Below are 65,142 nucleotides of genomic sequence, written 5' to 3'. Positions count from 1 at the left end.
ACATAAATATGCAAGGTTTGAGTGAGTTTTTGTTAACAAAAATATGAATGTTGAAAAAAAACCTGTCAATTAAAAATGGATGTATTGAGAAGAAATTTTAGATCAAATATGGTTCAATTGGAAATATATCTTTAAAATAGTTCTTGAAATATGCCAATCGGATGTTTGTATGATGTTTTATGTTGTGTGAGTACTTAAAATATGTATGATTTGAATCTTTTTTGTGTTTGTTTGTGTATTGTCTATCAATTCTTTATATATGTCGTGTGTGTGTCATTTTTGTGCTAGTTTTTGTTTGTATATACAAATATTTATATTCACTCCACACTACAAAACATTAAACCAAAACAATTAAATTCCAAATCTTAATGTGAACAGAATACTCAATACACAAGTAATTTTCGTCTTAAAAAGTTTTTTCCTTTTTTCCCTTTAACCATAATGGCTCTAAAAATTATATTTTATTGTTTAAATTGACGCATGCTGTGCGAGAGCCCTCATGTGCGAGGGACATTATTGTTCGGGGAGTTGACCCCCAGGGAACCCAACACTGTACAGCTCTCACCAAATTAACCGATGTGTATATACATTTGTTGCAATGCCACAAAGTATATACGCATCATGACACAGCTGGGGGGGAATAAAATATTTGTACTGTGAAAAAAAGTTGTATATCTGTTTAATTTTGACAATGGTACTAAGATTAGCATGGTTTATCACTGTATCTTTATGTTACCTTAATTCGTCACGATTTGTTACAAGATGCAGAAAAAGCCCATCTGGACACGTTTTTATTGATTGGAATACGAAAAGGTATATAGTATTTTTTTTATCCTTTTTTTCAATTTGATCTTTAATTCGCCAATATCTCACTTAAATGAGGGGTATTATTACTTTCTTTTCTGCCGTTCGATTGCTATCTCAATGATAAGCAAAACTATTTTGCGTTCGCGACACTTTAAGGATCAGCTGCATATTATCTGTCATTCAGGGAACATAACTTTTTCTGCCACACTCAGTGAGAGATGATTTCAGAGGGCTAAGTTCAAATGGTGAAAAATTGATGTTTTCATTGCTTTAGGCTAAATTAGATAATATATTAAACTTATTTTAGCATTAAATACTTTAAATATACAGATGGAAAAACTACTTTTGTTTTTCAACAATTTGCTACTTGAATTGATTGATGTTTAACAACTTCATAATGATCTTGACATCTCGTAATAAATGATCGTTATTTTTAACTCTTTATAGATATGTGTGTGGCTGTGAGTGTTGTGTGTAAATTGGATATCGTTACAGGACAAACGAATACTCCTAGAATGTTGTATCTGATATTACTGTTTTACCCAAGGAATATGACGTTGTTCATTTAAAACGAAAAGAGCCAGATTATGGGGACCCATTAGTGAACTTTCAGAAGGCACTGTCAGCAATGAAAGACATAGCCCCTGAAACTGACCAATACCACGTGTTTGGTAAGTACAGTAAATAAGCTGATCATATAAACTATTGGGACCTTAATGTGTTTCTTCTTTCAGACTTTGTATATACGTTACAAAACTTAAAGATAACTCGCGAAAGATGTATAGAATGTGAAGTATAATGCCCCTAGATTCGATTACAGAGTTTTAATAACATATTTTAACAGAGAAAATACATGTATAATAAGGGGGCGCGGCACTTTGGGATCACGAAGTTTCGGATGCACTTCTATTGGTAACACATATGCAGGAAAATATAAGAGAAAAACCCTAATCTTCAAAATTTCAAGTCCTACATATACTGACAGCTTCAGTTGTGCAGGCTTCCATATTTGTACCCTGTGTATCCGCGTGAATATAGTGTTTGAAGTAAAGCATCATTATATAAATCGAGTGGTTCTAACGCTCATAATGATCCGACGAACTAATATTTTCATCCGGCAGAATCTCTGCTGCTCTCGCTCTTTAATTTGCAAGCGTTTTCAAGTGATTAGGACCACCTTCCCGTATAATCAGTCTGACCATTAACGGAATATCTGTTACGGAAAAAAATGTCTTTCTTCTCAAATGGGGGTTTTTTGGGACTAGGATATCTAGTGTGAATATACTATAAATAAAAAATAAACAAATCATTAGGCTCGGTTTTATTTCCATAAATTGCACTTCATAACATTGTCATAATTAGCGGTTATTTATTTGAAAACATTTGGCTGCGCCCTTTTTAAGACGTTGCCTTTCAGTCATATGAAGATCAATAGCCTTTCCACAGGGATCTGAGAATTAGTCTACAGTTTTATATGACTTATGTACTACCAGCAGAGTGCCCAAAGACCATTTTTTTAGATGTTTAATTGGGTCTAGATCAAAATATTGGAAAAATATCATACTCTACACGTAAAGATTGATAAAAGCTTCCCAGCATACAAAACGTCTACCCCACCTAGCTTTATATAAACGATATTTTTCCTTTCTATAGAAAGTTGCCATCACAAAGACGATACGCAAGCCCCAAAAAGTATACAAAAAAATATGAGGGTCGATCGGGGTCTGGGAAAATCATCCTTTGGGAATTGTGATATGTACAGTGAGTTAGGGGAATTGCAATTATTAACTCTTGATGGATTTAGGTTTACATCGATTGTCACTAACTGCTATTTAAGAATTTACAAACAACTAGTGTAACCTTTTGCAGTAAGTGTTTGCGCTGCCATTTCTACATATTGGCTTTTGCTTACACACATATATACGTATGTATGTAATAAAGAAGGGGTTATCTCTTTGGGCTGTTTTTATACGGGCCGCTCAGTGATAAGCAAAAATATTTTGCATGAAGATACATTAGGGTCAGTTGCATATTATATGCTATTTTATCTTCGCTCATGGTAATTTTTATGGGTCAAAGGGTGAAAAATGAATATTTTCATTGGTGAAGTCACTAATTAACTAAATATTAGAATAGAGATAATAAGTTTAATAATAAAATAAACATGTTTTTGCATGTAAATATTGGGTTTGTGAAGTTCAGTTCAGAAAAACTGATGAAAATTTAAAAATGTAGGTCACAGTGACCTAGTTAAGTATTTGTTCCATTTTAGCATTAGAACCTTTAATATTTTCTGCTGAAAACTAAGATTTGTCAACGATTTTATATCTTGAGAGATTGATGTTTAGTACTGCATATGGATCTTGCAATGACCTGCATAAGATGATTACCATCCTAGAATCCTAGGTTCACATTGGCTAGGTCACGTGCATAAATTATGTCATATTCAATGTAAGGTATCATCTATCCACGAAGCTATACGCTGTTTCCTCTTGTTTAAAGCAAGTTTCTAAATCATTTAGGTTTTTTTAATTTCAAGCATCGACCTTAACTGAGTTAGGATGTTAGGTATTATGCACTACAGCCCCACTGCATAATCGTGAAAGGCGACTAAATTTGGTAATTCTTAGTTTCGTGGTTATTGAGATGAAAATATTTTTATTTTTCAACCATTTCAAAGCGGTTTAGCACTTGATTTGTATTTTGTCTCTATCTGCTTTAGATTATTACATCCTAGGCGTCACATTTGTTGGGTTTACGTGTATAAATTAGGTCACATTCAATAAATATTATTGTTTATCATTTCCAAATATTTTTATTAAATCAGTTGATTAAATATTATTGTCCTGTTAACTAAGTATCTTCTGGATTTTCCATGTTTAAAGCAAGTGTTTCAGCTATTTAAAATTCAGGTAGACTTTCTTATCACTACAAACCAGTTATGGTGAACGCTAGATGTTAAAATACTTTATAAATATTTTTTAAGTCACTAGATGAAGGTTCCATATTTAGTTGCCTTTTACGATCATGCAATAGAGCAGCAGGCATAATTTTAAACATTATACTTGCAATGTAGTGGTTGCTTGAGATCCCCCATCACCCACTTCATGTGACCTTTTTGGATGCAATAATCTCAAGCAGATAATGACAAAATCCAAATAAATCTCTAAACGTCACTTTAAAGCTATGAAATGTTTGAATAATTGAAATGCATTTTCATTTTATGTAACCACAAAATTAAGATTCCAAATTTTGTCACCACACAGGAAGAATAGAGGATGCTTAGTGGACGAATGATATCATCTATCTTCACTTTGTGTGTAGACTAACATTGGAACGATCTCGGGAAGAGTTCGAAAATCAGCTTGATTCAACAGTAATTTACGGAGTAATTAACTTTTGTTCTTATAATTAATATTTGACCTTGTGAATGCGATATCTTTTAGTAAATATTAACCGAGCATAATGAAAAAACTTTGTGTGTAGACTAACATTGGAAATATCTTGGAAGAGTATGAAAATCAGTCTTGATTCAATGGTAATTTATAGAGTTATTTTCCTGTGCACTAATAATTACTATTGATCTTGTGAACACGATAACTTTAGCAAATATAAACCAAGATTAATGAAAACTTTGTATGTAGACTAAGATTGAAAAGATCTTGGACGGGTTTGGAAATCAGCTTGATTTGACAGCAATTTATAAGAGTTATTGCCCTATGCACTAATAATTATTATTGGACCTTGTGAATACGATAACTTTAATAAATCTGCACTATCTAGCTTCATGAAACTTTCTATTTAGACTAAAAGTGAAAAGATCTCGGAGAAGTTCGAAAATCGACTTGATTAGATCGTAACTTAAGGAGTTATTGCCCTTTGCACTTATAAATTATTGAATTTTATGAATATGATAAATTGAAAAAATATGCACTTAGCTTAATGAAACTTTGTTTGTAGACAAACATAGAAAAAGATCTCGGACGAGTTTGAAAATTAGCTGGATTCAATTGTAACTTACGGAGTTATTGCCCTTTTCAAGTATAATTTATGATTCTTGTGAACATAACTTCAGTAAATTAACTTAGAGTAAATATGATCTCCGAGTTTAATGAAACTTTGCATATAGACTAACATTGGAAATATCTCAAACCATGTTTCAGCTTAATACGACTCTAACTTATTTACGGGAGTTATTGCCTTTAGCAATAATAATTATTGAACCTTGTAAACACGGTAATGTGAGTAAATATGCACGAATCTTAATGAAATTTTGTATGTAGACCTATTAGATGTATGTTCCTATTTCGTGAACAAAAGACATCAGTAGGCTAATAAATTACATACTAAACTAAACTAAAACTTAATTTCTATCAAATATCAGGTAACCGTTAAGGCCCAAGTTTCATGTTTTTTATTGAGATGTGCAGCATACTATTTCATTACTTTGTTTAAATTTTACCCACGAAAAATGACGGCCATCTTGAAATAACCGGAAGAAGGTACACTTTGCAATGGCTCCCGGTTTAAATATTGTTTTAAATATTGTTTTGGTAGTCTAGGCAACTCGCATGCCAAATTAGATGAAGTTTCATGTTTGTATAAAAAATGCATGATTTTTTCCTATGCCGCTCTACTATTATATATGTATATACTTATTTATCCAGAACTCAAAATACCGACCATTTTAATTGTGGTTGAAGGGAGGTCTGAACACTGTTGAACACGTGGCCAAAGCTGTACAAAGCAAAACTCCCTGTATTGCTGATACGCGGATCGGGGAAGGCAGCTGATCTCATTGGAGCCTGTCTTAGGTAAGGGGATTCATATTTAAAATTTAAGTTGATATGAGGAAAAGTCGCCTCTGCATAAACCAGACATTTTTCAATATGTTTATGCGTAAACTGATTATACGTATCAGAAATTCTTTTTGTATCACGATTCATAACCAATTAATATGTAATTTTGGAGGCAGACGAAAGCTGGAGTAGTTTGAGAACATTAACGACCATATGGTCAGAGATGAAGGCCTCTAGGTATTAGTGTCAAAATGCTTTACCATAAGGCCACCGTCCGTGGCAGTTTCATATCTGAGAAGAAGGAAAACATCAAGAGTTTGACTTGGTCAAATGCGACCTCATCCAAATAATACTCTGATCTATCAAAATTACCTCTTTTCGTTTAACTCCAATGACGTAGCGAAATGAAGGAAAAGCAACTCCGATAGGATCAGAATATCGAAAATTTGAATTTAAATATTGCTACAATGGTTTGAAAACAATGCTTCTTTTCCCCATTCGGGCCTCGGGAATTTATCCATATTTTTTAGAAAATTGATTTCCCCTCTTCGGATTCTGCATCTCAAATGTTAACTTAGAACTTTCAACATAAAACAAACGAATAATTTGGAAAGGAATTTGCAAACAAGTCCCCTATATGGACCCCAAACCATATGGCCAGTAAAGGTTAGACCCATGTGTTTGTACAAAAAACCAGGTCCACAAATCTCTGCCTCCATCCTTTCCCATTTTTAGTCAACTTTGTTGTCAACAATATTTCCATTACTCACTAGCTGTAGTATTGTAACTATGTGCTGCAACTACAACTGTAGTACGGTCCGTTACCAAGTACTATCTTGGATCAATGCAAAGTTAAACACAAACTAAATGCTGCCGACAATATTTACAAAATAAATGTGTAATCCTACTTGACTCCTGATTCACATATTAACAACCATGTTTACGATTTTACTACAGGTAAAATTTAAACAACTGAATCACCGTTAAAACGCCGTTGTATCGAGGCTGATTCACGTGACAGTCAGATCCTCGTGCTACAAAGTACACAGTATCAACATTTCCTATACCGAGACAACATGTGACTACAATACAGAGGTCACACCGCCCTTTTTTGACGACGGAACTGAGTGCTTTGGAAAAACCTGTCCCCTCACTCACCTGTTTCAAGCAACACATTCGACCTGTGTTACTGAACAACATGTATCGAACTGACAACAAACCCCGTTACCACCTGTATTTGAACTAGTTACGGAAGTCGTCTGTATACTGCAGTACCCCTGTAACCGTATTCCCCAAAGTGACAACAGTGGAACCCCGACTTTCTCAGACTGAAGCCCGAAACTTGTTCTGCTTGGACCTATGGCAAAATCTTGGCAGAAGCGTTGACAAATCTAGCTTAAGTATATATATTAGTAGATGAATTCTTAGTATATCAGAATTTCAATATTTTAACTACTTCTTGATTTCAACAGCAATCAACCTCTTATTGCCCAATATATCCTCCCTACATATAATTGTAAATATTAGAAACTATTTTACAAAACATTCTAAACAATGCCCAATTTATTCGCGGTCCATTCCAAATATCGATACTCCTACTCAACTTTATCCTTCGATAGAACCACCAGAATATATACTTTAATTCCTTATGTTAACAGTCTTAATTATTATTTCCATAGCTCAATATTTACCCAAGTTAGTGTTTATGACACTGTATTAGCCCACCATCATCAGATGGTGGACTATTCAAATCGCCTTTCGTCCGTGGTCCGTGGTCCGTACCGTCCATCCATCCGTCCTTCCGTCCCCGTCCGTTAACCATTCTTGTTACCGCTATTTCTCAGAAAGTACTGAAGGGCATTTTTTCAAAATTTTATATGTAGATTTCCCTAGGCCCTAGTTGTGCATATTGATTGAATATTTTGGGGTACTGATAGGACCGTGAAACAAGATGGCCGCCAGGCGGCCATTTTTGATTTTGATAGTTAAAGTTTATTACCGCTATCTTCTCACATGAAAGATAGGCTACTGAAGGGATCTTTCTCAATTTTTATATGTAAGACATTCCTCTAGGGCCCCGTGTTGTGCATATTGCATTTTGGGACCGATCGGTGAACAAGTTGGCCGCCTGGCGGCTATCTTGGATTTTGATAGTTAAAGTTTGTTACTAGCCGCTATTTCTCAGAACTGTAAGGGATGTTTCTCAAATTCCATATGTAGATTCCCCCTAGGACCCTAGTTGTGCATATTTTATTTTGTACTGTAAACGTTAATTACAGATCTACCGACTCTTAGAAATGTTAAACAATAAAGTTTCATCGTTGTTTCAAAATCGCTACTGTTATTTACCTATCAGACATTTTTCCATTTACATGCAATGAAAATGTTACAAATACATATAGGATGTAGATCTTGTTATGAAACAACACTAGTACAGCGTTGCTGACACACTATGTAAATATTGCGACGTTCATCGGGTGATTCGGTATGTGAACAAACTGTACGTTGTTACAAATACATTGTATATTTATCATACGCATCCAAAGAGAGACGGTAGTAAATATAACAATGTAACCTTTTCTACATTTAGTATGTACAACACCTACATGTACATATGTTTTTCATTTCATTTCAAAAACACTTTTCATTAAATCATAGATTTAATAAGGGATTGGGCAATAATGAGCATACATATATGTACATTCTATTATAAAACAGACAATGTTAAGTATATATATAATATATACATGTATATATGCGTACCTATGTTTTTGTTTATAGTTAAAATGTGGATACTGTATAGCCAGATAATGATAAGTTGAAATTTATAATGGATTCATATCAGTTCAATATATACAGTTCCTTGATTTAAATCAGTTGATATTGATTTGAATTTAATTTGAATTTGGATTCCTCAATATATCTCTCCCACAAAAGCCATTCCTAGTGACCGGGCAGTACTATAAAGTCCATGGTGTTACCACTGAGTTCTGGTCCTAGTCAGGAATGTCCAGAAAAAGAGCCATGCTGATGGAGTATATTAAAGCATATGCATATAAATTAATTATAACATTGGAGAAAATGGGTTTATACATAATGTAATATAAAAATATGAGTGTTATAAGGGTTTACCTATGATCTACTCCTGTCAAAGAACTTGGTACAGACAAAGGATAAAACTTGTAACATTATATCTAGGTAATTCATTATAATAAAATGTAATATCAAGAGTTTCAATACAAATTTGAGAATCAAATGATTGAGTTAATGGTATGGATTTATTTGAGAATATTAACCAATGCATACCTGAATGACAAAATAGTTGAATATATATATCCAAATTCGCCATATGCTATTCATTCTCAATATTTCATGTAACAGTTAGATTATTTTTTGTATTATCGAGGTAAAAAACATGTTAACTTTTCATATCAATATTGGAATAGTAACAATATGGATTTTTTTGCTAAATTTCTTAATATTTACCATGTTTAAATGAAATTAGGATCTCCTGTTTACAAATATAAAATATACGTATAGTGACTTGAAACTCTATTGATTGACTATTCACTACTTGTATTGTTGTGGAAAATGTCTTATGAAGGTGTCCTTATCTGCTATATACCTGTAAATCAAATGTCATATAAGTGGTTACAAATCCTAATTTGATAGGCCTTCATGCTTCCTCGACCATGACGGAATCGGTACTGAAAATTCTTGCAGTTTCTGATGGGGTCATCTCAATATATCCATCTTCGTGGCTCCAAATTGCGCGTGACATACTCAATCTATTGAATAAAAGTTGGATAGCCTTTGGTTGAAAATCAACGGGGTTAATACTAAGCTTTTAAGTAATTAAAGAATTATCATTAACTTCCGGGAATCAAGGGGAATAACTCTAATCAAAATATCGTACAATCATTCATAATGAGATAAACTATATATAATTTATATATATTTCATCGACATAATATCGATAGTCGGTCATGGCAGAAAGAAATAATTAAAATGGAAATATTTCAATTTCCCTTCAAACTACAACCATTCGCTTCAGTATAAATACAATCAATTTGCAGGAATGTCCTCTTTTCTCTATGTTGTATCCCGCACCTCCGGCACCCCGGCACCAGAGTGTCAGACTCAACTTTTTCAGCAAGGATGTTTCGATAAGTTATTAAAAAGGAGGCCATAGTCCCTATTTATTGAAAATCTTTCGCTATGGATGTTTTATTTGATATACCACTCATTACTTTATAGTTTATACTGGCTGAAATATTGCTATGTCTAGTTCATAAGTTAATATCTTGAATGACAACATTTTGATAACAACCATTGATTTATTATTTTTGTTGATTACTTATAGAGATGAACACGCACTGGCGACAGAGGCACCCTTGCTTTTTGGAATAAGTTTCTCTGAAGAAAACTTCCTTTTCCTTGAGGAAAATATAAACATCATCAAGCAAAACAGGAGTATGGTTTGTATATCATAAGTAGCTTGTGAAGTGTGCCCTGTAGAGTGTGGAGTGTCACTGGTCCGACCTTAATTATACTGTTAGGATATTGCTTACGTATACTATTAAATGACAGTCAATTAATATTATATGTACGTTGACAGACATTATATGTAAGTACAACAAATCAGTATATGAGACTGACCAGACTGTTATGTAGCTGACAACTGACACACACATATGCATGTAGACATTTGCCCTGGAGACATAACATTTAGTCTGGGAGATATATTATCAAACTATAGCATATGTGCAATGATCATCGCTTAACCTAAAATAAATTCCGTAACGTGGCATGATAATACCTCATTCGCCCTATACTCATATATGATTTCAAATTAGTTATTATTTGATATCGATTTATTTTATTTTATGATTTTATTGGTTTAACGTCCTATTAACTGCCAAGGTCATGTAAGGACGTCCCTGATTTGTTGGTGGAGGAAAGGCGGAGTACGAAAAACCAGCGGTCAGTACCTGGCAACTACCCCACATTGGATTCGAATCGCAACCCAGAGATGGAGGGCTTGTGGTAATATGTAGAGACATCTTAACCACTTGGCCACCGTGGCCCCAAATTCGATATCATATTGATATTCGATATGGCCCGATACGCTCACGATCAGCGCCGAATTTGATTTTTTTTTCGTGAGTCCATCCTGTGTCAAATTCGTTACAGTGTGGAGCCAACATTATAGTTTTAATGGTACATGTATTATGACATCTCAATTTGAATTCAGGTTTATGAAGAGGTTTGTATGTGATTTTAAACAATGAAACATAAGCGATTAAGAAAATCAGAGATTTTTTGTGTATACCTATATGCTTCCCATGTGTAATCTAGATATTATACCTGTAATAATGACAATTTCCCCTAACTATTTATGAACCATATGGCATATTTATTCAAATTTTGGTTACAAGCTAAATATAATCATAAGTTTATCAATATTTAACATGCAATTCCTCAGTATAATTGAATTGATGTTTTTTTTGTTTTTTTTTTTATATTACATCTATCTAAATAAATGTGATTTAAAAAAGAATTATATGAAATTAAATTGTTTCCTTAGTAATTAAGTAATCTAAAGTAAATTACTGATGTATTTTCTATAATTTTATAGTGTATACCTTTATAGATGGTACAGGTGTAGCACGGGTAAATACATTTAGGTCTAAAACAGACTTTAACTTAACATTAAGTCATATTGTTCATCCCCTAATGTTAAAATATGTTGCCTGAGCGGAAAGACATTCATTTTGTAAGACTGTCAAACCAAGAGGGCCTGTATGGGACCTGGTGTGTTATGCCAAGTAATGTTCTGAATACAGGATCATTGTTTCTTTTGAAAAGTTACTTCTAATTTCCTTATTAGGCCCCATTCCTCCTGCTCCATTGGCAAACTCTTTTGCCTTTACCCGGAAGATGTTTCTTGTCAACTTTGGTTACAGTTACAATACACGCAGATGTCTATGAATGGTAGTGATTTAAAGGATTTACCTCTGCTTACCGCTATTAGTCCCCTCCCCTCCTGCCCCAGACGGTTCAGAGAAAAAAAATCGCTCCCCTTTCTCCAAGGATGTTTCTGACTAAATTTGGTTTCAATCCATGTAGAACTCTATGACTTGTAGCGATGTAATGGACTTACCTCTATTTTCTCCTGTTTGGTTCCGTCCCACCTACCTCTGGCCAAATTTTCCCCTATTGGGCCCCGCCCCTCCTGCCACTATTTACACAAACTCTGTTCCCCTTCCCCAAGGATGCACCTAACAAACTTTAAAGTCCCATTATGCTTTCACCAAACTTTGCTAAAATATACATTAACATCCCTTATGAAAAGTTCTTCATTTGGTTTCTTTACAATGAAGATAATTACGCAATAATCAATTAGTAAAGAATTCTTAAAATAGAACGGGTTGATTTGCATAGTTAAAAATACCTCGTGTATACGTATGTGTTCGATACCCGGATATAGTAAACAAAACAAGCATGGCCGAGACAGAGGGCAGTTTTGAGGAAACGGTGAGCAATACAATGTTCTATAATTGTTTTAGTATATGATACATATTAGATTCCACAGATTATAAATGTGTCCTGTCAAAGGTTACATATAGTTTATATAAAGCATGATACAAAATACGTATTAATCGAAAAATAGTGGATGTAAATAGTGAAATGCATACATGGGGCACCATTTGGGTTATTTTGTCGTACAAATATAAAACACGTGGCCGTGTCATTTTTGGTGATGATCGGTTGTCAGTGGCGTAGCGCCCGTGCATGCTTGCATGCTCAAAGCATGCAATAAATAATCTGACTTACATTTTTGTACAGTCAGAACACATTTGAATGCACGTAACGCTGCTGAATATAAATTACGTATAAATACATATGATATGTCCAACTGTATGCCTAACATAACTTTGTGCACATTTGACAGAACTTGAAGATGGGCCATTCTGGAAAATTATTAGAATAGTCTATATATTTCCGGTTACACGTGCATTTAGTTGTTAAAATTTGATTGTTTGAATCTTGTCGAAGACAATATTAGACTTCTTCACCAAATTTCCACTCAAGCAAATGTGGATTTTGAATCGGGGAAAACAATTTCGAATACGATAAAAAATACCAAAATAAACAACATCGCATGAAAAAGTGAGAAATATTCTAAAAACATAAAACTATATTTAATGATAGCAAATCAACTGAAATAGCAATTGCAATATGTATCTTGGCCAAAGTGAATTTTCAACTTTAGTTCACTTCCCGCCCCGTTAAAACGCGTGTTAATCCATGATTTTCGGTGTCTACTCACGAAATAGTTGACTTTTATTTTTGTAGATACATGAACAGATTGTTGATTAAGAAAAAAAAAATGTTATTGTAATTGTTAGAAATAGCACAGAATATGTAGAAAAATAGGTCATAAATACTATGTTTAATTTTTTTTATTGAGGTGGTCGAGGACTGGTCCCTTCTTACGCAATTACGTAAACTTAATATCAATTTTGTTTAAAATATTCGCCATAAGTTTTTCATCAGTTGAAATAACACAAAATTCTCCCATTGCTTATTATTTTATTTTTTACAGACAAAAATCCGTTGTTTTTTTGTTCGAGCACTTGTCAGGGGAGTCTAGTATAGTACTATTATATGTATATAAAAAAAATCACCACAGTTCTGATTTTGTGTATAGTTTTGAATGGTTATCAACTAAATATCGTTACCTCCATTTAACCATTGGTATATACGTTAATAGTTACCAAAGAAGTAAAATGGTTACTACGTTGTAACAATTTCCCGTCAGCTTCTGGGGGGCTTCACCCCCCCATACCCCCTACCGGGGCTTCGCCCCTGGACCCTGAGCAGGGGGCTGTCGCCCCCTGCACCCCCAGGCATGCAGACCTATCCAGACCTAGCTACGCCACTGTTTGGGGTGTAAAAATATCGTCATAAAGTACCAAACTTTTGCTGAATAGTAGAGCATATATCCTTATGAAAATATCTGCTAATAAAAATGTCCAACATTTCCATGTTTTTAAAAAAAATAGAAAAAACCCTCTTCGGAGAGGGGGGAAATCCGTAGTTCCGCCCCAGAGCCAAAACAATCTAGTACGCATGCGCAGGCACAAAAAAAGTGGAATTTCCCTAACAAACTTCAACATCGTGCATGGCGAACGCACTACTGAAGACTCGCCAAAATACGTGTCAGCGAACACACACATGGGTCCGTTCTTCACCACGTGCACGTTCCTTCAAACAACGATTTTCAAACAATTTATAGCGGTCAAGTTGCATTGCTCGATCGCGATCGACTGCACGTTACGATCCCACGCATTCCACGCGTGGACCTACAAATACATGTTGTACATGCATGTATTTGCATGTACTGTAATTTCTATATAAAACTAGGCTAAAACTATTCAAAAAGTGTTTGTTCTTGAATGGAAAGCAAGCAATTAACAATTTTTTCTTAATCAACAATCTGTTCATGTTCTACAAAAATAAAAGTCAACTATTTCGTGAGTAGACACCGAAAATCATGGATTAACACGCGTTTTTAACGGGGCGGGAAGTGAACTAAAGTTGAAAATTCACTTTGGCCAAGAACATATTGCAATTGCTATTTCAGTTGATTTGCTATCATTTAAATATAGTTATATGTTTTTAGAATATTTCTCACTTTTCATGCGATGTTGTTTATTTTGGTATTCGTAAGTGTTTCCCGATTCAAAATCCACATTTGCTTGAGGGAATTTGGTGAAGAAGTCTAATATTGTCTTCGACAAGATTCAAACAATCAAATTTTAACAACTAAATGCACGTGGTAACCGGAAATATATAGACTTTCTAATAATTTTCCAGAATGGCCCATCTTCAAGTCTGTCAAATGTGCACAAAGTTATGTTAGGCATACAGTTGGACATATCATATGTATTTATACGTAATTTATATTCAGCAGCGTTACGTGCATTCAAATGTGTTCTGACTGTACAAAAAATGTAAGTCAGATTATTTATTGCATGCTTGAGCATGCAAGCATGCACGGGCGCTACGCCACTGCCAAAACATAATGGGGCTTTAACTACAATCCATGTGGAACATTATGACTGTAATTAAAGGAAATGTTGAAGGACGACGGAAGCCGCGCTATGACATAAGCTCCCTTCTGGTCAGGTGAGCTACACTGTATGTTAATTAAGTTCCATGCTTACAACCAGTAACTTTTCACAACGAATATTTCTTATTCAGATATAATTTCGTACCGAATAGTGTATTGTGCTAATCAGAAGTGATGGAGTGCCGGTGAGAAACATCTATAATATAATAAGTTTTATTTCACAAGATATTGTCATAGATTTACAGCTACTCGTGTATGTACATGTATAAGATGGTCAGTTAATTATCAGCTATCTACACACATATTCGTCATTGATTATAATCCCTGATTAGCATGGTGTAACATGGAATGGATTCATTGTGTGGGCTGTTAGGGTTATAGATATCAGGTATTAGATGTCATGGCCAAATACTGATGTGTAAACCTTCCTGCTCTCTTGCTACATGTACTAACCAATATAAATAGAGCTGACCAGTGCTATACATGGGGACAGCTAGAAAGAGAGAGGGAGTAAGACACACACCTTGACTGTATCTATACTGTTAATGTAATAGTGAAATGTTTGTAAGAACACAGGAGTCCAGAAATAAAATGTCGACAGAAAGTGGAGTCCAGTCATCATTCCATCTCAACATCTAAATGTACCTGACGAGCTAAGAGCTATGGCCAACTATACAACCACTATACAATCCACTATACAACTTTACAAAACAGATTTAAAAAATCATTTTATTATACATCAACGGATTTCCCTGGCTGCTATTGCCGTTTCGTAACTAGCTCCTGATTGTTTTTGCCATTTTCTACAAAGCATCTTTAGAAGGGAATTTATGTCCACACGACTTCGTTCACCCTAGCCCACAACAGTATTATGGCATGGTTATTAATAAAATACATGATAATGAACAGATCAGACTGCGACCGCCACATTGTTTACCTGACGACACACAAAAGCTTCAAAATATATTTACCGCTAGTTCAATGGCGCACTCTGACAGAATAAAAAAACATGGGCGATACTCATTGAGGTTACATATGTACACAAATATTTCAGAAGACAAAATAGTATTCTTTGCATTAAAAATTATAGAAATAATAAAAGAAACTCATCTTTTTAAAGATAATCTTGTATGTATGCATTCATTCAAAAAATCATTTTTTACATTAACAATTATGCGCGCGCATCATATATTGTACTAATGTATGATGCGTTATTTGAATTATGATTAATTTCAATGTTGATTACATTTTCTGTTTTAGGTCTCTGAGTTTGATATACATACTGAAAAGGCAACAACAATGAAGGAAAAGTGACTGAGGGCATTATTCGAACCTGGGCCACTGTCAAAGTAAAAGGTACACCTCCAAGTTCAGTCAAAGAAAAGGCCGTTGTTGCTGATGTGTCATTTACACCATTAATAGAGAAAGGTAACTATGAAAGTCTTATCTTATTTGCTATCGTTTTCATTTACTTTCTTCATAAAAATGAACTACTGACAGGTACCCTTTAAGTATAAAATTATTTTGATTACATAGGAATTGGAAACAATTCTCGTGACATCAAAAATGTACAATTTTTACAATTTCAGCAATGTGTGTAAAATTCTCAATATCTTTTTGAAACTGTATATACTATAAGTACTGTCAGAGGTTTGGTAATTGTTTTTCTACAGTAAAGAAAAGGACTTCTTCCAGCAGCCAGTATCGTACAGGCAGCGCTACGGATGCACAAAAAAAAAAAAAAAAAATTGTCATTCCTGTAAAATTTCACTCGCTTGCTGTATACATGCTTTTTAACCAGAGAGCTATAGCTGGAGGGATTCTTAAAAAGGTAAAATGTGTAGTTATGTACTTTATCTTCTATGTTCAGCATTCCTTATATAGCATGTAATACAACCTTTTCATGATCAAATGGAAAACGAATAATACAGCGGATAAGGCTTTAATGACAGCTAAATTGATAGTTTAGATGTCTTATATAACAAAGAATATTTTACTACTGGTAATTTTACCTGTAGTAAGTTAGTTAGTATTGGTATTAATTGAATATATTAGTAGCTACCGAGTGTACGTTTGAATCCAGATTTGTCTCCTTACATTCCACAAATTGATGCCTTTTTAGCTTTATTTTCATGATTTGTTAATTGTGAACAGTGCATATATTTGAAGCATACACATGGTGCAGCCCTGTGGCTCAGCAGATTCACCATGGAAATATCCTAAATATGGTTTGGTTACTAACGTTTGAATTCAATAAAATAAAGTAGACCATGGGCTAAAAGGGTCCCACATGCACCCACCCCCAAACCTCCGAACCATTTTTTTTCTGAACCCTTATGACCCACTGATCACAAATCAAAATGTTAACATTGGATAAGGTGGGATGAACTTACGGTTATTACGTCATCAAATGGCTGCCATCTCGATTTTCACTAAAAATTGAAAAATAGGCATAACATTGACATTATTCAACCGAATAAGACAAAGAAGGTATCAGAATGACCACAATAGAACAGGAAATACATATCAGGACCAAATTATCCAATATATGTAGTGATTACTACGCATAAAATGAAAAAAAAATCGGAATTTAAGCTAAAAAATGGTAATTTTTAAGCTAAAAATGGTAATTTTTTTAGCAAGTGTTTCATTTTTGGCTTGACGCAGCAAAAAATGTTTCACAACAACAAACTATTATTTCTAATCAGTAATTTGACCTTTTATCAATCAGTAGGAACAACAACAAAAAAATAATGTTATTTTTAATACTCACGAATCAAGATGAGCTTTTCATATGTTATTCATCACCAAAACTTACCAACTTTTTGAAAATTACAGTGCTTTCAATGCATATGTTTTAATTTTACATGTACAAATAAGAGCCGAAAATGATTTTTTTTTTTCAGTACTGCCAAAAACCATTTATTTACATCAATAGTGAAGTGAAATGAGTACATACGGTGAGACCATGAATCCAAATTGTGGTCTACAATTTCATTACACATTTTTACAATGTTTTTAGTAATTATAAACTGACTTCTGCAGGTATGTTTTCATTTAAACATATTTAAGACATAAAACAACATTTTTTCAGTAAACAATTTCTGTTATAACTAACGTTTATAAAGAATCTGAAGCCATTTGAATGGTTTTTTACAACTTTATTCATCAAACCTTATGGCTTTTTATAAATTAATTAAAATTAATTAATAGCATGTCAAAATTATCCCTCAGTTACGGCACATATAATTTAACATTGTGTGTAAGTTCCGGTTATGACGTCATCAAGATGGCCGCCAATTCAAATTTCACTGAAAAGTTAAAAATAGTTATAACATTACCATTTTTCAACCAAAGTAGACAATGAGGTATCAAAATGACCACAATAAAACAAAAAATTCATATCAGACCAAATAATCCTATGTATGTAGTAATTTTACTCAGGAAAAGAAAAATAAAATTTTAAGCTCAGAAATGGTATTTATTAGCAATTTTTTTCATATTTGGCTTGACGCAGCAAAAATGTTCCCCAACAACAAAACTATTATTCGTAATCAGGTTTTTGACCTCTTATCAATCAGGAAAACAATAAACTATATAAAGATGCAAAAGAGAATTATTTTTTATACCATCATTAGGTTTACAAAACAACATCGGGGTGTGTGTACTGGGCATATACTATTTTAAAACTCCAAACCACTGACACTACAGTTTCTTGATGTATTATAATTTCCTTTTAAATAGAACATTGACTATTGATGATTTAGAAAAAAAAAATGATTGTAAAATTGACAGAATATCTAGGTGGGTAAAAGTCACAGTTTCCTAACTTCAAAAATTTCCTAACATAATCCATTTTCACATTTTTTGAAATTTTGTAGACTATCAGCGTCTCAAAAATAATTATTACACACACAACACCTACTGATAGCGTCACAAATGTAACCTAAGCTAAAGCTATGTTTCCGTTAATATCATTACAGTTTCCAAAATGGATTGTATCTTTTGAAAATGAGCACATTCATATGTTTATATTCCTATGCATATCATAAGCAAAATGATCAAGATGGTTACTACAGTGTCAGAATTATTTCTTTTCACTGGTTCTCAATGGCATGTCTGGTAGCTGGTAACATGCAGTTCCGAAAATCAGAGTTAAAATCGAGATATCAGTTATCCAATTCGTTGAAAGCCACAGCGTCAGTCTTCCAGATGTCGATGAGCTGTGGACCACTACACTTACCAATGATGTTCTTTGCCTGTCATACGTTTCATGGACCCATCCCACGGCCAGAGTTCTATAACCAGGAACAACCAGGTGACATGGGATGTGGTATCTCCCTTCAGACTCTAAAATAAACCGTAATCGTATGAGGTGGTGTTTCAGACTTTCGTCCAGCCATAATGGTAAAATTACACCAGTTACAGATTTCTTCGAGTGGTGAAATTTGGTTCTCCTTAGCACGATAACTCCATAATTCGTATTGAAGCCACTATTCCTTGATGGACGCTCGAGCGACCATAGATGACACAGGTGATATCCTTCGGAGGTATTTAATGAGGTCATATAAATGTTCAATGTTTTTCATTGATGTGACTTTTCTGACTCTCACGAAGGTGCTGGTTGTGTCACATCTGGTGTATGCGTGGAGACACCATTGAAGAGTGGAACTTCAAAGTAGACCTCAAAGAATGCACATGTGCCATGTATGATCACTGAGGGTTAACAAGAATAAGGAATTGTGCTTCATACGAAATAAGGGGAACCCACTCAACCCTTCGCAGAATGTGGATCCTGCATGCCAGGATAATCTGGAACATCATGTACGATATGTGAATCACTAGGTTGGAAACAGGAAGAGCTCCCACATCCCTGAACCAGATGTTCTTGATGTTAACACTGGCCATGGGCGGTTGACAAGTTAGAACCACAATAGCAAACCGGTAATGTTATGTCACATCTGCTCATTAGCTCATCGACATTGAAGACGATTATCATTAAGAACAAGTGAAAGAAATGACACTATAGTAACCATCTGACATTTCCTTGCGTTATACACAGGAAATAAATTTAACAATGGGTGTGCTTTTTATAAAAGACACAAAAACGTTTCGGAAAGTGTCATGGTATTAACGGAAAACACAGGCTTACCTAAGGTTTATTTGATACCCTATTAGTTGGCGTTGTGATGTAATAATTCATTTTGAGACCTACTAGTCTCCAAAATTTCGAGCATGAAAATGGATTATGTTATGAAATTTTGATGTCCCACTTAGATATTCATCCAACTTCAAATTCAAATTAAATCGTCAACAAGCCAATGTTCATGAATTTCTAAGACACCAGGAAATTGTAGTGTCAGCGGATTGGAAAAGATAACAACCTTATGCCCTGTATATTCACCCGGTGATGTTTTGTAAACCAAATATTTGGATAACAATAATTCTCTTTTGCATTTCCAAATAATTTTGTTGTTGTTGTTTTTACTGATTGATAACAGGTCAAATAACTGATTACGAATAATAGTTTGTTTGTTGGAAAACATTTTTTGCTGCGTCAAGCTAAATATGAATAATTTGCTAAAAAATTACCATTTTTTAGCTTAAAATCTTATTTTTTAATTTCCTGCGTACAAATCACTAAATACATAGGATTATTTGGTCCTGATTTGTGTTTGTTGTTCTAATTGTAGTCATTTCGATGCCTCATTTGTCTACTTCGGTTGAAAAATGTCAATGTAATGACTATTTTTCAATTATTAGTGAAATTCGAGATGGCCATCTTGATGACGTCATAGTTGGAAGTTCATCACAACTTATGCAATGTTAACAATTTAATTTTGATCAGTGGGTCATAACGGTTCAGAAAAATATTGGTTCGGAGTTTTTTGGTTTTTTTTTTTGGGGGGGGGGAGGGGGGTACATGTGGGACCCTCCTAGCCCATGGCCTAAATCAAAGTGGGAAGAATACGCAGAATGTTCATCGCTTTCGAGCATTTATCCTTTTATCCTTCAGATGTGTGATTTGTGGAACAAAGGACATTTTAGAATCAAATATTAGTTCAAGAAATTTAGTTTGTTCAACTACTGGAATTTTTAATTCCATTGAGTGTGAGATCTGGATCGTTGTGTAGTTTTCGTTTTTGACAGAAAATGCATGCACAGTTTTTGATCTTGACAATCTAAAGCCATTTTCGTCAGCCCAGTTTTGTAATTTGCCTAAACATTGTTGTAGTTGTCGTACTATAGTGTGCATATTTTTGCTGCCATCTTAAATTTTGATAGTTAAAGTTTGTTACTGCTATTTCTCAGAAAGCACTGAAGGATTCTGTCTCAAATTTTCAACTTTAGGTTTCCCTAGGACCCTAGTTGTGCATATTACATTTTAGGACTGATCAATCAACAAGATGGCCGACGACAGGCTGCCATCTTGGATTTTTGATAATCGGAGTTTGTCACCGCTATTTCTCAGAAAGTACTCAAGGGATCTGTCTCAAATTTCATATGTAGGTTCCCCTAGGACTCTAGTTGTGCATATTGCCTTTTGGGACTGATCGGTCAACCAAGATGACGGATGAATTTTCAGCAAAATATTTGGCAAAGGCGTTGGCTATATGGGATTTTTGGATCTAAAGGATGACCTGTTGTCATCATGTTTCGTCCATCGTAGTCCGTCGTGCACCGTGCACCGTGCGCCGTGCGTCGTACGCCGTGCGCTGTGCGTAAACTTTTCACATTTTGAACTTCTCCTGTTCTACCAGTGCGATTTGGCTGAAACTTGCATGAAATGATCCCGACAAAGTGTTGTTATTTTTCAGGTTGATCCGAAATCCAAGATGGCCGCAAAGCCGCCATCTTGAAAACACATTTTGAAGATCTAGCGGTGCGATTTCGCTGAAACTTGCATGAAACATGGTCCTGACAACGTGTTGATATTTTTTTAATCAATCCGAAATCCAAGATGGTCACCACAGCCGCCATCTTGAGAACACAACTTCTTCTCCAGTTCTACCGGTGCGATTTGGCTGAAACTTGCATGAAACGATCCTGAGATGGTCCCGACCAAGTGTTGTTATTTTTTCGGGTCGATCCAAACTCCAAGATGACCGCTACGGTCGCTATCTTGAAAACACATTTCGAACTTCTTCTCAAGTTCTACCGGTGCGATTTGGCTGAAACTTGCATGAAATGATCCTGATATGGTCCCGACAAAGTGTTGATATTTTTCGGGTTGATCCGAAATCGAAGATGGCTACCATGACACTATATGTAATTAACTTCCTATACGATTATTGTCAAGGTAGTCAGATGACCGTTAAGGCCCTTGGGCCTCTTGTTAAATTGTAACCCACTCCGCCTTATGTAAATTCGAACGAGGAATGGGCTCCTCAAGTTTAGGTGAAACTATGTTTTTTAGTATAATTGGAAAGTGATCGCTCCCACAAGGATCATTGTTGACCCTCCAATCATAATCCAGAAGAATTGATGGATGGCACAACGATAGATCAATCTGAATAAGCGAGCCAGATGCAGTGTGTAAATATGTTGGGGCATTGGTGTTATAAAGACATAAGCTGTTTTCTTATCAATAAGCTCTCGGATACGTCTACCTCTATCATTATGGCACTGTTAGTTACTACACGATGTTACTCAGTTCATCACAACTAAATGGGTTATTTGGAGGTAAACATATAGAACATAATGTTATTTTTCTGTGAGAGTTACACTTACAGCAGCAGCTTGTAGGGTGGTATGCACCGCCACCGCCGCACCACCTGATGCTCGGCCGCCTGTTGTTGGAGTGTTCGTGTATAATGTAAATTGTCTGAGATTAATGGTGTCTTTCAGCATTACTTCTTGAAGGCAGAATATGGATGGATTTTTTGTTTGTATAAGATGTTCGCTTTAAATCCTTGTATGTTCCATTGTTTGATTGTGTTGGTCATGATGCTCCATGAGGATAGTTTGTCGGACTGACAGGACTACTTGAAGTAGGTTGTTTGGTGATAGTAAATGTGTTGTCGCCGAACTCGCTATCGTCCGAGAGAACATCATAGATGTTCCAACCATGGATAGGGCAATCTGATCCCTTACTGGGCTTGTTGTGTATTGCTGGGAGCCTCGACAGCTTAACCTTGGTGGTTTTGGTCTGCCGTTGCTCCTGCGGTAGTGTATTTGCTGGTCGCTTGTCGTTACCAGCTAGCTTTTAATGTCCATAGACGGTTGAGATAGAGTAAGTCTATGACGGGCGGCGGTAACTTTTGTTCGTATGTTTGGTGCTGTTTGAGTGTTAGATTGTGTTAGTCCTGGAGTCCCGGTGGGATTGGCTTTTTAGCTCCAGGTGGCCCAGCAGGTGGTTTTGATAGTGGTTTGTTCTGCGGTTTAGATGTACCCAACGTGAACCTTTTCGGGTCCCCCACGATGACTTTACAGGCCTCAGTACCAGACACGTCTGGGACATTATTACCCCAAGCAGGCTTATCCACTAAGGCCTGGACTGGCACGCGCATGACGGTAACACTGCGCATAGGTGGACACATTTATTTCCGAATTCTCAACTATCTTCCTAGCCTCATGGGTGTATTTGACCCGTAATATCTCCCTCTCCCGTGCCCAGGAAGGACAGGCTCATCGTTGCAATTGCCACAGTGAAGTCGACAATGTCACAGTCGTCTCTTTCATCGTGACCTTCACGGCCGCTGAACTGACAGACCATCTTCTGTCTACATTTGCTCTCATGATGGCCGTACCTCTGGCAGTTACGCCACCTCAATGGACTTGGTATGTAGACGGTGACAGTGTAACGCTGGTTACCAACAGTTACGCTCTGTGGTAACGTTGGTTTAGCGAACGTCAATATGAAAGTGTGCGTGGGAATTAAGTTTCCACTTTTTCTGGCTGGGCACCTGACTTGCTGCAATTCAATGACAAGTGTGGTTTTACACTGAGGCCGGCAAAACTGGTGGTTCCAAGGAGGTTCTTGCTTGAAGAAAACCTGTATTAGGAGATCACCCGATCCCAAAGGCTTAACAGATGTGACATCGCCGGCAATGCCTTTGATGCCCTTTCGCAATAATAGAGGCGATAAACCTGCAGTGGTCTTGCCACTCTGTGTAAAGGACATGACCAGAAACTGTGGGAAAGTTGTAGTTGATGTTTTGGGTTCGTTTTGTGAACTTGATTTGGTTTCATTTGTTTTATTATTGGAAACCATCTGTGAGAGTAAAATATCATTCGCTATCTGTGCCCCCACCCGCCACGGAGCCCAACATGGGGACACTATCAACGACACGGATATCCAGTGTCAAAGTGCCAGGGATACACAGATAGTATACTCGGAAGAATATTTCGAATTATGATAATCAAAATCAAGCTCGCGACCGCACGCTCGCGCGAGTAATAACAAATATTAAACTTCGGATTGTACAACCGCAAGATTGACCAGAATAAAACATTTCCAACTACACTCAAGATTGAACCTAAACCACCGCCTTCATGGAAACCTTGGAATCAAGGGCACGGCATGACCAGCCGATTCATGATAGAGGGCCCATATTACCTCTCGTCTAACCGGAATCTGACGCCAAAGTAATGTGTAGCAGTAAGAAAAACAAGAAAAAAGAACAAAACCTATTTTACCACCAGGACCTTCTTCCCCTATACGAGATGCAACCCACGGCAAACAGGTTGGAGCTACTGTGAAAGCTTTCAGCTACACTGATATCATACGGACACACACCACACCCCCCAAAAGCTCCATAATTCGGAAATAATGTCATGTTTCAGTACGGAACCATTATAAAATCCGTGTATCAAGTAATCTTAAAATTTATCACGTGTAGAACTCAAATCGTATCGTAAAGTTGAAGAATTCTTTCGTCACAACTCCTTGATGCAGGCGGTTTTCGGACGCTGCGTCACAACTACGTCAAATATCTTGTGTACACGTGTGTAACCATACTCGCAAACACCTAAAATTAAACTTATTTATATTATGGAGTTTTTGACATCATTTTATTTCTATAACTTTACTCTTCTACTACATGTTGAAATAATAGTCAGATGATGGCTGTTAAGGCCATTTAGGTTTATTTTTGTTTCATTTTTATACTTTAAGTGTTTTCACATCTAATATGTTTCAGAAAACTTCTTCATTGGCTATAGAGCTGCTCTTTTATGCTCTCAAGGGAAAATGTGTGTAACATAGCAGAAATTCTAGTGGACGAAGGTGTATCGCTACCGTGGTCAAAAGTCAGAGATTTATATAGGGAGGTACGTACTGTAACAAGGTTGTTACAACAAACCTATCTTTAACTTTATTTGCTTCGAAACCCGTTGTCCCTTGTAATCTGTTTCTTTATAGCACTCGCCTAGTATCAATGGACAACATTTACATATGTGTAGTTATTGTAACTATGTTTTTCATAAGAAAAATGGTAGTACAACGGACAGCTTAAATGAGACTTAAATCATAATACTATTATTATTATATATCATAATGTTTAACTAATATATGGTATAAAGCTCACTCTGTTTGTTCCATTAGTAACTATTTAAGTGAGAATATTCCCAATGAAGTAATTGTAGATACAAGGGAATATTTTCATAAGTATATTGTACAAATATGATGTTTCGTGCCACCCTATCAATAAGCCAGCATAGATTCAGAAAAGTGTATGATATTAAAAAGGATAATGGTTATTTGATACAAAAACAGATTTTTTTAACTATTTCAAACTATCTCTGAAGAAAAATATAGATGTATAAGATTTTTTTATTGAACATTCTGCTTAACAGATATGAACTAAACCTACCATACGTCTTTATCTATATGCTTTTTTGCTGCAAACTTTCCATTCTATAAATTGAAATTGCAGAATTTTTTAATCATCACTACTTGTTTTTCATATAATATTGATTATTTTTTGTTGGTGAAAACTTTCTTTTTAATGACCCACTACCTGTCCGAAACGGCTTTTGATTTGTAAGGCGAGAATGTACAACGAGATCGATAATTTTATTGAGTCTTAAAAGTGGTTAACTTACCGTTAATACTACACTCATCATCGGCTTCTGAACAATTTAATTCAAATAAATAAAATGTTAATTTTCATAACGCGGGCCGTCTTATGGCTCCCTCCGTTGTCCTAAATACCACGCGGTAATTGATTATCTCTGCGCCAGACGGCAAAACGGCGAAATGAATCTCTACTCATATATTACGCATGAGTTTATATGTTTGGTGTTGAAACCTCATCTTACAACATCGATATATAAATTTCTTATTTAATTGATTTTTTTAGAAACCTTTAAATTTTGCTTCGGAAAGGCAGTGGGCCTTTAGATATAATGTAACATGTTAATAGTGATATCATTAATTTTTATCTAAACATGCATAAAGCATAAAAACAAAACCTACAAAATGTATTGCGGCACTCAAAGTATGTGTTTTAACTATCTCTATAAAGCATCTTACGTATCTTTAAATGATATTTGAAACTCAATTAATCAAATCTTGTGATCTTCAATAGATATTCCAGAAAAACACCTGTCAAAATTTTTGTTAACTTTAACCGTTAAAAATATATAAAAAAAACAAGTAATGTTAAAATGAAACTATTAAAATTTCGTATTCATGTTATTTTTGTGCCTTATTCTGATAGGTATTGGAAGAACGAAAAGAAAACCATCAGGTAATGCATTTTGTTATACACATTGGTATGAGTTTGACTGAATTCTATACAGAGCAGAATTTGTAATTGTCCCCACTTTCGTCACAGCATCGAAATTAAATGTAGGATTTTGACGTATGTAGGTCTGTATGTCATACTTTCATTTTCGCTTTCTAAACACATCGTAAATGTTTTATTAGATATGGTATATAGCTGTATTATAGGATATTTTTATCTTCTATGTTTACCAGCGTTATCCTTACTCAATTAAAAACAATTTTAGTGACCGATTTGTTTCTGCGCTTTAACAAGTGGCCTAGATGGCCTGTATAATTGTTACAATTACTTTAGGTGTTTATTTCCCAAGAGATTTAATGTTTAAAGATTTCACAGTAGAAATAAATTATCAAAACAATATATGGTCAGTATATATATTTTGGTATACATAAGGCAATATTTGCTAATAAGTGTTTTCCCGACATTTTTGGGATATAAATGATTAACCTAGTAATCCGGATGGGCGATTCGTTTCCAATGTCAACAAAATAATGTCAGTTGACGTGATAGGGAATACTTAATGCTAAGATTGCTTACCATCAAAGTTGACCCTAAGTAGCCAAAGAAATATCCAATATTCCAAAAGCAGTAAAGAAATAAGTAAAGTTTTTGTCTACATATAACGTTGAAATATATATTATTTAAAGTTGTTTCAACATACGAAAAGTGTTTACATCAAAATAAAGGTAACAGAATAAATGTTTTATTTATAACGGTCTTTAAAGTATTGCGTATTTTATTTACAGATACGGACGTCTATTGCTGACATAATTGAGGTAGGTCGTGTATTTCAATTATAACTTTCAGCTTGCTTTCGGGATTTCTGTTTGTTTGTCCATTTTGCTATGTCACTTGCAAAAATATCAGATCACATGAAAGGTAAGCAAAACATGAGAAAACAGATCTAAATATAGTATTACCCACCTTAGAAACGGCGTGTTATAGAGAGTTTGTTTGTAGTAATAAGAACATGCTATCAGTATAGAAAATAACCATACACTACATTACCTTTGATTGAAACTAATATTTAATTTTCTTTTCTTAATATTCTTGAATCAATGTATAGTCGCAGAGAAAAGAAACATTAGCAAGAATTAAACCATAATTCTTTGACTTGAAGATAATACAAATAAACAAATGTCATGTAAACATTTTTTACTTGTGCAGCTCCCGCCGGGAAACGATGATGATTTCCTACAGAAAAGAGCCGAAGCACATCAAGTTGGATGTGACATGATACCGTATAAAATTGAAGGTAATATTTGACATATTCTAAAGAAATTGAATGTTTAAAACAATCATGAAAGCCGTCTAAGTAACAGCTTGTCTTCATTTAAGAGGAGGGATACCTCGTCAGTAATTCTAATATACTGGTTTAAGGCTTTAGACTCTGTTTAAACTAGTGATATTTTGGTAGGCCTCTATATTACTTCTTAGGTGTATTTGAACATAACTTAATTGTTAAAAAGTGTTTATGCATCGGGACTAACCGTAAGTGACCATTATTGAAGGTCAAGATATTTCCAGACTCAATAGCAGGTACATAGGCCTCTTATTTATCGACAAAAGGTCTTTTAAAGATTTTCAGCCTTTTTGACCTTGAATGAAGGTAGTCATGTGCCCCAGTATGCTATAGGCCCAATATCAGATCTCTAAGTCTCCTACTATTGGACAAGTCGTTTTTTTAAAGGACGAACGGACGACGGACAGACGCCAGAAGATGAGGTAAAAATCCATATAACTTGTCATATCAGTCCTTGGCCAATATCAGCTTTCGGCCAATATCAGACATTTGCTAATATCAAATATCTGCCAATATCAGACCTCGGCAATATTGCATATAGTATCCATGTGTATAGCCAATCAGAAATCGGTATTCTGTCATGTGATGCACTAATTTCTATTAACAGACATAGAATAAACAGAATAAGATAAGAAAATATGTATTCACTTTATGTCATACCGGCCCTTTAAAACGTATCATACGCCCTTATTATGATGTTGGGTTTATGTTATAAATGAATGGATTTTAACACGTTAATGTATGCTAATAACACGCCCCGTTAATATGTAATCTATCAAAGCGGTTATTCGGTGCTGTGTCAGATTGTTTAGGTAATCATCTATGATTTGATTTTTATATGTAGTATGCTAGGATGAAGGGCTACCAAGTTTGTTCAAATGAATGATCTTGACCTTCATTCAAGGTCACAGGGGTCAAATAGGCTAAAATCTTTCAACGACTTCTTCTCAAGAACAAGAAGGCCCAGGATACTCATATTGGGCCTGCAGCATGCTGGGATGAGGGCTACCAAGTTTGTTCAAATAAATGACCTTGATCTTCATTCAAGGTCACAGAGGTAAAATAGGCTAAAATATTTTAACGACTACGTTGTTTTGTGCTAATAGTCAGATGACCGTTAAGGCACATGGGCCCCTTGTTATTAAATGCTATTCTTCAACACTATATTGATGGATGTTTTGTGTTTAGCAAGATATTGGCAGTCGTCATATACGGGTCAGAAAAAAATATTCAATTGGAATAGTTCATCCTTTCGGTCATGTTTCTTTCAAAGGCGAAAAAATTGGCAACATGCCATTATCAAAAATGCGCGGGAATATGTGCCGTCATCTTTGGCACCACAGATGTCCTGACCTCACGGCTGATGGTGCCGAGCGCTTGACATTTGTCTATAGAGAAAATTTCAAAATCTGGTCGTGCTGATAACGAGAATTAAAACATTGCATCCTGCATGGAGGCGCGAGACTTTTCCCGCGGGACACGATTTCAAAGCCCAAGGGGTACTGGAATGTATTGGATTCTATATGCTCACACACGTGTTATGGTTAGTAGAGTTTCGGCTGCGCAGAGAGATGAGCTCTTATAATCTGTGAGAAAAAAAAAAACCCACAAAAACATCAAATGATGGTGTACAAACTGTAGGCTACATGCATCTTTTAACTCATACATCATGTATGTAACCAAGTATTTAAATTGGTATATGATATATCATTCCATTTTTTGTATATATACGATTATTCGAGCTACTTTGCGCGTCAACTGGTATTGATTTATAGTCCATTGTAATTAAACATTTAACTGTATTATCCGAAATCCTAGTTTAACCAAGGACGTATATGAGTAAAATCCTTGGTTTAACCAACCAAAACAGCTTTTTTCAGTCACATCCTGTTTAGACAAGCTACACTGTACCTACATTTTACAAGTAAACATGTACAATTATCACCAATATTCATGCCTACTTAATATAATACATATGTACATGCATTGATACATTGACCATTATAGTGCAGTTCCATCATGGCATTTAATAAATTAATAACAAAATCTCCATTTGTGATGATTGTACCTGACCAGATAAATAATTCAATACATCAGATCAGTGTATTTTTATATAAACCCTTTACTATTACCATTGCCATTTTTACAGCAATTATTAGCATACTATTCAATTAAAAAACCAGCACAGGTTTGCATTTATTGTCAGTTATATAAAAAAAAACACCTATTACTAATAAATATCAAATGATATATAGCTACATATTTTATACACTAAGTAATGCTACATTTTTCACACTGGGCATACATATTGTGGCAGGGTGGTTAATTATGTACTGATATTAAATTGCATTTATAATGATCTAAGTAGTCTTATGCCTAAGTGAGTAGATTATCTCCCTTTAGTCAAATGTATTTTCATTATGGCAGTAAAGGGACAGATTGTCTCCCCCTAGATAATGTAGTGTTTAAGAGGATAGATTGTCTCCCCTTAGGCTACTAGAATCTCATCAAACATGTCTTTTTTGAAAATTTGAATGAAATCAAAGAGGGGAGGAAAGTTCAAGTAGTAACTTTACAGTTCATGTATCGCCAAGTACATGAATACTCACATATGATGACTGTTTGAGTAAGATACGATAAGATATATTTTATTATAGTGTCACACATTTTTAAACAGTAATACATTACATTAAATTGTACATATAAAATAAATAAAATAAATGTCCAGCCTGAAAAGACTTACGTGACACTGATTTTAAAAAGGTACATTAAATAAGACAATATGGCAATATTGCCATAAGTATCAGCATTATTATCAAAAAGGAACTGTCACTATAATCTGGTCATTTATAATTCAATATTTAAGGAATAATTTTTATTGTTTGTTGTTTACTGGTGTGTAAACTGCATTTTTTGTACAGATATTTTAAATGACGCGCGTCAGCGCGTCATGTTGAAATATCTGTACAAAAATGCAGTTTACACACCAGTAAACAACAAACAATAAAAATTATTCCTTATATTTACATTTCGATCGACCATTTCGTTCAAATAAAATAAAGCTCTGTTTTTCCTTTGTTATACGATCGTTGGAACAGCCGGTCAATTGATGGAATTCCGGAACAGCTGGCTTCAATTTGGCGGGAAATGTTGTCAAATTCAGAGAGTACACAAAATATACTTCCACTCTGACTTTATCTTTTTCATCCCATTTACACAATAATTGTTAATTTTTTATTTCCTGATATATAATTTAAGATTTACATAACATTCATACATGCAATCTATTGAAGATGTTTCATACAGAAACAATAGGCCTAACCGGATGCGCATTCACACTACTTGCGGAAGTCAGTGTTCCGGTGTGTGTATTCTTGCGCGGCAACCACTGCGTTTACGCAAGTGTAAACGATTTCGCAGTTGGTAAGGTTATATAGCAAAGAGAAAACGGAAATGTAAATATTGTCATATATAATTCTAAAGTTATACTGTAATCAAATTCATAAAGTACATGCCTTTGACTGCGACTGAACATATTAAAAATGACTGAAGATAAAAGTCTACAATTTGCATAGTTCATTATTAATATTAATTTATCGATATTACTTAAAGTGTTAAAATTTTCGTTGAGATTTTGCATATGATAAAAGAATTGATGCCGTAGGTCAGAATAAAAGTCACAATAGATTAAAAAGTGAGTCTCATCCTCTATTTGGTGCGTAGTATTTATACAATATTTATATACTCTATCTACCAGTGGTAGCGATGATTTGGCGTACCTTCCTGTCTCAATGGCGAGGGGCAAAGTTCCACACCGGAATAGGGACAAAATTCACCGATGATTACGGGGGATGTTGGCATTCCGAAACTGCTCACAAAACAAATATTTTTTATAAAGCCTATACGTTCGGAGTTTATTTCCATTTAGTTTACCAACATCGTTCCAAATCTCATTTGACCACTCCGTACGATCGTTATGACTTAGTCTATTAGTAACCGCCTTTATAACAACTTTACTTTTGATAGAATGGCTATGTATGGAGTCCACTGTACTATGGAGTCCTTAATCGAAGATCGCGTCGTCGAGCATGTACCAGTGTCTATCGCGATTCTCCGTTTCTTCCCGTTCTTTAATTTCGCGAATAGTGTACCGTCAAAAGACCACGTATTTTCAACACACTCGAGTTTTTAAGGATTCCTGGTTTTCTATGGTCAGATCCTCGAATATGTCAATTATCTTTCTTTTCAGAGCTTTTCTGGCCTTCAGTACTTCAATTTTTTTCATTCGTCTTGTAAATTTAGAGATAATGGAACGTGGGACTAGTCGATGAGCGATATCGATATCCGTGGTTTAAATGTCCACTTCCATGTTATCTCGGAAGAATTTGGCGCACTTGTCCACACAGGCTTCGGCTGTCTCATTTCGGTTGCTCTCAAGGTCAATTATCCGAACGGGATTCTTCCTTTCTTGCTGCTCTAATGCATTTTCCCTTAAAGTTAGTTCTATAATTCTTTCGACTGATTTTTTTGATTAATTTTTAGCTCACCTGGCCCGAAGGGCCGGTGAGCTTATGTCATGGCGCGGCGTCCGTCGTCCGTCCGTCCGTCCGTCGTCCGTCCGTCAACATTTCCTTTAAATCGCTACTAGTCATAGAGTTCTGCATGGATTGTAACCAAATTTGGCCACAAACATCCTTGGGGGAAGGGGAACAGAACTTGTATAAATTTTGGCTCTGACCCCCCGGGGGCAGGAGGGGCGGGGCCCAATAGGGGAAATAGAGGTAAATCCTATAAATCGCTACTTGTCCTAGAGTTCTGCATGGATTGTAACCAAATTTGGCCACAAACATCCTTGGGGGAAGGGGAACAGAACTTGTATAAATTTTGGCTCTGACCCCCCGGGGGCAGGAGGGGCGGGGCCCAATAGGGGAAATAGAGGTAAATCCTATAAATCGCTACTTGTCCTAGAGTTCTGCATGGATTGTAACCAAATTTGGCCAGAAACATCCTTGGGGGAAGGAGAACAGAAAATTGTATAAATTTTGGCTCTGACCCCCCGGGGGCAGGAGGGGCGGGGCCCAATAGGGGAAATAGAGGTAAATCCTGTAAATCGCTAATAGTCATATAGTTCTGCTTGGATTTTAACCAAATTTGGCCCAGAAACATCCTTGGGGTTAACAGAATTTGTATAGATTTTGGCTTTGACCCCCTGGAGCAGAAAGAGTGGGGCCCAATAGGGGAATTCAGAAAAGAAACAATGAACTTGTATTCAGAACATTCCTAGGCATTACAAACCAGGTGAGCGATGCAGGCCCTCTGGGCCTCTTGTTCTAACTGATCTACTGTGTGTCGTAGTTTCTTTTTCCAATCTCTAGGTCAAACACTCTTCCTTCCAGCCGCTCTACCATCTCCCTGTTTTCCTGTCTTATTTCCTCCTCAATCAGCTTTTGTCATCAGTGTAGCCAATGTCTGATTAATATGATCCAATTTATCATCAGTAGTGCCTGTTGAAGGTGTAGATTTCGACTTGGCATTATTTGTCCGACACTGGCTCTCCTGCTGTTATTCGAGATTTTATATCACTTATGATTGTCCAAATGGAGAACATACATGTATAAGTCCGTAGAGAGTCAGAAAAAGTGTAATCGCAAACACAGCCCTAAGATTCACGTGCAATTAGAGGTACACGTATGACATAAATACCGGCGCCTGAGTGTTAATGATCACTACATATCTCGTGATCAGTGAAGCATGGCGGTCTCAGGTAGATCTCATAATAATCTTTACCAAATAACGAAAAAGTTACGCACTTTTACCTGAATTTTCTTGTTCACATCGTATCTTGAACGTCCAACAGTCTTAGTGTATAATCTTTTGTATAAAAAAAATCCGTATTACAAGGAAAATAGCCACATATTTACAGAGAGTAAAAAAACCACGACTGAACTCTTCTTAAGGTTCCACGTGACCAGAGTCCTAAAAAGTAATTTAGTAGACGGAAAAGTAGACTATACTGTAATACCCGTCAGGATGTATAGGACTAACGCTCTTTTGTCCAATATACTAAGGATGCATCTTCACTGAATAAATGGAACAAGGGCAACGCTTCAGTCATCATTTAACACTCCATCAACTCATCATTCAATGAACAACAATACAGACCAAATAGCAAACAATGAAGACCAATGAAGTTAAAAAAAAAAAAAACATGAAAATATTATACTAATATCATACCATTATATTTAGATATATATATATATATATATATATATATATATATATATATAACTATATTATTATTTGTGTATAACAAGGCCATGTTATATTACAGATGTGTACTTCATTACACAACTAAATTCAAATCAATTTAATTCTTTTATTGAATCAGTCAACACCTTGTTTTTATGAAAAACAATGTTTTCCATTGTTTAGTATATATATAATGGGCACTTATGTCCATGAGCATGCTGGTAAAAACTAAGTACATGTGTAAAAAGACAATTCAATTCGATTTTTTATTCCTGTGAACATTACTGATCATCAGAAAATATACAATATTATTTATTATTTATAGACCAAAAGACAACGTAAAAACAACATTGTACCATCTATTTTAGTTTATGAACTAGAGCAAGCGAGTTGGATTTCTCACTATGTATACTGGCTGCCAAATCCAACTTCCATTATTGGTATAATGTAATGGATATGTAATAGAAATGTAACTACAATTACACAGTATTTTTTAATGTAATCGAATACAATTACGATTACAAGTAATCGAAATAGCCACCGATTACTGATAACTGTACATTACTTGAGAAATTATAATCAATTGCAATCGATTACGATACCAATTACCCATGCTTGACTTAATCATTAAAAGCCCATGCAGCAACCATTGAGATTTAGATGGACAAATTTAAATCTGGTCAAAAACATGTTAAAAACTTTATAATTATTTCATAAAAAACATTTTAGTTAAAATAAGCATATTTGTTATGATATTTTGGTTTCCATGGCAACGGCAACATTTCCCTTGTAACCTATTCACGAGTCGTTGCAAAATAACGTATAAAATGGGAAAATATGCAAACAAGTTTTCAACTTTCTTTCTTAAAATTGTAATAAGAAAATTTGTATTTGACCCACATTTAAAATCATTGTCTTTTTTATTAGATCTGTTAGTTGCTATGGCAACGAAGAATTTTAACAATGGGGATATTGGTATCAATAGGTATATCAAAAGTGAATTTCTTGGAAATGCAGCCACACTTGGTATGAAAATCATATCAATGTTATAACATATATCTGTGCTTAAAACTCATGAAACTAAAAAGGGTAATCGGGCTATCATTATTAAACCGATAAAACCAGTTATCAACATTTGTTTAATATGAGCTTCTATTTCGATCTTTTCCATATTCTTAAAGATTCTCTGTCTTTTGTTTTAGAGCGTTGCTGCTGCCGCTGCTTTCCCTGCTATAGAAATGGCAAAGCAAACAATTCGGGTAAGTGTATCACTAAATAAAAGGCTGTAATAAGTATACCAGGAATACTGCGAACCAGCCAACCCAGAGTAATGCAATACGTGTACCTTCTTATTCCAACGTATTAGTGAACGATCCCGAATTACGCCCTAATCATCTCGCACAAGGGGGCCTTGGCCCAGTATTATTACAAATTAAACAGGTTGCCTTCAAATCATAGTATGTGGAGACCATCGAGACTGCAGGGGCGGGGCTATAGAGCGGATATATTCAAATGTAAAGGAAAGGATTCATTTCTGATTTCTTTTGGACATACACTTTTACATTGATTACAACCACACTTGGTGTTATTTAGATGGAAATATATTTAATATTGTTCAAAATCTATAGGAAAATAGTCTATTATTATAAGTTATAACTAAACTGGTCTGGAGAACACATCTCAGGTCTGATGAATGGAAAAAAGGATCACAATGGCGAAAATTTCAAAAGTCTTTGTCTCAACTCATAGATCGAAACAAATTATCCCCCATGGATTGAAGGGTCTTAAGTATTAACAACATTTTGAATTCATGGTTCTAGAGTCACATCATTGTCAAAAACTTCCTTGGGGGAGGGGATAATTTTTGATCAAATTGGTGCTCTGGACTAACATTTCTTGCTGGAAAGCAAACTTGATCAGAAACATCCTAAGGAAAAAGGGATCAGACTTTGACACCCTTGGGGCCGGAGTTGCGTGGTCAAATAGGGTAAATGGAGGTAATTCATTTAAATCGCTACTTGTCATGAAGTTCTCAAAATCAGTCTGAAACATCGTTGGGCGAAGGGGAACATCTTTTGTATACATATGGTATAGCCTAAAGTGGGAAAAAGGGGTTATTCATTAAAATGGAAGGGGAACAAACTTTGTATCAATTAGTTCTCTGATCCCTTTTTGGCCAATGCCTAAGGCCGAATAGAAGAAATAGAGATGATGGATTTCAATCCTCGGGGAAAGGGAAACATATTTTGTATAAATGGTGACTCTAATCCGCCTGCTTACATAGGGAAAGTGGGTCCGATTGGAGAAATAGGGGTAAATTATTTAAATCACCTAAGGACTGTGCATGGTTTGGATCATTTTTGGCCCGCAAATCTGTCTAATTTATTTTATGATTAAATTGTTGAATATCAAATATCAACTACATCCTTGATACAATTACTATATAATAGTTGTAAATCATTGCCGATGTATTTGTTATAGTAATCATCCGAAATATGTATAAATTAAGCAAATTTGATTTTTTTTCTTGAACATCCTTGAACAAACTGTATATATTATATATTCTACTCTAATTATCCTCTGACTTATATGACTTATATACTTGGAGTATTTTATTGAGCATGGTTGTTTTAATACTGTTACTTTGTTTTATTCTATATACAGCATACACATATTCTATTAAAAAGTATATACATGTATATTTTCAATTATTTCAAGAAAGGTAACAGTATTGAGAGCAATGACAAGTGTATATATATATACACATGGACTGTTGGTCATTGTCTGTCAATATCTGAGTAACATATGGTCTAATTAGTAATATGACATGTTCTTGTAATAAAATAATAGCTGTATTTATATTACGTGTGATGTGTGAATAGAGCATCCAAAAGATTTATCTCCCTTTAGTTGTTGTAAAATTTCATTTCAAAAACTTAAAAATAATATCTATAATTGATGTAACTTTAAAACTATTATCTTTGCCACCATTGGAGAGAATTTATATAGGTTTGCCTGTTATTCAATCCATTTGACTTGTAACATCTTTGTCAATAAAATTTGTTGAAATGAAACAAACTGTATATGTTTATCCTAAAAAGACTTGGTCTAAAAATCTATGAATTTGGGGGCCAATAGGGCCCAAGACATGGTTTATCCTTAGATAAAGAGAACCAATGGTGTCTCAAAGTTTAATTTGAAATTATTTGCAACCAGTAGCGTGATATTGTGTTCAGTATTTTGACATAACTATTGCAGTATATACAAACAACACAGACCCTCTGGATGGCTTCTTGTTTAATGTTTTATTTTTACTTACAACTTTTCCTGTTTTACTGTTTTAAATTCGTTAATATATGAATAAATCATTGTTTAGTGTACACAATATTTATCATATCTTCGATAGATAATTCAACTTAATGCTTTAAGATAATTCATATCTTTACATACACAGTTAATTTGTTTCTTATAATTCTTATAACTTTAATTATTTGTAAGACGGTTGCTTGAGTTCCAGGGGGAATTTCCATTAGCTAGATTAGATAATGTTTGAAGGGTGAGGGGGCGTTTTTCTTTTATATAATTATGTAAAAAGTTTAGATAAATTGTAAGGTTAGTTTCCAGCTGTGGGGTTCAAACGGATGTTTTTTGTAGTATAATACATGTATTTAATTCTTTCCAGCTGTGGGGTTCAAACGGATGTTTTCGTAGTATAATACATGTATTTAATTCTTTCCAGCTGTGGGGTTCAAACTGATGTTTTCGTAGTATAATGCATGTATTTTAATTCTTTCCCAGCTGTGGGGTTCAAACGGATGTTTTCGTAGCATAATACATGTATTTAATTCTTTCCGGCTGTGGGGTTCAAACGGATGGTTTCGTAGTATAACACATGTATTTAATTCCCATATTTTCCCATCTTAAAATGCTAAATTCGCCTGCATATTCACATGCAATGCAGTATTACAAAGGAACAACCTGGTTCTAATGAAAGCTTGGAATGGCATCCACTGTCGGTCTCACTATAAATATTACATAGATACCTAATGTGTACTATTGACTTATAGACGGTTTATTCGAAAAATCTGCTACAAGGCTAATTCTATTGCAATGTTCTATGTTGTTCAATTCCAAACAGATAATAGGGTGGATAATTTCCTTTGGCATAAAAATATTGAAATCTTAATGAAAAAGACTTGTATTTTAAATGCAGGAGACAGGATGAAGAAGCAAAAGTGTGAAATCTCGGGACTTACTTCTATGGGCGGTTTTCTGACAAGACAACATACAAGATGTCTCGAAATCTTTTGGAAGCGTTCTCCTTGAGCCTGAATACGTAAGTAGTGTTGGATTAGACTATAATTTTGGTTTACCACATTGTGTTCGGATAAGTCTTAAGTTCTGCAATAAACAAATCAACTTAAGTCAAGTTAAAAGCTGTACTGTGCCAGGTTTTGGATGGTAAAAGAAAAACATATGCCGACCCAAGCCGGCGCTCTTAACATACTTCGCAACATGTGCAGCATCATTTGTGAATCGATACAATCGACGCCCCACAGTTAGAGGGTATAGTGTTACGATAACAGTGGAGTTTCATGAAAACATGGTCCAATTTAAAACTTTAAAACTGTTATAGCACTTTAAAAATCAAACAATCACGCACGATATTTAGACATTATAGAAAATCAAACAAAAACAGTAAATATTGGAACTTACAATTTTGCATATCTGAGATTTTACAATTGTATCAAACAATATGACGGTCATTAATGACATTCATCAAAAATTAATAGAATGGTTTTTTCCAAGGAAGGTGCGATCACAAAGATTTACATTATTGTAGTTAAAATCAAAATTTCAACGAAGACACTGCATCAGAGATGAATTTTCAGCAGGCAAATAAAAAAGCCTAAATATTACGCAGAGAGACAGCAATTGGTTTTTACACCAATATTACAGTTTGAATCTTTTGAATAAATTATACTCGCAGAATAAAGGAGATATTCTGGAAATAACTGAATAAATGCCCAGATGACGTTACTCATAAAAATAACGCCATTTCCATGTTTTTTTTGTGAAAGCATGTGAACTGCATTTGTTAAAACTGCACCTTAAGATGCGTACCAAATCAAATTCTATGGACCATCCATATTTGAATTGTCTCTAAAATTTATATCTGGACACCTCTTTGGAGTTTGTTTGGTATTGTATTATTAAGCATTTAATTCGGCGAAATTGTTTGTCTGAAACACGAAACGCCTGTATATAAGGACATTTTAAACCATTATGTTTCACCCTACGACCCCATATTTAAAAAAACTTAATCAATACATAACATTCTATAGTGAACAGATGGGATCATAACAGATACAAAAGTGTATGGCTATAATCTGTAATGTCTTCTAATGAATGTTAAAACTGTATCTACTATGATTAACTCTTTCATCTGCGTTTTGTCTTTTTAATTTTATTACACCTTCATTGGTTGGAATGAAAGTATTGCAATTCCATTAATTTCTGTTAAGCATCGTTATATTGAAGCATTAAGATATCATAGTAAACAAGGCCTTGTGTTAAGGTCATTATAATAATATACCCAGAAAATCATTTGGAAAATAAAGCAATACAAATATTTGGTTTTTGTGCGATATGTATTATTCTTGGTTTAATGGGAACCAACTTTGTCCCCACACTAATGGGTCTCGGCCCTGAATGGCTGTAAACACGGTCCAGAAGAAAAAAAAATTAATCCCATAACTATGCAGTTTCACTATGGAAAACCGATAGGCTCTCAACTTCGGGCTACTTTTCATAGCGCATTTTCTTTTAAATAGCATTGTGTTTACTATTTAGCAGGTAGTTACTTATTCAAAGTATAAAAACAATAGAATTATTGGCTCTCTATTTAGGCACTATACTTTATGGTGGAAAGATACATGTATCAACTACACACAATGTATGGTGGTAAGTTTTCCCTGAATGAAGACGAGGAAAAATGGTCACCACAGTATCACTATATATGCTAAAGTAAAAGGGATCAAATTAAGTTCCCCAACGCCTGACTGGATGTTTATCTTAGGTTGTTTCATTCTAAACCACTCTTAAGTTTAACTAAAGTTTAAAGCACGTTTTGTTATTTCAAAATTTGAAGATTAAAACTTAACTCGAGTTTTGATATAATACCATTATAAAACAACAGTTCCACTTTTTGGTGAACCTCTAATAATTATCGACTTTTAGATACTAAATTTTTGTTAATAATTATTATCAATTTTTTAATTAAATTTAAAAAATATGTGTGTGTGGTTTACTTAAATCCGTACAATGTGTTAACTTTTTAATAATGTTATTGGTCTTCTCAAAATTGAAATAAAGTTTTTTAAAAAAACCACTACGAGCATGCCACCCAATGTGAATCACTTAACTGTTGAAATCCTCAAAGAAACACAAATACCCAAAACATGCAAGAACAAAACATCCAAAACTAATCCAACTCGTCCAGACAACACAGCCACCGCCCACAAAGGAAACAGTTGTGCAAAAACCCCAAAGAAACCACATACGACAGACCCATTACATAAAAATCCCCCTCCCCTCAACCCAAAATTAAAATACTCCAACTAATTATCCGGTTCACACATAAAAACCACAATCCCCACAAAAACACGTTAATAGAAAATTCCCAAGGTAAACTATTCGACTAACCTAAAACCTACCAAAAAACCCCATCAAACAGTACGTAACGCATTATGTACGAAGGCCAAGAAGCAAAATACATTACAATGCATACCGCTAATCGACAACAAAAATTATACGCCATAGATTGTCCCAGTCTGACCGTTGCGTTCGACCTAAATTCAATAACCAATACCCCACAAAATAAACACCTGCACCAATACCACTGAAATTTATCTGTAACCTTGGTATCTTTTGTTTAATATCAAAGATATGTAATCGTCCTCATGATAAAACCTCAAACGTACGGTCGTAGTTTAGTAGTACAGATTGCAGTTCATTACATCGGAATCGAAGTACGTAAACTATATTTCGCCATTTTCCCCTTCGTCGTGCGTCTGTCCTACGTAGTGTTTCGAAAACAATAAACAATCATTCGGACCTTCATCCAAAATCATGCATAATCAAATTTCAACAAAGATATTTTGCAGAAATTCCACTAAGGCTTAATGCAAATCAAATATGCGAATTATAATTCCACTGCAGTGAAAGGCAGAGCTGATGAATTGTGATGGGGCCAAAGGGAGTTAAAATGTTTGACTGAAGAATACTTTCAAAAAGATCTATCACCTTGCTCACAGACACACTTGTATGTGAATAGAATCAAATGCTCTTCAAAGATAGAAAAATATTAGTCGCGTCCTTTGTCCTTTACGCAATTGTGAATTTTTATGACCTTAGGTCTCACGTTTCCCCTGTGGAGGGCGTTATGTTTTAATAAAGTTTATATACGGAAAGCAAAGAGTTATCAAATGTTGTCGAGAAATTAAATATTTTGAGATACCCGTTGAATCCTATTAATAAATTTCCTCCCATGACTGACCCAAGGGGGGGGCCTTAGGGACGGGGGCAAAAGGGGTCAATATGCTAAAAGAATTCAAAAAATCTTCTTTTGATATGCGGGAAATGGTAGAATCAAATACTCTTCATAGATGGAAAGGTCCACCTCCCGACATAAACGATACCCAGTCGTGTATCTAACTAACAACAAAAAAACATACAAGCCAGAGGACCATGGACCTATAACGGTCACCTTAATATTTGATTATATAGTTATGTCATTTACTAACCGACTAATGTCTTTTTGTTCATGAAATAGGAACATAGAACAAACAGGTCTACATACAAAGTTACAGTAAGATTGGGTGCATATTAACTCACCATTATCGTGTTAACAAGGTTCAATAATTATTTATCCCAAAGGGCAATTACTCCGTAATTTAAGTTAAAGTCGAATCAAGCTGAATTTTTTTCGAACTTGTCCAAGATCTTTCCAAAGGTAGTCTACGTACAAAGTTTCATTAAAATCAGTCATATTTACACAAGTTATCGTGTTCACAATGTCCGATAATAATTATTAGTGCAAAGGGCAATAACTCCGTAAATTACAATCGAATCATGCTTTATTTTCGAAACTCGTCTGATATATATTACAATGCTCAGTCTAACATATCAAAATTTTCATTAAGCAGTTAAGTATCTAAATCTATTTACTCAACAAGTTATCGCGTTCTAAACAACAAGGTAAAATGGTTAACTGGAGCGACGCACGGACGACCGGAAACTAGGTCACCATGAGACACTTTGATCAGGTGCACCTAGGAAATTCATTTTGCTTTTGTTGCATTGTGCACAATCAAGACTTAATTCCATTTAAAGAGCATAGAGTCACGGGATATTTTTGACAATTAACACGCAATTGACTCAATTAGATTATTTAAAATAATTTCGAACATTAGATTAAATTTTCTGGAATTAAAATAAAAAGCTCAAAACTTATTTCAATGGTGGTAATTATATAGAGTTAGATATTAATTTAGTAACTGACGAAAAACTAAAAATTCCCTATCTTACACTTTTTTACTAGATAAAAAATATCTTTACGTGAGCGGAGAGAGCATCCTCAGGTAACCTTTACAAAAAGTTGTGAATTTCGTTGCCACTGGGACTTGTGTAACCAAGTTTAACCCTTATTTTTTTGGGGAGGGTCAAATCTTCTATAATCTATATTGGAAGAATACACTCTTCATGAGCAGATATATATTTTGCCCTAATGTGTCTCATAGGAATTGTGGTCAAACCCTGGTTATAATTATAAGCCTGAGATATATAGCATTTTAACCATATTCATGGATAATACCTTTTGGTTCCGAACCCCAGGGGCCAGAAGGGGCAAAGTGGTCCAAAAGTGGGTCTAAAAAGGCTTTCATCAATTTTAAAAATCTTTCTTCCGACAATTAAGATGGCATAAGAAACTCCTATACACTCGATTGAAAAGTTCGTGTCATGGGTCCCAATAATTAAAAAAATGTGAAATATTTCAATGGGAATCTGGAAATTTTCCCACCTGGGGGGAGGGGGTCAAAATATACTAAAGTTTTCGTTTGGGAGATACGTAATTGTATGAATTCTTAATTTGCTTAATTTCAATAGGAACATGATTCAAACTTGATTAGAAACTGTATAGCACGTGATATGTGAAGCATTTATTTTAACAGATGGAGTCCATAGATTGGTCATCGCACGATCCCCCACGGTATCCAGAACGTATGGTCCTAAAGTTGAACAAATGTTGTCATAAATATTAAAAAATATCATGTGGAGTTCCAACTGATTTAATGGAAGCTCGATACTCTTCTAAGGGATAAAAAAGACAAATTTATAAACATCAACATTGACTGACTACTGACTTCAAGGGCCTGATGAGGCCAGAAACATCGTGTTTTTTAATGTCCATGTTTTTATTTTCTGTATCCGAACTCAGGTGTGCCCGTTAAGGGGCCCATTGGTCCCTCTTATTTTTATAGTGTTATCTCACTTGAAGTATGCTGTCACAATAGTTTTCACCAAATAAACATACCCACCGATGAACAACTACTTTTGTATGAAGCCCTTGGATAAGTGACACCCCTGCTCTCCCTCCCAAATGGTGGGATCATATAGAGGACAATATTTCGGTCATTAGCAATATTACAAAGCGACTTTTCTTACTAAGTATTTTTTCAATAAATAGGAGATAGCAGAGAATGGTGATCCGATATCTCCATAATACTTTCCAATTGTTGCTGAAAGTGTAGCCACTCGGGTGTAAAATCAAAACAAAAAGTATAAAAATGAAACAAAAAGTTATCACAGTTTGTTTGACGATAGCTTTTTCATCCTGAATGGTTCAGAAATATAAATCTTATGAGAAGCATTAGATAAATCGAGAGCAAATATACCCAGAAACTCATGGTCTTTAAAGTAAATAAATATTAAAAAACTCACTAGTTGTCTGTATGAATTGTGTATCAATGAAGTCCATTGCAGTAAGTTCAACATAAAACCATAAGGAAAATAGGAGTTTGAACTTATTATATGTAATCTCAGATTTTTCGTAGTGTATTTTGATACAGGTGCCAAAACTAAAATCTACAAAAGCAAATGGGGCAATTTCGACAATAAATTGAAAACAATGTCCACGAGGAGTATTAACACATGATAAATCGATACAACTGAGCATAAATACACTAGCTATTCCAATATTTTATCATTTAATTAACAACTTCTAACCAGATCGAGAGAGACACGAGCAACTGCTCTTTCAAATAACCTAAATACTTAACTTTTTTAACTTCATTTGGTGTCAAGTATTGACAAAGTAAAACAGGCACTCTATAAATAAATATTATAGTGAAGAAAGATTGGAAATAGTCAAATGTAAAATAAGTAGCACTGCACTTAATAGACAACATGGATACGTAGAGCTCTGAGGTTCACAATATAATAAATGGATCATTGTGTTTCAAAAGCCAAAATTGTTATAAATAATTATCCACATAAAATGTGAACGAAAAATGAGGAAAAGTATTTTTGAAAATGTGAAAAGCTCGGAATAAAGTTACATTATCCAATGGTACAAAAAGGTATAAAAATGTAATAAGGTGTTTGTGACCTTATGACTAAAGTAACAACGTTTCTTAAGAAGTTATGAACACTTTCAAATATTGTCAGATAAATTCTTATTATTTAAAGTTATATCTCCCTGCAAAGGACATGAACGATGGAAATTTGCCCACGAACCATTTTTAATTAAAACTAATGTTACCTGTAGCAGCATTAATGAAACCCTTGTAATACGTTAAAAAAAAAAAAAATCAAAAGGTCGCAGGGGTCCTGTGCTATGGCGCTAAATTAAAGTTGCCCAGTAGAGTAGTGTATGACATAGGGTTCCCCTTTTTGATCCAAAAAGGTATCAAAATAATGTTTTATGTAAATAAAAAAATATGTAGGGCAAAATGTAAACAAATAAAATTATTAAAATTATATTGATATGGATTTGAATCACCGCCCTATGTTCAATGACTTCGGGTTTTGTCGGATTCGGACATTGTAATACAACTGTGCTCTGCGTACTTTCGACAACGACCTGCACGTTTTTGACAGCCAGGTAACTAGCGTATGCGCACCTGTGTTTTTGTATACGTTTTCCTTCTGGTCTAATATGAGCAGATCATGCTGATGTATAATTTGTCCAAAGATTGAGTATTTGAACAACCAACCGCCATTTTTTTGTGAAAAAAAAAAAATAAAAATTTTAAAACTTTTCCTCTTTGGTTTGCATAACTGCGTTTTTACTCCGAGCATATGGTCGAGGACGGATGATCCTGGAACAGAACATTTCGGAATTGGTTCCGCAATCTTTCGGGAAGACTATTTATCATCACATGTTTACAGCGTTAAAAAGGAATTTTTTACTTTTAATAATTAAAAAAACTTCCAGTGCTTAGCAACATTAAAAAAAGTAGTAAAATTAGAAAGTTTAAAAACTCAGACAGACGGAGAAAAATATGTATACACACTTAAACAGTTTTTACTATGACAAAAAGAGCGGAAGTTATAGACCATAACAACTTTAGGGGACTTTATTGATCGAATCAACATTATTGTAGAAGTAACAAAATCGAAATGCAACTAACCTAACAAAACCCTTTTAAAGACCATGCACGCCGCATAACACGAGAGAAGTCCAGAAATAGAACGTTAATATTATCATCCAACCCCCAACCTATTTATGACATGTATAATAATTTAAATCAATTACCAATATCTTCCCTAATAGCTCAACCTTGCCCTCTACAGAGGTTGAACTTCATAGTCGACTTTTCTACTAATTATGTCAACTTTCTATACACCAGCATTCCTCCAAATCATTGGCCACAAAACTACTTGTTTCAGTCACGGCCCTTATTGCGAGCGTTATGCTACGGAAGATGTCCAGAAAAGCATATTCGCTGAAAGAATCTGGCTTGGAAGAGAGCATGAAAACGCATTCCAGGTAACACCATTTCAAATAAGAAGTATTAAAGAAATAATGATATTTATCACCTCATTGAAATAATAAGTTTGTTGTAAAAGATTTGTTTACCTGTCTTACTAAGCAAATACATTGTATACTATTAAATAAGAGTTAGAATGCAGCACTCTACATGCATTCCGTGATATTGGCCCAAGGTTGAAATAATTCAAACTGTATTCGATGTATTTTCAGCGTATTTTGCCAGAGAGCTATTGCCATTACACAAAAGTTGTATGACGATAACCCACAAGAAGCTATCGATACACTAGTAAAGAAAAATGAAAGTGCCGTTTGGGGAATCACAGAAAAACCCTTAGACTTTGCCCGGTCGAACAAAATGTATACATTTGTTGCACACCACGTTCCACAGAGAAGCTTTAACAGGATTTGGAAAGGAGGGCATATTTCTTCATCTAACGAATCGAGGAAATCCAAGGTAAGACTTTTGTCGTGATAAAGAATTCAGAATTTTTTTCTATTATAATACAAATTGAAGTATTCGTTTAACAACTAATTGATTCGTTTACTATTGATTAAATAAGCACATATTGCATTGTAAAAATACAAATGTGACCAAGGATATCCGCGATGTTGGTTATTTGGTTGGCTTGTAAAACATAACGATATTGTAACGGCTAGGGTCATTTAAGAGTGCCGTTCGGTGTATGCGATGTGTTGCGTATGGTTTTAACACATAGTTAGAGTATATATCAGCTGAACACAGAATGTTTACAAATTCCTTTTTGATCATCACAAATATTGTATTGTGTGTTGCTAACCGAGATAATTAAGACACTTTAATAACAGTAATATGTTTCAATATGTGGTAGAACGAATTTATTTTTTTTATATTATAAAAGATCAAAAAGTTGAGATAAGCACAATAAACAAAACAAATATGAGCAGATACACCGATATATGTATATATATATATAATAAGCCATGCCTTTGGTTTGATGGTTACGTAATACCTGGACCAGGATGTTATTTACCTGTATGCAACGTCATTCATCGAACTCACCTTTGTGTACCTGTAATTACCAAGCCTAGCTTTTTGGTGGATTATATCGGGAGTTTGCTATTGTCTTACTGTCAAGCAGGTTATGACATCCGTTAAATGGTGTGTGATTTGAATTATGGAAAACCTGCACAGCTACAAGATTATGTTCTAGGTTTTATGTTGACACCTTAAAATGTAGATGTGAAAGCAAAAGCAAATAAAATATCCCTGATCATACCTAGGACACCATACAAAAAAGTGTATGTATTATGTCGCACGCATGTCAAATATTAAAACATGTTGACTTATTCAGCAATAAAAATGGTTCAAAGAACTATTTCAACTAAAGGTTTAATCTTGAAAATTATTCCAGTTAAGGGAATTACGAATTAATTAAGAATTACAGAATCTTGGCATGTAACAAATCTGCACTTATTCTGTAATTTAGAAACATATATCAGAAATATCACTGATACATTTCTGCTTTAAATAATCCAGTTAACGTTATGGATTGAGTTTCAAAGGCAACAATACGGATATTTTTCCATTGAAGTTCGGTACATTACTCCAATATGAACAAAACTGACAACAGTCTACAATTCATTTTTTACTCAAAAACTATTCTGTGTTATGACAGAAGTTTGAAATAAAAACATGCTATCTTTCTAGATATAGTCATGTTTATATTTTTTGTGATTTTACTCGTTACAAGATAATGCTACATTATACTGTTTTTAAATACACAAAAAATTAGATAGTATGCTATCTAAACCTCTAAATAACCAATTCAATAGTTCATAAGTCAGCTACGCATACGTCCTTCTTCAGACTGATCAGAACATCATTTTGATACAGTCATCAAATTGGTCTAATTATGTAATCTAAAGTTTGAATTGCTGTTAATGGAATAAAACTGAAAATATCTATATCATAAAGCTAGAATATTATACATTTACTAGAAAAACTCAAACTGAAGACCTAAGGTATACCAGCGATGTACATTTGAACATGTATATATAGTACTATCGACGTCGCTGCCTATGCGTGCATTGTACAGTCACGCTGTATACCTGTATAGTAGACCTTGTGAAGCCGCGGACTAGTGTGAAGTCACAAGACCACGTGACAGCCTAGCCCATTATCTCTCAACAATACCCGTAAATCACGACCAAACCAAACGACAGCGCTAAAAGTTAGGCGATACGTTGGATGGGACTTGATTTTTCATTCATCTAAAGCAATTTCCTGACGTATTACCAACAACAAAATTGACTGCAAAGATCCTGAAACGATGGTCCATAACAGCCGTCCTTTGTGTTAATTACTGGACGTGGTGACCATGATAACTTGCGTAAATATTAAACAAAAACTTAGAAACTTTGTATGTAAGTCTTGAACGAGTACAAAAATAGGACTTAGTCGATAGTGACTGACAAAGTTATTGCCGTTTGCGATAGTTTTATTTGAGCTTGTGTAAAAACAAACATGAAATACAAACCGATGTCTTATTATACACGATCAATAGTTATTTTTCACATACAAATGGGTGTCTTTTTTTTTGCCCTGTAAACGTATTTTTTTATATTTTGTTCTACAATGCAGTATGAACAACTATCGTCGGTGAACAACATGAATGATGAATCAGAGGGCATGTGCGCGGCCGAGAGCGAGAACGGAGACGGGAATGTGACTAGAAGGGTTCAAGTCCCATACGGTTGATTTAGGCCTATTTGAATAAGATTGCAAATTATGCCCATAGGGCCTCAACCACATTTACCACTCTTATACAGGAATGTACAGAACTCCATCCCCCTAATGACCTTTTGTCAAGTATCAGATTATTAGACCTTACGTCATTTAGTTACAAAAGGAGTTGTCCCGCAGATCAGCAGATTTAAAACATGCTATTATCTTAATGGAGTGCATTCGTTCTTAAAAGCCAAAAGAAAAATTACATCAGTTAAAACATTGCCAGTTCTCACTTTTGAATTTCGAAAAAATGGTAATTTTAAACACTTAATTATAATTTATGATGACCTTGAGTCAAAATCTTAATTATAATTTATGATGACCTTGAGTCTTTTGACCGTCGCCGTCCGTTAACTTTTACTTGTGTCTATTACCTTGAGTAAATATTCAGTGAGCTTTTTTGAAAATATGTCCATACCTAACATTTATAGATCTCGGTAAAATTTGAGTTAGTGCCGTTTGCAATAATAATCATTATTGGACCTCACGTAAACAATAACTCGAGTCGGATAAACTTGTGCTTTTATTCCACTTCTGACGGACCTATTTCTAACTTGACCCAGAACTGTAACCTTCCGATGAGTGAAACGTCATTCAGTCCCGCTAAAAGGGACGTCACATTCACCGGAAGGGTAATGTTCTGAATCAAGTACGATGTTGGAAAAGTCGTATTGTGGCGCAATCTTTTCCGGGGTGCATTGCGTTCCCCACAATTTCACCTCTGTAAACGGCCTAGCGAAATTTCAAGATTCTTGTTGCGGAGGATGTTTTGAATTCCCAGAATGGTTTCCGATACGCCACGACATCACACTTGCATATTTTTTCAATAGGTGAAAATTGTCTACATATAATATTGAATGTTTAAAATCATTAAATAAATCAAATAAAAGCAGTGAAGTGAAAAGTATATGCTATCTCTGAGGTTTTTGCGGTCCCTGTCGTAAATGGGAATGGATTTTTAAACACCGGAAGTGCCGTTCGTCACTATAAATCATAAGACGGGACCCGGCCGGACCGAAATTCCGGAATTCTAAAAACATCGCATACGGATTTCCTTTAAACACACAATTTGGAGAAAATCATAAAAACAAACAGACATAAACCAGATATAATATCACAAAAACGTATGAACTGATGTGGAATGTTTTTTGGCGGCATGATTTTCAAAAAAAAAAATCAATTATAACCCATCTAAGCACTGGATGAAATGGGGGTAGGGTTGCGAGTTACAAACTTCAAGCTTACAAAATTGTGAAATTTTGATCGAGGACCTCGTGTTTTTATATGATATTTGAAAAACATATTACCTTGGGCATATCATATACAAATATTGTGAAATTGACATGGATTTTCATTTCCTTTTTGGCCTATTCATTGATTTTTTACTGGCAAAAATATGGCAAAACATGATAATTACGTATAGAAACGGTCCTGGGAAATAACAAAAATTAGTTAGCATTTGTAAAAATAAAATAGTTTTGTATATTGTTCTATCGTAAGAAAATTAGGACAAAAAATCAACAGGATCGAGAATACATTCACCCTAATATTACAGAAAACATAATTTTATGAATTTTTCTATTTTCGGTCAGCAAATTTGCAGGGATGGTATATTTCAAGCTCAAATATCTCAAAAAGTAGTTCGAGAACACCCATTTATCTTTATAGATTTGAAATCTACATGAAAAATGCAAGAAAATAAGACCTGTTAGAAAAAAATGACATGGGTTTTCCCAAAAGTATGGAGCTACCTTAATACATATTGTAAGTTTCCATTCATACCATTTTCTTGTAAACGACTATCACTTCTGACATGGTATAATTTGATCATGCAATATGAAACCAAATAATACTGAATTCTTTTGCGGATACACTAGATTTACTTGTAAGTAAATAGTCTCAATTTGCATACGACGTCCGCCGTTTCAAAAACAATCACTGTGACTTCATATATGAAGTGGGCGCAATGTATTAACAATCGTCATGACTTAATATTCTGTGACCCGAGGTCTATTGGCGATCAGTTCGTGAGCCGTTGACAGAGGTGAATGTGGGAATCGCAATGAGCCCTGGGAGAGATTGATGGCGGCGTCGTCTTTTTCTGGGCTCATGGAAGAGGTGTGTAGTGTCAAGTAATTCTGTGATGGATAAATATTGGGTTTTTTTTTTTTTTTTTTTTTTTTTTTTAGAATTTTCATATTGTTTCGGTGATATTACACACTGAATAGAATCACTGGTACTCTTTGCGAATGCTCTTATATATTTCCCACGGTAGTAAAAAGGAGTACACTCTCATTCGGTTTAGTGAATGGTTCTTTTTCTCCGCATCAAAGCTTATAGCTTCGAGCGAAACCAAGTGAAATAACTGGCAATTTGCTTTCGTTTTGACTGCCAAAAGGGTTGCAGGATAAACAGAATTCACGGTTAGTATCTTACAATACAAGTTTTATTTTGGTACTCGACACGGAAAGCAGAGAAATTAAAATGTTAGCTTAAATAAATATATGTTTGATAAAATTGTACAATATACCCATAAATTTGTTAGTAAAATAGGTTATTTATCAGTATGTGAAAAGAGTCATTACACTGTCATATTTTTGTGCAGCACAAATTATTAGTATTCCTCATATCTGTGATTAGTTAAAATACATCACATGGAAATAAAACATTGTATTGAAACATCGTAATACCCTGGGGCGCGTGTCCCCAAGGTGGCCGCCCATCTTCCACACGGAGTCGCCTCCCTTTCCGATTGTACAACAATGACGGACGAAGCGTAAAACGGCAATTTAAACTCATCGTGAATTTGAGTAATATTTAACATATTTGACTTTACCTCTTATTTCATTTGACAAAAGACATTTACTGTCCATATGTGATTGTATCTTCATCGTTCTCCATGACTTTCTATAGATTTGTTTACTTTCCACGATGATGTTCCTCAATAAAATGAATGAAGTGACAAACCCGACATTTCAACCATTTACTAAGACTTGTGGCAGTTAAATATGTATATATAAAATATAAAGATCGTCCTATGATTCGAACAAGAGATAAGCATATTTGGTATCAGTCAAGATATCTGTATATATCGCTAGTCTCATATTATTCTTGAGTTCTTCATTTTAATTCCGCTATCTGGCATGTTTTCTTATTTCTGTTATTACATTAAGATCATTATGAAAGAACTACACTGATATTCCATCGGTAAAATAACCGTTTATATATGGGAAAAGGCTTTCTTAATTTCATTTCGCTGTTACTCATTCTTTCTTTTAAATTAAAACATAGGGAAAAAATTGCTGCTGTGGTGCCGATATGAGTCCAAGAGTCCGGTTCTACTGTCACTATGTAAGTATTTCATTCTATATGGGTCAAGGAAGTAATATCAACAGTTATTTTCCATATAACACTGGATCCTTATAGACATATGTCTGTAGGATAAGAATTACTTTAGAGTAATAAATATAGGGCAAAGAAGTAATTCTAACATTGTGGACAAAAGATTGTCGAATTTTCGAGGCGATCTGCCCCTTTGTCAAGACATGAGAAGAACAAATACAATTACATGTTAAGGACGGTCACGGACGTACACAAAAACATAAACAATGAACACATGTAGAACATACAACTAATTGTAGGGACTGACCTAAGGGATCATTCAGATAATACGCATAGATATATCTGTATGTTCTATATGTGTTCATTGTTTATGTTTTGTATACGTCCGTGACCGTCCTTAACATGTAATTTTATTTTAAAATTACTTCTTTGTCCTATATTTCATTCTATAGATACACTGACATATTGACAGCTGCTTAACTAATAAAATTTATCGGCAACATAAGACCTATACAGTTCTTTACAGTCTAACCCACATTATAAAATCACAATCATCTGCAACAGGGTCAAAATATCCGCGATTTTTGTGCATGCGCTGACTTAGTGATTTAATCATCAATTAACACATTGACGAACTCTCTTCGTGTAAATAAGCACACGTATACAAAGTTACTTCAGCTACTTGGATTTTCAGTATTTAACCCAAAAAGAGTTAGTTAATATATAATAACTAACTACGTACCCGATCTTACAGTAAACGTTCTTTTATGCAGAAACAAATTAGATTTATAATATATGCACATATATTTCTGCTTTGTGTAATTCATTTATGAATGCCTACATTGTCTTGAATAACTTTGAATAAATATTTAAGTGAATAAACCAGTTTTCTAAAAGCAGCAAGGCGGATTTAAAACTTTGACGGGTACCAACCGCGTAAATATCGTCTTTGTCAATAAGGAACCCTTTGCAGTTAGGTAAATAGGATAAACTTTAAATAAAATTGGATCAAAGCAGTTTTTTTCATTATGGTAGGTTGTCACTAGAATTATGTAATAAGATAAGAAAATATTAACGAGTATTGCACCTTCGCAGCACAATGTCAATAGTAGCTATGTAAATATATTTAATAAGTTTACCAAGTGTGTCAACAATACGTGTGTGTCAGAAGAACGACCAACCTGAGTTATTATGTCTTCACATGTACAGTTTGAGGTTTTGGTTTGTGTGCAATTAGGATTAAAATATATGTAGCCTTATCAAGTATACACATTCACAATATTTCAAAAATGATTACATATAGTATATTTGACCTTGTACGTAATCTTCAGTCTTATGTATTTAAATATTGATAAACTTTGCAACTTATTAGTAGCACTTAGCTTATTTTCAAATTACAAACGTAAAGTATATTTTAACTATTCGATAAATTCGTATATTTAACGTTTTGTTTATGAAGTTATTGATTAACTGATTTATTCAACAAGTTGTATTCTTTTCATCATTGATTATGTTAGGTTTTTATGATTAACATTTGACTTGAATTAAAGAAGGGAGGTAATTCTATAAGCAAAATTAATCTTAAAAGCAGTTACACAGAAGCCCGCTTATTAAATCTTAAGGTTCACTTGACATCCATTATACATAGTCGGGTTAGACTGTATTATAACAAACTACTAGAAACAAACCACTGAAGAAATCCTATCCTAAGTAATTCAAGATTGTCGCAATCGCATTCTATAGTAAGTTTTTTCAATACTTTATTTGTAATCGTTCATACTAGATAGATTTTAGAATGCACTCAGGAATTCAAGATGGATTATAAATGTACAGTGTATTGAAATTGGTCACAATCTTGTATAATTTTTGAGTTGTATTTCTAGTGTTTTCGTGACAATATGTAGTTACTTATGATACTGACGTGTCTTTATTGTTTCTTCAGGTCATCTTCTGTGCGTTCCTTTTCTGCCTTAGCGCTTTTGTCCTGACGAACATCACGAGGGAATTCTGGCCAATCAACAGGAAATCGGTATATGAGCTTTGTGTGTACATCTGGCTTGGGGCCGACATCTTCGAAGAGTATGTACCATCAGCAATCGCCATGTGCTGCCGGGTGAGATCCTTTCCGTGTACTTAAAAGAGATAAATTTTCTACAAACTGTTGTTCGTCACACAGCAATAGATAGGTCTTATCTGATAACAAGAGGCATGGGCCTCAACGGTCACCTGATATTTGATACAAATTAGTTATGTAATTTACAAGCCAACTGATGTCTTTTGTTCATGGAATAGCAACATACAACTAATAGGTCTATATACAAAGTTTCATAAAGCTTGGTGTCTATTCACTCGATCATGTTATCGTGTTTCACATGGTTCAATAATTATTATTACAAAGGGCAATAACTCCGTAATTAGGTTATAGTCGAACCAAACTGATTTTCGAACTCATCCGAGATCTTTTCAATGTTAATCTACATTCGAAGTTTCACTAATCTGGGTGCATATTAACTCAAGTTATCGTGGTCACAAGGTCCAATAATAATTGTTAGTGCAAATGGCAATAACTCCATAAGTAAATGTCGAATCATGTTGATTTTTGGACTCGTTCGAGAACTTGCCAAGGTTAGTCTACATACAAAGTTTCATTAAGCTCAATTTATATTCGTGATCACAAGAAAATGTTAAAAGACGACGAACGACGGACGACGCAAGACGCACGACAACGGACAAAAGACTATCGCAATAGGTCATCATGACTTATTGTCAGGTGACCTAAAAAGCTGATGTTTGTATTTATTACTTCAGAAATATAAAACGTTAGCTATGTCCGTTATAACTCGAATCTCACCATATCCATCCGTCCATCTGTTAACAACGCTTTTTTTTTCCTCAATGAATGTTTCCTGGGGAACTTACACTATTATATTTTGAAATATTTCTAGTAACAAAATGAATGGCCGACAGACAGCTTCATTGCATTTTGAAAAATGGCGTTTGTTATTGCTATTTCTCAAAAAGCACTGAAGGGATCTGGCTCCAAGTTCATCGTAGGACTGGAAAAAAAACTTATGCCTGATATTAGTTTTACTGTTTCTTCTTCTTTGACCCAGTATTTACTCCGACACATTTACCAAAAATAACTGCACGGATATTATACTTATTATGCATATTTTTCATAAATTATGCTAAACGTCAATCCACATGGCCACTATTTCCTTGCATATGATTGGTAGTGATTAAGATATTGTATTATTTTCAAATGATCACGCATTATAATTATCACTTGTTACTGCTATTATTTCTTCCACTTTCTTCCGTAACGAAGCTTTTCGGAACTTTTCTAAGAAACTACTTGGTAAATCATCACGAAACTTGAAAGATGACACCTCAAGTGTACTTCAATTTAAAGATTTTGGTCTCCGATTTTTTTTGTGAAAATTGGTTTATAAAGGTAACATATTGGAAACGTTTTGAAACGTTAAAGTGAAAGTGACAGAGGCCTAGTAATTTTATTTCTTTTATTTGAATTACCATCTTCCAGTATAATTAGGTTATCAGAAAATACCCTTTATTTTCTCTTGTAATGGGACATATATGAAATAAAGAAATAACAACTCGGTTGTGTTATTTCCATAAAATGTCCTTTTTCGTATTGCATAATTCTATATTCGGTTACTAAAACATATGGCCGCGCCCTTGCCTTTAAGGTCTTGCCTTCAGTCGTATTATCAGAAACGTTTCTATTCAAATGCTGTAATTATGAATTAGGTTGGCATTCAGTCATGATATTCAAATAAATTTTCTTGCTTTCAAGCTAATTAAACTGTTTGTATACGATTTGTATCTCGCGGCTTCTGACCAGGTTTTTACTAAGTTGCTTCAAGCATAGTATTTAGATACATAAGCAAATCACGTCATCTTGCAGGATAGTCATGTTGCAAGAACGCTTGAATGTGTGTTACAAGCATTGCCTGTAGAAACGAATAACGGAAAAAGACCAGATTTTGATATCACTTGTCCGAAAAATTATGGTTACGCAGCGCTTGCATCCTTTGAGATTTAAGTGTAGAACAAAAGCATTCATGGTACAAATATTCTGAAACCCGAATGACGGTAATAGACGGTCGCATTCTCCAACAATTAAGCATCCATTTTGAATGAAATCTGGTTCGATTTACTGGCGGAACAAACATATATCTGTATTATACCATGATAGAGACATAATTGTTATTTCTTAGAAGAACAGCATCTTGTAACCATAAATTCATGTACCAATTAATATAAGAAAATGGGTAAAATCACCGAAAGTACCCGACCAAGTGTGTTCAAGATAAATACAACCTAGATTAACCTGTAAATAAAAGGACCTTTTGAGAACAATGGATATGACAGTTTTAACTTTTGACTAAATATATATCCTTAAAACTAATCACCCAGTGACATCTGAGAAATCTGGGAAAGATAGTGCCACATGACCCAATATTACTGTCACCAAGTTCGCGTCAGTAATGCCGTCTCCTGACCTCGCACACAAATTATACAAATAGCTGCCAACAGAAACAACTTCAAAGTTGATTAACCTATATCATCATTTTGTCTTTTATTTAACTTCAAATATTATGGCACGAAAGAGGTAAACCTATTCTTGGTAGTTCCACATCAAGGCTTTTTTAGGGAAATCTAAATACTTGTTGGTGCTTTATTTTTGTAGAGGGTGTCCAATTCAACTGAATCTGCATAGTGGAATAGAACGCATTAGGATAAACAGTAGATAATTCCAGCAATCATCACTATCACTTGGTTAAATATCGGAAATTGTGATCAGTAATAATATTTCGTACAAGTTTGAATTTCAAGGTTAGGTATAAGGGCCCGGATCACCGTTACCGTTATAAGTGTTTCCCTGAATTGTCAACCAAATTCAGTTTATGAATAAGTTGTAACACAACATATCTAATAAAAAGACTATGACTAAAGTTGTTTCAAGGTGCAGATGCAAATTAAGTTTACTGGTTAACATTGAATGCTATATCCTTGAAAACGTTTTGTACCATATTGAATTTCGTATCTCACCAATCTAACCACGGTCATTTACTCCCGAATGGAACAGAGTTAACATAAATATAGATTTTGCTTTCAATGGCAAGTTCTAGACCAGAATGTTTTGAAGGATCAAGATTTGTTCTAAAGAAAATGAAAAAACAAAACATGATCAGTAGTTTGCTATAATTATCCCTAACGATAGTTCAACTAACTTGTAATCGTAAAGTCCACCTATAATATTTAGCTAAGGAAATGTCGCAGTAACTATCTAGGTTATGGTACTGGGGATTTGCTAGCGAGATAGATTATGAAAGTTCCTATTTTCTAATCAGATATGTAATCCTCGTTCACCTTATGATAGACAATTTATTGGTCAACGAGCGTCCTTGATGTATGTTAAAAAAACGTCAAACTAGATTAAGAACTAAAGGTTTGTTCTATTAATACTCCGTATTATAATACGATATTTTGGTCATTGTAGGTATCTCAAGATGAGTGATCACAGGCCATTGATGTGAGTCACTTGGGTTTGTAATCAGAGCGCATCCCGACATAAAGAAAACCAAACATTGCATTAGCCTGAGTAATAACCAATTTTTTTATTAACGTTTATTAATCGTAAATGATCATAACAGGCATAACTCATCACGGTTATTTGCATTTATTCATCAGTTCAATTAAACCTAATTCATATGACAATTAACTGTTAACAGAAATTTTAAAAAAGACCGTTTGTAACATGTAACGTGGCATAGTGGAGTGCGAAAAGGAGACATGTAGGTCACTGTAAGTGCAACTTCAGGAACGTCCAGATGGAATTTGGTATCGCATTTTATTAATTGTTTATTATACATGCTGATTGTCAAAAATATGTGCCGATCTAAAAATGCCTATGAATATAATTCTGGGTCGGGAAAGAATTTTATATATGCCAGACTGACTTTACAGGCTATCGGCTTATTTCTTAATGTAGCTCGAAGGTGCTTCACAGTCCTTACTAGATGTACAGACTCCCACTTGGGCCCAATCAGTCATCATGTATAGAAAAGAAGGGGTAAGTTATAATCGCATTATATTCCTGTCCCTACGACCTACGTAGTGAAAAAAGTAGAAGATGCATTCTATGTATCTTAGTATATGGTTATTGGGTAAGAATACATAACATTTTGTTAATATGTTTGCATCGCGATCAAGTCAATTTTAAGTTATAATAATATATGAGTTGTTTGCAATTTTTGTCACCAATAAGGAAGCAGGGGATGATGTCCATTAGTGCAGCAAGAAGAGAAACTCCATGCGGTTTACATAACATCCATTGGTTGGTAATTTGATCTCCGTAGTGTGTGATAGGATGAATTTTCTTATCCGGAATCCATTGTACGCTAGAGATCCAACCTCTGTACCCGACCACTACGACAATTTTTCACATGCTCACGAGTATTCAGCAATGGGAGACTTTGGGAAAATCAAACTTGTCTCCCATATAGTGGTTCCTACTATTGTGGCGAATAATATAATATACGAAAACTGAAGGAGGATTATATCCTATAAAGACAACAAGTTACTAAGCTGATAAAAATTGCAACGAACTATCATCCTTTCTGTGTCCATTCAATATTTGGCCTTTAATTACTGTGTAACAAGATGGACATGTATTGGTGATCACTCACACGATTAATTTTTTACAGTTGTTAGGTTCACCGTAGACCGTAAATCATACAAATAATCATATTTCTATGGGAAATCGTGATTTTGTTCCGGCGTTCGTCGTCACTGTCTAAGTGCACTTCTTACGGACCGTTTTGCTTCTATAAACTATTTGTACATTTTCTCGGACTTCAAATTCCAAATGAAATTTCTGCACAAAATTTCTCTAAGGTATATAAAGGCCAATCACAACTGTAAAGTAATATGGCACCCAACATATGGCCCCACTTCCACACCTGAGAAGGAGGGACTGTGTTCGGTGTGCCTCATAATGGTAAATATTGACTAACATCTTCAAAAATGTCCTATCTCCACTCGCAGATTGGTAGCAGAATTCAAAAATGTACTCTTAACATACAATCGATAAGTTCTTAAAGGCCCTCAACAAACAGCTGTGAATATTGGTGAGTTGTAGGGTCTCAGATTTCCCATAGAGGGGAGGGGTTCAAATAAAGTTTATACTAAAGGAACAAACACGTTTATATATTAGCCATTAATATACTCAATATACATAGAAATGAGATATCAAAATATTAGGTCAGAATATTAGCATAGTTGATTGCATTTTAACAATCGTATCATAGTGATCCTGGCTGACCCCCAAGGGCTAGAAGGGCGGGGCCAAAAAGGGGTTAAAATGGCTACAAATTATGAAATCTTCTTAACTAACAAATTTGATGGAACCAAATACTCTTTATAGATTGAAAGATTTTAAGGCTCTTTACAAAAAATTATTAATTTAATGACCCGAGGGGTCAAAGTTAGAACCCAACGCACCTTAAAAACTCAACAATCCAAAACCTAGGGATATAATCTAAGGAACACAATCTAGGTAAACATATTTATCCTGCAACTGCCCCACATTCTGACGGATAGCTACTGCCGGATAAACTTCTGCTTTATCCGTCAATACGAAATGCTTTATTCTTCAATACAATCACGTGATATTGTTCCATATCTGACGGAATATTTTCTAACTTGACCCCGAAATTTAACCTTAAGGAGAATGAAACGTGATTCAGTCCCGCTAAAAAGTGACGTCACATTCACTGGAATAACGTCATTTATACGATATCGAAAATCTCGTATGGCGGTGTCGTCTTTTTCTGGGCTCAGTAAAGGTATGTACTGTAAAGTAACTCATTGATGGGTAATTATTGTTTTTCAGTATTTTCAACATTGTTTCAGTTATATTAGAGACTGAATAGAAATACTATTACTGTTTGCGAATGCGCTTATATATTTCTAAAGGCATTAAAAAGGAGTACACTCTCATTCGGTTTAGTGAATGAATATTTTCCTGTGCATCAAAGATGCCAAGCATATAACTGGCAATTTGCTTTCGTTTTGAATGTCATAATAATTGCAGGATAAACAGAATACACGGTTAGTATCTTACAATACAAGATTTATTTTGGTGCTCGACACAGAAAGCCAAGATGACTCGAACAAAGCCTCGTCATCTCGGCTTTCCTAAAGCTCGCACCAAAATAAACCTTGTATTGTAAGATACTAACCGTGTATTCTATATATAGGTTCTCACTGTGAACGAGAAACAAGTTTTGATAAAAAATTCGATCAATTTTAAACTCAAACTAATGCAACAGGAACCATTTAGGCTTAAAGGTTTCTATTATGACACCGTTTGCACATACATATATATTGTATCAATCACCATTTGCGATATATGTTTACCAACAAAGTATACAAAGTCGTATTAATGTAAATTGCATACGGCAAAAAACCTTATAAATTCTATTTAGTGACAATTTATTAACCATACTGATTTTCACAAATTTTCGGTTCTGACTTACGGTTTTGACCTTAGATAATAATATCGTTGATCACGAATATATTTGATATGTTATTAGAAATCGTACCATAGAAACTAAAACACAATGAAATTGTTTCTGTTGCATTTACTTTGAAGTTTGAACATTTTTCGCGTATTGTGACTAGACTTAATGTACGCATGTAATTACACTATTAGAGACTCTGAAAATGATAGGGATATGAGGAAAAACTGGTGAACTTTTGTATTTGGGGAAAAAATTCCCCACTATGCACTTAAATTTACTTACAACACTAGAGATACAAAGGCATTAAATTGTGCCCATGTAAATTGCTATCACTATTTACATGTCTTTTTTCTAACATAATCGAATGAATAGTCTGTTTAGTGAAAAATCAACACTGTCCGTGTGTGGTATCCATCAAATCAGAAAAGTGATAATAAATAAATAAATAAAATAAAATAAAATAAGGTTGTATGATCCTTGATCAGCATTTTGTTACATTAACATTCTAATATATTTTCAGGGAAAGACTCCACCGATAATTGCTCCTTCATTGAAACTGAGTACATGAATAACCCAGATGTAGAGAGATGCCCGCGACGTGACTTCATGGTTTCCATAATGTCTGGATTCTTTGTCTTGATACTAAACCTTCTGCTGGTGAATCTTATCATTGCTATGTTTAGGTAAGAATCGGCAATGACGCAATTAGTATACATCGAACATGCACAGTTGGTGTTCAACTTATTCACTGACTTCACATGTTACAGAGTTCACTGGCTTGGGGATAGGTATTGTGACTTTATTTTTTGTGAAAAAAACATCTCGCCATTCTGTAAAAGTATTATATTTTTCGACATTTAAGTTATATTTCATGTAATTTCTTTCACTCTTACAAACTCTTGTAAAACGCATAATGTATGAATATAGATACATATATGTGATAAAATCCATTGAAGAACCAACGTACCATTGATATAAGAGAAAATATTGGATGAAATATCATGCATCACGTGACCGACATTGGCGATATCCATACAGATCAGAGCCTCCCAATTCGCATCATGTGACCAACTTCGGCGATATTCGTTCAAATCCGAATAGATCGGAACAGCTCAGACCTTTCCGAGCTATGTTTAAGACGTGTATAGGAGAAAAAGTAATATATATATATACTGAATGATTTATAAAAGTCGGTAAATATGGATTGTTTATTAAAATATTTTACATGATTTTTCTATGACAAAAAAGAGCAAGTCATAGGCCATACAACTTTAATATCGAAAACACATGACCGACAAACAAAGGTATAGTATACGGGAGGATAATCCGTTTAGACATTTTCCCCTATTGTTATTTGTTTCCTAGTGTATTGCTGTATCATAAAAATGGAGAAATAATTGCATTAGTATTTCCTCAATATTTTCTAACAATTTTTTCTGATATACTTGTACTTCTATTTTTTAGCCCACCATCATCAGATGGTGAGCTATTCAAATCGCCTTTCGTCCGTTGTCCGTCGTCCGTCCGTCCTTCCGTCCGTTAACAATTCTTGTTACCGCTACTTCTCAGAAAGTACTAAAGGGATCTTTTTCAAATTTGATATGTAAGTTCCCCTAGGGCCCTAGTTGTCTATATTGCATTTTGGGACCAATCGGTCAACAAAAATGGCCGCCAGGCAGCCATCTTGGATTTTGATAGTTAAAGTTTGTTACCGCTATTTCTCAAAAAGCACTGAAGGGATCTGTCTCAAATTTCATGTGCAGATTCCCCTAGGGCCCTAGTTGTGCATATTGCATTTAAGGACTGATCGGTCAACAAAATGGCCGCCAGGCAGCCATCTTGGATTTTGATAGTTAAAGTTTGTTACCGCTATTTCTCAGAAAGTACTGAAGGGATCTTTCTCAAATTTCATATGTAGGTTGCCATAGGGCCGTAGTTGTGCATATTGCATTTTTGGACCGATCAGACAACAAGATGGCCACCAAGCCATCTTGGATTTTGATAATTGAAGTTTGTTACCGCTATTTCTCAGATAGTTATGAAGGGATCTGTCTCACATTTCGTGTGCAGGTTCCCCTAGGTACCTAGTTGTGCATATTACATTTTGGGACCGATCGGCCAACAAGATGGCCGCCAGGCAGCCATCTATGTATTTTGATAGTTAAAGTTTGTTACCCGCTTTTTCTCAGAAAGTAATGAAGGGATATGTCTCAAATTTCATGTGCATGTTCCTCTAGAGGTCTTGTTGTGCATACAGCATTTCCGGACTGATCGGTGAACAAGATGGCCGACAGGCCGCCATCTTGGATTTTGATAGTTGAAATTTGTTACCGCTATTTCTTAGAAAGTACTGAAAGGATCTGTCTCAAATTGTATTTGTAGGTTCCTCTAGGTCCCTAGTTGTGCATATGGCTGACGGCAGCCATCTGCATTTTGTAATTGAAAGTTTTATTACACTATTTCTCAGAAAGTACTGTAAATAATCTGCAGGAGGATAAACCGTTTAGACATTTTCCCTATTATTATTTGTACCGTAATATATTGTTTTCAGATCATAGAAATGGAGAAATGTATGTATTGCATCAGTATTCCCTCTATATTTAAACAAATTGTTCTCTTATACGTGTACTTCTATATTTTTTAGATAACTTGACGAAATTGAAACCTATAATTTTATGATGTTTTGTGTATAATAATAACGATATAATTATTTTTATTGATATTAACATGCAGCGGAATCACTATTAGAAGTTATTAGAATTACAAGTTTTACTGTATATACCACATGTAAGTATACACCCTCCCCTTCTCACTCACGCAACCACACTTTCTTAGTTAAAAAGAAGAATGCAGAAAAGAAACGTTTTACCTTTGTTTGTGGGGAAAGAAATGGCGACGTTCAGATTGTTTTGTCTTTCGTATCGAATATGTCTTTTCTTCAAATACATCGTAGAGTATAATTTGAATCCCTTTTTTTACAGTTTCCGGTTTAGCGAAATACAAGATAATGCAGACCTTTACTGGCGGTTCCATCGAAGTCGCGTGATCATGGAATATCGTGATAGGACACCTGTACCATTAAACATCATTTTTAGGTTACTTGAGTTATTGACGTTTATATGTTCAAAATGCTGTTGCAAATGCTGCGCTGGAAACAACTCTGGAGAAAACAGTTCACAAAATGGTAAATTTACTGTAATTGATAACTTTTGACTACAGATTAGAACTGTTGTATTGGAGGAAAAGTTAAAGAGGACAATTTGCATCAAATAACCAATGTAATGTATCAGGTTGAATAGAAACACGAAATATAGTTTTGAAAAAAAAAAAAAAAAAAAAAAAGAAAGACATCAGTCTGTTCGGTTTTTTTTTTTCTCCTTCTTTATTTCTTTCCCTTTTTTAACTTTTGTTTGTCTAAGATAATTGATGTACCTACTTTCACTTACAGTCAAACGTCGTTTAAAGCAAGAGATATTCGCCCGCGGTTGGAAGTCCAGGTAAGTAAAAATATACCATTTAGATCAATGTTTCTATAATAGAAATTGGTTGTCAAACTACTCTACTAATTGCTAAATGTACATGTATACCCATTCTATAATATGATACCGGGTATTACAGTTTATTTTTTATAAAATCATTTGTAAAACATTTCTACATTTTTTTATATATATTTACATTTTTAGGTTATCATAACCCTTTTCATCCAAACGATGTCTTAATACTCGAAAGGCAGTACTCATATTGTAGCATGCAGGAAAGAAGGGCTACAAATTAAAAGTTTCAAATAAATTATCTTGACTTTCATTTAAGGCCATATGGGTCAAAAAGGCTAATTCATGTTAATCACTAAGAGGCTTAGTAACCTACTATTGGGTTTGTGGCATACTGGATTAAAGGGCTACAAAGTTTCTTCAAATGAATGACCATGAGCATCATTCAAGGTCGCAGGAGTTAAATAGGGATTGAAAACTCATCCAAAACAACAGGATCAATTCTAATGAAACTTGACAGTCATGTGGAGTTGTGCAGGCATGTTCTCATTTGTCAAAATTGTGGTTTCCATTCTAATCAAGTCAATAAACAAATTATAAAAAATAGAGTATCATCCATTATATGATATATTATATTATGTTTAAATCATATTACTTTCAAAACAATCCAGACACCTCTGATAAGGTGGTTGTTAGTCACCGGTGGGCTTAGTGTTCTAGTTTGTTTGTTAACAAGATAACCCAAGACTGGAACATTATTCAGAACTGTGTTTTTTTTTTGGTAAATGTGCATCTAATAATGACGCAGTGGCGAGATGAAATTTCGGGAAGATCGCATGACCAGTTTGAATTTTATTTTTTTTTTTCTGTATTGAAATATTTAGTGTAAGCTACATTGTTTGCAGCTTG

General features: G+C 34.6%; 2 protein-coding genes and 2 long non-coding RNA genes across 5 annotated transcripts; all 4 read left to right on the top strand.

Moving 5' to 3' along the window:
• The first annotated feature begins 5,491 nt into the window (after positions 1–5,491).
• Positions 5,492–16,477, top strand: LOC138312324 (uncharacterized). The gene is made up of 4 exons (XR_011206918.1): positions 5,492–5,621; positions 9,970–10,084; positions 16,006–16,173; positions 16,419–16,477. It is a non-coding gene; the product is annotated as an uncharacterized lncRNA (long non-coding RNA).
• A 44-nt stretch (positions 16,478–16,521) lies between these two features.
• Positions 16,522–37,737, top strand: LOC138312325 (uncharacterized). Its single transcript, XM_069253244.1, has 7 exons — positions 16,522–16,576; positions 24,888–25,017; positions 26,409–26,438; positions 27,221–27,250; positions 27,642–27,729; positions 35,229–35,285; positions 37,709–37,737. The coding sequence occupies exons 2-7, from the start codon at positions 24,922–24,924 to the stop codon at positions 37,735–37,737; spliced, it is 330 nt and encodes a 109-aa protein (XP_069109345.1). The 5' UTR covers positions 16,522–16,576; positions 24,888–24,921.
• An 8,117-nt stretch (positions 37,738–45,854) lies between these two features.
• On the top strand, positions 45,855–55,168 carry LOC138312327 (uncharacterized). 2 transcript variants are annotated; one of them, XM_069253245.1, is made up of 4 exons: positions 45,943–46,078; positions 46,292–46,535; positions 52,140–52,199; positions 54,133–55,168. In XM_069253245.1, the coding sequence occupies exons 1-4, from the start codon at positions 46,002–46,004 to the stop codon at positions 54,325–54,327; spliced, it is 576 nt and encodes a 191-aa protein (XP_069109346.1). In that variant the 5' UTR covers positions 45,943–46,001; the 3' UTR covers positions 54,328–55,168. The 2 variants fall into 2 exon arrangements, with proteins under 2 accessions (XP_069109347.1, XP_069109346.1); XM_069253246.1 differs by lacking the exons at positions 52,140–52,199; positions 54,133–55,168 and adding an exon at positions 48,702–52,133 and having other exon boundaries at positions 45,855–46,078.
• Positions 55,169–61,247: 6,079 nt separating this feature from the next.
• Positions 61,248–64,305, top strand: LOC138312326 (uncharacterized). The gene is made up of 3 exons (XR_011206919.1): positions 61,248–61,425; positions 63,724–63,926; positions 64,191–64,305. It is a non-coding gene; the product is annotated as an uncharacterized lncRNA (long non-coding RNA).
• The last annotated feature ends 837 nt before the right edge of the window (positions 64,306–65,142 follow it).

This window comes from Argopecten irradians, unplaced genomic scaffold, assembly GCF_041381155.1.
Source record: "Argopecten irradians isolate NY unplaced genomic scaffold, Ai_NY scaffold_0274, whole genome shotgun sequence".
Lineage (NCBI taxonomy): Eukaryota > Metazoa > Mollusca > Bivalvia > Pectinida > Pectinidae > Argopecten > Argopecten irradians.
This window is presented reverse-complemented; position numbering and strand designations above follow the sequence as displayed.

Bases quoted from the DNA above. Each gene is read 5' to 3' on its own strand.
- LOC138312327 (XM_069253245.1), top strand. From the start codon at position 46,002: ATGCTACGGAAGATGTCCAGAAAAGCATATTCGCTGAAAGAATCTGGC. The intron at 46,079-46,291 runs GTAACACCATTT...ATGTATTTTCAG, and splicing joins AGCATGAAAACGCATTCCAG to CGTATTTTGCCAGAGAGCTA. The intron at 46,536-52,139 runs GTAAGACTTTTG...ATTAAAACATAG, and splicing joins ACGAATCGAGGAAATCCAAG to GGAAAAAATTGCTGCTGTGG.
- LOC138312325 (XM_069253244.1), top strand. From the start codon at position 24,922: ATGCTCTCAAGGGAAAATGTGTGTAACATAGCAGAAATTCTAGTGGAC. The intron at 27,730-35,228 runs GTAATATTTGAC...CTTTTGTTTTAG, and splicing joins GATACCGTATAAAATTGAAG to AGCGTTGCTGCTGCCGCTGC. The intron at 35,286-37,708 runs GTAAGTGTATCA...AATTCTTTCCAG, and splicing joins TGGCAAAGCAAACAATTCGG to CTGTGGGGTTCAAACGGATG.